At 27.3% G+C, this 65,780-nt stretch overlaps 3 protein-coding genes across 4 annotated transcripts; 1 reads left to right on the top strand and 2 right to left on the bottom strand.

Moving 5' to 3' along the window:
* Positions 1 to 9,108: 9,108 nt before the first annotated feature.
* Positions 9,109 to 13,865, top strand: LOC122506607 (the record flags this gene model as incomplete). The annotated part of the gene is made up of 4 exons (XM_043618898.1): positions 9,109 to 9,296; positions 9,342 to 9,836; positions 9,918 to 11,742; positions 13,856 to 13,865. Coding segments are annotated over 4 exons (2,518 nt in total), but the record flags the coding sequence as incomplete, so codon positions are not given.
* A 2,238-nt stretch (positions 13,866 to 16,103) lies between these two features.
* Positions 16,104 to 17,324, bottom strand: LOC122506602. Its single transcript, XM_043618889.1, has 2 exons — positions 17,012 to 17,324; positions 16,104 to 16,951 (listed from the first exon to the last, which is right to left on the bottom strand). The coding sequence occupies exons 1-2, from the start codon at positions 17,322 to 17,324 to the stop codon at positions 16,104 to 16,106; spliced, it is 1,161 nt and encodes a 386-aa protein (XP_043474824.1).
* A 6,056-nt stretch (positions 17,325 to 23,380) lies between these two features.
* On the bottom strand, positions 23,381 to 42,017 carry LOC122506606 (serine/arginine repetitive matrix protein 2-like). 2 transcript variants are annotated; one of them, XM_043618896.1, is made up of 8 exons: positions 41,078 to 42,017; positions 37,182 to 37,371; positions 32,677 to 32,829; positions 31,327 to 32,598; positions 26,088 to 26,132; positions 24,811 to 25,034; positions 24,464 to 24,623; positions 23,381 to 23,509 (listed from the first exon to the last, which is right to left on the bottom strand). In XM_043618896.1, the coding sequence occupies exons 3-8, from the start codon at positions 32,714 to 32,716 to the stop codon at positions 23,388 to 23,390; spliced, it is 1,863 nt and encodes a 620-aa protein (XP_043474831.1). In that variant the 5' UTR covers positions 32,717 to 32,829; positions 37,182 to 37,371; positions 41,078 to 42,017; the 3' UTR covers positions 23,381 to 23,387. The 2 variants fall into 2 exon arrangements, with proteins under 2 accessions (XP_043474831.1, XP_043474832.1); XM_043618897.1 differs by lacking the exon at positions 41,078 to 42,017 and having other exon boundaries at positions 37,182 to 37,421.
* Between the last annotated feature and the right edge of the window lie 23,763 nt (positions 42,018 to 65,780).

Genomic DNA, 65,780 nt, shown 5'->3' on the forward strand with positions numbered 1-65,780 from the left:
TTTCGAGTATATTCATGCTTTAAATAAAAATAAATACGAATTCATTTCGAAATTTACGATTGCAAAATTTTCTGAAACAAAAATTTGAAGAATCGAACGAAAATCAAAATTTTAAATTTCCTATAGAAAAAAAAAAACGAGAAAACGACCTTTTTTACATTTTGACAAATTTCCAAATTCTTTAAAAACTTGTTTTTCGTGTATAATTTAGATGGAAAATAAGAAAATTTTAATGTAATTCGTCGAAAATCAAGATTTTTAAATTTTCTGTACAAAAAAACGAAAAACATCGACCAATTTTTTATTTTTCAGAAATTTTTAAAATTGTTTAAAAACACTGATTTTTCGAGTATAATTCAGCTTGAAAATGAGAAATAAATAACGAATTCATGTCGAAATTTACGATTGCAAAAATTTTCTAAAACAAAAAATTTGAAGAAATCGACGAAAATCAAAAAGTTTTAAATTTCCTATAGAAAAAAAAAACGAGAAAAACGACAAATTTTACATTTTGAAAAATTTTCAAATTCTTTTAAAAACTTGTTTTCGTGTATAATTTAGATGGAAAATAAGAAATTTTATGAATTCAGTCGAAAATCAAGATTTTTAAATTTCTGTACAAAAAAAACGAAAAAATCGACCTATTTTTATTTTTCAGAAATTTTTAAAATTGTTTAAAAACTTGATTTTTCGAGTATAATTCAGCTTAAAATGAAAATAATTAACGAATTCAGTCGAAATTTACGATTGCAAAAATTTTCTGAAACAAAAAATTTGAAGAAATCGACGAAAATCAAAATTTTTAAATTTCCTTTAGAAAAAAAAACGAGAAAAACGACAATTTTTAAATTTTGAAAAATTTTCAAATTCTTTTAAAAACTTGTTTTTCGTGTATAATTTAGATGAAAAATAAGAAAATTTTATGAATTCAGTCGAAAATCAAGATTTTTAAATTTTCTGTACAAAAAAAACGAAAAAATCGACCAATTTTTATTTTTCAGAAATTTTTAAAATTGTTTAAAAACTGATTTTTCGAGTATAATTCAGCTTGAAAATGAAAATAAATAACGAATTCAGTCGAATTTTACGATTCCAAATTTTTCTGAAACAAAAAATTTGAAGAAATCGACGAAAAATCAAAATTTTTAAATTTCCTATAGAAAAAAAAAACGAGAAAAACGACAATTTTTAAATTTTGAAAAATTTTCAAATTCTTTTAAAAACTTGTTTTTCGTGTATAATTTAGATGGAAAATAAGAAAATTTTATGAATTCAGTCGAAAATCAAGATTTTTAAATTTTCTGTACAAAAAAAAACGAAGAAATCGACCAATTTTTATTTTTCAGAAATTTTTAAAATTGTTTAAAAACTGATTTTTCGAGTATAATTCAGCTTGAAAATGAAAATAAATAACGAATTCAGTCGAAATTTACGATTGCAAAAATTTTCTGAAACAAAAAATTTGAAGAAATCGACGAAAATCAAAATTTTTAAATTTCCTATAGAAAAAAAACGAGAAAAACGACAATTTTTAAATTTTGAAAAATTTTCAAATTCTTTTAAAAACTTGTTTTTCGTGTATAATTTAGGTGGAAAAAAAGAAAATTTTATGAATTCAGTCGAAAATCAAGATTTTTAAATTTTCTGTACAAAAAAAAAAAAACGAAAAAATCGACCAATTTTTATTTTTCAGAAATTTTTAAAATTGTTTAAAAACTGATTTTTCGAGTATAATTCAGCTTGAAAAATAAAAATAAATAACGAATTCAGTCGAAATTTACGATTGCAAAAATTTTCTGAAACAAAAAATTTGAAGAAATCGACGAAAATCAAAATTTTTAAATTCCTATAGAAAAAAAACGAGAAAAAACGACAATTTTTAAATTTTGAAAAATTTTCAAATTCTTTTAAAAACTTGTTTTTCGTGTATAATTTAGATGAAAAAATAAGAAATTTTATGAATTCAGTCGAAAATCAAGATTTTAAAATTTTCTGTACAAAAAAAAAACGAAAAAATCGACCATTTTCTATTTTCATAAATTTTTAAAATTGTTTAAAAACTGATTTTTCGAGTATAATTCAGCTTGAAAATAAAATAAATAACGAATTCAGTCGAAATTTACGATTGCAAAAATTTTCTGAAACAAAAAATATGAAGAAATCGACGAAAAATCAAATTTTTAAATTTCCTATAGAAAAAAAACGAGAAAAACAACAATTTTGAAATTTTGAAAAATTTTCAAATTCTTTTAAAAACTTGTTTTCGTGTATAATTTAGATGGAAAATAAGAAAATTTTATAAATTCAGTCGAAAATCAAGATTTTAAATTTTCTGTACAAAAAAAAAAACGAAAAAATCGACCAATTTTATTTTTCAGAAATTTTTAAAATTGTTTAAAAACTGATTTTCGAGTATAATTCAGCTTGAAAATGAAAATAAATACGAATTCAGTCGAAATTTACGATTGCAAAAATTTTCTGAAACAAAAAATTTGAAGAAATCGACGAAAATCAAAATTTTTAAATTTCCTATAGAAAAAAAAACGAGAAAAACGACAATTTTTAAATTTTTTAAAAATTTTCAACTCTTTAAAAACTTGTTTTTCGTTAATAATTTAGGTGGAAAAAAGAAAATTTTATGAATTCAGTCGAAAATCAAGATTTTTAAATTTTCTGTACAAAAAAAAACGAAAAAATCGACCAATTTTTATTTTTCAGAAATTTTTAAAATTGTTTAAAAACTGATTTTTCGAGTATAATTCAGCTTGAAAATGAAAATAAATAACGAATTCAGTCGAAATTTACGATTGCAAAAAATTTCTGAAACTATAAATTTGAAGAAATCGACGAAAATCAAAATTTTTAAATTTCCTATAGAAAAAAAACGAGAAAAACGACAATTTTTAAATTTTGAAAAATTTTCAAATTCTCTTAAAAACTTGTTTTTCGTGTATAATTTAGATGGAAAAAAAAAAATTTTATGAATTCAGTCGAAAATCAAGATTTTTAAATTTTCTGTACAAAAAAAAACGAAAAAATCGACCAATTTTTATTTTTCAGATATTTTTAAAATTGTTTAAAAACTGATTTTTCGAGTATAATTCAGCTTGAAAATGAAAATAAATAACGAATTGAGTCGAATTTTACGATTGCAAAAATTTTCTGAAACAAAAAATTTGAAGAAATCGACGAAAATCAAAATTTTTAAATTTCCTATAGAAAAAAAAACGAGAAAAACGACAATTTTTAAATTTTGAAAAATTTTCAAATTCTTTAAAAACTTGTTTTTCGTGTATAATTTAGATGGAAAATAAGAAAATTTTATGAATTCAGTCGAAAATCAAGATTTTTAAATTTTCTGTACAAAAAAAAAACGAAAAAATCGACCAATTTTTATTTTTCAGAAATTTTTAAAATTGTTTAAAAACTGATTTTTCGAGTATAATTCAGCTTGAAAATGAAAATAAATAACGAATTCAGTCGAAATTTACGATTGCAAAAATTTTCTAAAACAAAAAATTTGAAGAAATCGACGAAAATCAAAATTTTTATATTTCCTATAGAAAAAAAACGAGAAAAACGACAATTTTTAAATTTTGAAAAATTTTCAAATTCTTTTAAAAACCTGTTTTTCGTGTAAAATTTAGATGGAAAATAAGAAAATTTTATGAATTCAGTCGAAAATCAAGATTTTAAAATTTTCTGTACAAAAAAAAACGAAAAAATCGACCAATTTTTATTTTTCAGAAATTTTTAAAATTGTTTAAAAACTGATTTTTCGAGTATAATTCAGCTTGAAAATGAAAATAAATAACGAATTCAGTCGAAATTTACGATTGCAAAAATTTTCTATAACAAAAAATTTGAAGAAATCGACGAAAATCAAAATTTTTAAATTTCCTATAGAAAAAAAACGAGAAAAACGACAATTTTTAATTTTTGAAAAATTTTCAAATTCTTTTAAAAACTTGTTTTTCGTGTATAATTTAGATGGAAAATAAGAAAATTTTATGAATTCAGTCGAAAATCAAGATTTTTAAATTTTCTGTACAAAAAAAACGAAAAAATCGACCTATTTTTATTTTTCAGAAATTTTTAAAATTGTTTAAAACCTGATTTTTCGAGTATAATTCAGCTTAAAAATGAAAATAAATAACGAATTCAGTCGAAATTTACGATTGCAAAAATTTTCTGAAACAAAAAATTTGAAGAAATCGACGAAAATCAAAATTTTTAAATTTCCTTTAGAAAAAAAACGAGAAAAACGACAATTTTTAAATTTTGAAAAATTTTCAAATTCTTTTAAAAACTTGTTTTTCGTGTATAATTTAGATGAAAAATAAGAAAATTTTATGAATTCAGTCGAAAATCAAGATTTTTAAATTTTCTGTACAAAAAAAAACGAAAAAATCGACCAATTTTTATTTTTCAGAAATTTTTAAAATTGTTTAAAAACTGATTCTTCGAGTATAATTCAGCTTGAAAATGAAAATAAATAACGAATTCAGTCGAAATTTACGATTGCAAAAATTTTCTGAAACAAAAAATTTGAAGAAATCGACGAAAATCAAAATTTTTAAATTTCCTATAGAAAAAAAACGAGAAAAACGACAATTTTTAAATTTTGAAAATTTTCAAATTCTCTTAAAAACTTGTTTTTTGTGTATAATTTAGATGGAAAATAAGAAAATTTTATGAATTCAGTCGAAAATCAAGATTTTTAAATTTTGTGTACAAAAAAAAAACGAAAAAATCGACCAATTTTATTTTTCAGAAATTTTTAAAATTGTTTAAAAACTGATTTTTCGAGTATAATTCAGCTTGAAAATGAAAATAAATAACGAATTCAGTCGAAATTTACGATTGCAAAAATTTTCTAAAACAAAAAATTTGAAGAAATCGACAAAAATCAAAATTTTTAAATTTCCTATAGAAAAAAAACGAGAAAAACGACAATTTTTAAATTTTGAAAAATTTTCAAATTCTTTTAAAACTTGTTTTTCGTGTATAATTTAGATGGAAAATAAGAAAATTTTATGAATTCAGTCGAAAATCAAGATTTTTAAATTTTCTGTACAAAAAAAAAACGAAGAAATCGACCAATTTTTATTTTTCAGAAATTTTTAAAATTGTTTAAAAACTGATTTTTCGAGTATAATTCAGCTTGAAAATGAAAATAAATAACGAATTCAGTCGAAATTTACGATTGCAAAAATTTTCTGAAACAAAAAATTTGAAGAAATCGACGAAAATCAAAATTTTTAAATTTCCTATAGAAAAAAAAACGAGAAAAACGACAATTTTTAAATTTTGAAAAATTTTCAAATTCTTTTAAAAACTTGTTTTTCGTGTATAATTTAGATGAAAAATAAGAAAATTTTATGAATTCAGTCGAAAATCAAGATTTTAAAATTTTCTGTACAAAAAAAAACGAAAAAATCGACCATTTTCTATTTTTCATAAATTTTTAAAATTGTTTAAAAACTGATTTTTCGAGTATAATTCAGCTTGAAAATGAAAATAAATAACGAATTCAGTCGAAATTTACGATTGCAAAAATTTTCTGAAACAAAAAATATGAAGAAATCGACGAAAATCAAAATTTTTAAATTTCCTATAGAAAAAAAACGAGAAAAACAACAATTTTGAAATTTTGAAAAATTTTCAAATTCTTTTAAAAACTTGTTTTTCGTGTATAATTTAGATGGAAAATAAGAAAATTTTATAAATTCAGTCGAAAATCAAGATTTTTAAATTTTCTGTACAAAAAAAAACGAAAAAATCGACCAATTTTTATTTTTCAGAAATTTTTAAAATTGTTTAAAAACTGATTTTTCGAGTATAATTCAGCTTGAAAATGAAAATAAATAACGAATTCAGTCGAAATTTACGATTGCAAAAATTTTCTGAAACAAAAAATTTGAAGAAATCGACGAAAATCAAAATTTTTAAATTTCCTATAGAAAAAAAAACGAGAAAAACGACAATTTTTAAATTTTTTAAAAATTTTCAACTCTTTTAAAAACTTGTTTTTCGTTAATAATTTAGGTGGAAAAAAAGAAAATTTTATGAATTCAGTCGAAAATCAAGATTTTTAAATTTTCTGTACAAAAAAAACGAAAAAATCGACCAATTTTTATTTTTCAGAAATTTTTAAAATTGTTTAAAAACTGATTTTTCGAGTATAATTCAGCTTGAAAATGAAAATAAATAACGAATTCAGTCGAAATTTACGATTGCAAAAAATTTCTGAAACTATAAATTTGAAGAAATCGACGAAAATCAAAATTTTTAAATTTCCTATAGAAAAAAAACGAGAAAAACGACAATTTTTAAATTTTGAAAAATTTTCAAATTCTCTTAAAAACTTGTTTTTCGTGTATAATTTAGATGGAAAAAAAAAATTTTATGAATTCAGTCGAAAATCAAGATTTTTAAATTTTCTGTACAAAAAAAAAAACGAAAAAATTGACCAATTTTTATTTTTCAGAAATTTTTAAAATTGTTTAAAAACTGATTTTTCGAGTATAATTCAGCTTGAAAATGAAAATAAATAACGAATTCAGTCGAAATTTACGATTGCAAAAATTTTCTGAAACAAAAAATTTGAAGAAATCGACGAAAATCAAAATTTTTAAATTTCCTATAGAAAAAAAAACGAGAAAAACGACAATTTTTAAATTTTAAAAAATTTTCAAATTCTTTTAAAAACTTGTTTTTCGTGTATAATTTAGATGGAAAATAAGAAAATTTTATGAATTCAGTCGAAAATCAAGATTTTTAAATTTTCTGTACAAAAAAAAACGAAAAAATCGACCAATTTTTATTTTTCAGAAATTTTTAAAATTGTTTAAAAACTGATTTTTCGAGTATAATTCAGCTTGAAAATGAAAATAAATAACGAATTCAGTCGAAATTTACGATTGCAAAAATTTTCTGAAACAAAAAATTTGAAGAAATCGGCGAAAATCAAAATTTTTAAATTTCCTATAGAAAAAAAACGAGAAAAACGACAATTTTTAAATTTTGAAAAATTTTCAAATTCTCTTAAAAACTTGTTTTTCGTGTATAATTTAAATGGAAAATAAAAAAATTTTATGAATTCAGTCGAAAATCAAGATTTTTAAATTTTCTGTACAAAAAAAAACGAAAAAATCGACCAATTTTTATTTTTCAGAAATTTTTAAAATTGTTTAAAAACTGATTTTTCGAGTATAATTCAGCTTGAAAATGAAAAAAAATAACGAATTCAGTCGAAATTTACGATTGCAAAAATTTTCTGAAACAAAAAATTTGAAGAAATCGACGAAAATCAAAATTTTTAAATTTCCTATAGAAAAAAAAACGAGAAAAACGACATTTTTTAAATTTTGAAAAATTTTCAAATTCTTTTAAAAACTTGTTTTTCGTGTATAATTTAGATGGAAAATAAGAAAATTTTATGAATTCAGTCGAAAATCAAGATTTTAAAATTTTCTGTACAAAAAAAACGAAAAAATCGACCATTTTCTATTTTTCAGAAATTTTTAAAATTGTTTAAAAACTGATTCTTCGAGTATAATTCAGCTTGAAAATGAAAATAAATAACGAATCCAGTCGAAATTTACGATTGCAAAAATTTTCTGAAACAAAAAATTTGAAGAAATCGACGAAAATCAAAATTTTTAAATTTCCTATAGAAAAAAAACGAGAAAAACGACAATTTTTAAATTTTCAAAAATTTTCAAATTCTTTTAAAAACTTGTTTTTCGTGTATAATTTAGATGGAAAATAAGAAAATTTTATGAATTCAGTCGAAAATCAAGATTTTAAAATTTTCTGTACAAAAAAAAAACGAAAAAATCGACCATTTTCTATTTTTCAGAAATTTTTAATATTGTTCAAAAACTGATTCTTCGAGTATAATTCAGCTTGAAAATGAAAATAAATAACGAATTCAGTCGAAATTTACGATTGCAATAATTTTCTGAAACAAAAAATTTGAAGAAATCGACGAAAATCAAAATTTTTAAATTTCCTATAGAAAAAAAACGAGAAAAACGACAATTTTTAAATTTTGAAAAATTTTCAAATTCTCTTAAAAACTTGTTTTTCGTGTATAATTTAGATGGAAAATAAAAAAATTTTATGAATTCAGTCGAAAATCAAGATTTTTAAATTTTCTGTACAAAAAAAAACGAAAAAATCGACCAATTTTTATTTTTCAGAAATTTTTAAAATTGTTTAAAAACTGATTTTTCGAGTATAACAAACAAATATACAAACAAATAAACAATTTTGTTGGGGGGGCTTCTGGACCAACTGGTATTAGTGCGTGTCGGTGTGAGATGTGTGTACGTGTGAGTGCGTGTCTGTGTGAGCACGTGTGGGCCTATTAGAAGGCCTTGAAGTGGGATGAGAATCTTGATTGTAGGTGGTGGTTTAGAGTGGGGCGGGGGTCAGATTTCGGGATATGGGTCAAAATTTAGAGTATGGGGTGGGGGGGGGTCAATGTTAAAAAAATGTGTGTGTATTTGGAAATACTTGTTTCTGTTGTTTGGGAGGGGGCGGAGTGTTGCAGTAATTTATGACCTATTTTTATGACCTATTTTTATGTGACATGTGTTTATTTTACGATGTCAACATTTTTTTTTAAAGTTTAGACGTGATATTTGTCTTAATTGAAAGGAGAAGAGGGAGGGGGTTATGTTTGGTGAAAATTTCGGTTTGAAAATAATTCTGAGAAATATTTTCTGTCATGGGTAATAAATTTTTATAGCTTTTTTCATAAAACATTCAAATTATGATGTTAGTATAAGTAGAAAAAAAATTCGTATAGTCACGTGTCCTTTGTGTGAAAAAGAAGCATTTTGTTAAAGTAGTATAAAGACGTGCAAAACTATTGCCAAAATCTCATTTATATTTGAGACATCAACTTAACTAGTTGAATTTGTATTAAAATAAAAAGATGGAATCAAATCGCTTTAAAACTTTTGTGACTTGTGCTAAAGAAGCTTATCGTCTTATTATATTGAGAGAAGAGGGCCCATGTCCAAGTGAATGTGAAAAATTAATTAAATTAAATAAAAGAAGTATTTATAAAGTTAAGAAATATTTGTGTGATAATAGAGAAAATTTGTCAGTAAATGAGAAACGAAGTGTCATTGCATCGTTAGCACTGTTGAAGGCATTTCAACAGAAATTTCACCATTTATATATAAAAAGTGGTGGTCGTTTATCAGCTGGAAATCAAGAAGAGAATAATCGAATCAGGTGGGAAAACTTGGAAAATGCTTTTGATGGTCGTGTGAAAACAGGTTCGATAGTGAATTTAAGACATAAAGATTTAAATAATTTTTTAGAGGATTCAAAATTATTAACGATTAATAATGTAAAAGAAAGTTTAACAGAGCATGCAAATTTGAAAGTAAATGTTATTTTTTACGGTAGATTTGAAACTTTAAAACAAGGGGAAATGATTGATGAAATAAAGTATTTTAGTACGAGAAATTCAATTATTTTTCCAACAACAGATTTAGATGATTGGTATAAAAATAAAGTCAGATATTGTGTATTGGTAGAAATTGAGAAATTTGAAGAAAAAGAATCGGGTTGGAGTTTGAAAGAAATTATTAATTTAGTTGTAAATATTAATAGATATGATGCATTTCAAGTTGGATATTCCACCTATACGGATTTACCATTAATGATTAGAAATAAAAAAGCTGTAATTAACATTGAGAACAATGACCCTTATTGTTTTCTTTGGTCAATAACAGCTTTTTTATTTCCTGCAAGAGATCACGTAACTCGCACTAGCTCATATCCCCACTACAGTACTATATTAAAATATGATGGTATTGAATTTCCAATTAGTTTTTCTCATATTAAAAAGTTTGAAAAAATGAATAATTTAAAAATAAATATTTATGGATTAGATGACTTTGATAAAAAACATAAATATACTGATATTGTTCCTATTTATGTAAGTAAAGAAAAAGAAAATAATCCTGTAGTACATTTACTAATGATAGAGACTAATGAAATTAATGAAAACGAAAATGATAATTTGAAACCAATATACCATTTTGCTTTAATAAAGAATCTTTCCCGTTTAGTAAGATCACAGGTAACTAAAAAGAAACAAAGTTTGTTATTATGTGATCGCTGCCTTTGTCGTTTTTTTGACAATAACTCATATACAAGACATAGATTAGCGTGTGAGAATACGAATAAGTGTAAAGTAATTTTACCCGATGAGAATAATAATTCTGTCCAATTTAAAAATTATCGTTTTAAAGATAAGGTTCCGTTCGTAATATATGCCGATACAGAATGCCTTTTAGAGCCTATTGCAGAGACAGATGAAAACACATGCAACGTTCAAAGGCACGTGCCTACAAGCGTAGCTTATACCATGCAGTGCAGCTTTGATGAGTCACTCTCACATACAAATCTTTATCGTGGTGAGGACTGTATACAGTGGTTTATTAATGAATTGCAGAATATGGCGAGTAATATAAATAGAGTATTTTTTTCAAATATTGTCCTAATGGAACAATTGACCCAACAACAAATGCAAGACTTTGAAACTGCTAAATTATGTCACATTTGCGAAAAACCATTTGAAATAAATGACATTAAACATCATGATCATTGCCATTTTACAGGCAGATATCGCGGTCCTGCTCATCAAGGCTGCAATGTAAATTTTAAATATTCTCACATTATTCCCGTTGTTTTTCACAATTTATCAGGTTATGATTCACATTTTTTTATAAGAGCTCTTGCAACTGGTTTTGATGGAAATATCAGTTTATTGCCTATAAATAAAGAAAAATACCTTTCATTCACAAAAGATGTGGATAAGACTAAAATTAAATATCGATTTATTGACTCGTTTCGTTTTATGGCAAGTAGTTTAGAGAAATTAGCATCCTATTTAACTGACAATGAAAAAGAAATTACAAAAAAGCATTGTACAGACGATGCACAATTTAAATTGTTGATAAGAAAAGGTGTATTCCCATACGAATACATTGATTCATGGGCACGATTGGATGAAGAATGTCTTCCTCCGAAACAGTCATTTTTTTCAAAATTAAACAATGAAACTATTTCAGACGAAGACTATCTTCATGCTAAAAATGTATGGAAAACATTTAATTTAAAAAATTTAGGAGAGTATTCTGATCTTTATCTTAAAACAGATATTCTTCTTCTTGCCGATATTTTTGAAAATTTTAGAAAAACATGCATTTCCACTTATAAATTAGATCCTTTGCATTACTACACTGCACCGGGACTTGCTTTTGACACCATGTTAAAATTGACAGATATAAAACTTGAACTATTAACAGATCCTGAAATGTTGCTATTTATTGAAGCTGGAATTAGGGGTGGTATATCACAATGTTCAAATAGATATTCAAAAGCTAACAACAGGTATATGGGGGAAAAATATGATAAAAATTTACCAGAAAAATACATTATGTACTTTGATATTAATAATCAATACGGTGCAGCTATGAGTGAATTTTTACCTTATAAAGAATTTATATGGGTACAGGATTTTTCAAAAATCGATTTTAAAAATATATCTGATGAGTCATTAATTGGATATATTCTTGAAGTTGATTTAGAATATCCTGTTGAATTACATGATTTACATAAGGATTTACCTCTTTGTCCACAACACTTTGTACCACCCAATTCAAAGTGTAAAATTCCGAAATTAATGACAACTCTTTATCATAAAAAGCAGTACATTTTACACTATAGAAATTTAAAATTATACTTGGATTTAGGTATGAAATTAGTAAAAATTCATAGAGTTCTTCAATTTAAACAAAAGCCTTGGTTAAAGAGTTACATTGATTTAAACACTGAAATGAGAAAAAAATCCACTAACGAGTTTGAAAAAAATTTTTATAAATTAATGAATAATTCAGTTTTTGGTAAAACTATGGAAAATGTTCGAAAATATAAAGATGTTCGTTTGGTTACAAAATGGGAAGGGCGTTATGGTGCGAGATCACTTATTGGTAAACCAAATTTTCATAGTTGCACCGTATTTGATGAAGATATGGTTATTATTGAAATGAATAAATTGAAAATTACGTTTAATAAACCAATATATGCAGGTTTAACTGTTTTAGATATTTCAAAAATTATTACATACGATTTTCATTATAATTATATAAAAAAAAATTTTGGTGATAAGGTAAAATTGCTTTACACTGATACTGACAGTTTGATATATGAAATTCAAGTTCCTGATTTCTATCAATGTATGAAGCAAAATATTGAGAAATTTGACACCTCTGACTATCCACCAAATAATGTTTACGGTCTACCACTCTGTAATAAAAAAGTTTTAGGTTTAATGAAAGATGAATGTTGTGGAAAAATTATTGAAGAATTTATAGGTTTACGTTCAAAATTGTATGCATTTAAAATTTTTCAATTGAATTCGGAAAATAAGAAAGCTAAAGGTGTAAAAAAAAGTACACTAAAAACAATAACATTTAATGACTATAAGCATTCTCTAAATTTCCATCAAAATTTGATTAAAACTCAATTTTCGATTCGAAGCTGTAAGCATAAAGTTCGAACTATAAAACAAAGAAAGATTGTTCTAAGCTGAAAGACGATAAGCGTGTGTTAGCACCCTCAAATACCGATACATATCCGTGGGGCTATGAAAAGAAATAAAACTAAACATGCTCGTAAAATATAAATTAGAACTGTGATTTATATTTTTTGACATCACACAATTCCCATAACTTTAAAGCGTTAATTACAATCCCTACTTCTTCAATATATTTCTGTGAAATTCTACGTAGAATTTTCTCGACTTGGTTTTCATTCATCAAAGGTTGAAACAATACAAAAGCTTTTTTGGGGGTATAATCCCCACTTAGTCAAATGAGCCCTACTTCTCTCATTTTGGTACTCCAGTTTGAAGGAAGATCTTGTAGGAAAAAGAAGAAAAAAAAGTCTCAAAAGTAAAGTGTAAGCATAAGATTAGTTAAGAATTCGGTTAAATTAATTTATTGATATTCAACAATAATTAATACTGTGCCTCATTAATACGGAAACAATCAAAAATAATTTTTTTTCTAAATTGTTTGTCAGCAGCATCGACTCTACGCTTTTAAATAGAGCTCACCAAGAAAGGTGCATATTTGAATGCGCAGAGTCGATGTTGCTTTCGACCAATTTTAAATATTCAATGAATAAATTTAGTTTAAATTGTTTACATATAACTGTGACATAATATTAATTATTTTAGAAACAATAAATAAAGTTGAATTGTATTTTTTTAACAAATCTTATGCTTAGGAATTTATCAGTGTTGGTGTCTGTGAAGAAGAAGAAGAAGAAGAAGAAGAAGAAGAAGAAGAAGAAGAAGAAGAAGAAGAAGAAGAAGAAGAAGAAGAAGAAGAAGAAGAAGAAGAAGAAGAAGAAGAAGAAGAAGAAGAAGAAGAAGAAGAAGAAGAAGAAGAAGAAGAACTTGATTCTGTGTTATAGAAAAATCTATTTGCTTTACAACTAAATACTTAAAGTATTACAAAAAAATTAAAGATGTTTTATTACTTTTTAGATAGATTGATGTTTTGCTGATATCACCTTTGTATTTTTGTACATAAATGAAGAATATTTATCTCTTGTACAAAAATACAAAGGTGAGATCAGCTAATATCAATCTCAAACAAATTTATCAAAATAGTGAGATATGAATTTTTTGCTATAATTTAAGTACTTAATTGTCAAAATAGTGTTTTCTCTATAACTGTGTGTGACGCAAGAATAATCATAAAGAAAAAGTAATTTAAAATTGAATTGTATTTTTCAATAAATTTTTTATGCTTAGGTACAACTAGAAAAAGAAGAAGAAGAAGATGGCTGGAGACGAACCAATTAATTACAGTCCTCTCCAAGATACAGAGTAAGTTTTAAATTAAAATATTTTTTCAATTCATTTTTACACTAATCTTTTAAAAAATAATTATACAAATTAAAGAAAAAGTATAATTTTTGTCTTAGATCTGTTTTTTTTTATATTTACAGCATGGAGTACGTCATGATTAACCACGAGATATCTGTACCCATAGAGTGGGTCCTAGAAGTTACCTATGATTCGCTGATGACGCTGTGTCTTAACGCTATTGAGGTGTACCATGCCACTGAAATGCTTTCAGCAGAAGGATCAACAGTAAATGTTGTAACTGTACTTGCAGACATAACTGCAAAATTAGTCTTTGTCGGCGGCGTTTACAGTTTTAAAAAAATTAATTCTTATTAGTTGACATTATGTCTTTCTTTTAAAAAAAATTTCATTAAATGTTTGATCTTAAAAAAAATTTCTTTTTACAAATTAAAAAATGTCAAAAATTGTAAAATTTTGCAAAAATTGTAAAATTGTGCACAAATAAAGAACAAATTGTAACAAAAAATTTTATCAGAAAAAGATGATGAGTTTGTAAAAAAATGTTAATAAGAAAAAAATTTCAGCTAATAAATTAATATCTTTGAAAAAGAATTATATTAAAAAAATAATAGTAAATAATTTTTAATATTTTTTACATAAAGCATGCAAGAATAATAAAAAAAATTGATCAAATTTAAAAAAACATAATAATTAATGTATAAATAAAAGAAAAATTTTTAATTAAATAATTTTTTATATAACAATTAAACAAGTTGAAAAATAATTATTTTTTTTTAAATATGTTTGTGGTTTACTCTAATCGTCTAGTCGTTAAGTCAGCAGTAAAATGGTCTAATTCAAATGTGATCGTAAAAATGTCACATAAAAATTCTCCCCTCACAGTGTACTGTGATGCACGTTCTTTCTATGCTAGGCCGTCTTCGTATATCCTCTTCACTGTTACAGGCAGCGCTTGACTCTCTTCGTCCGTCCTTCGCTCCCTCAGCTTCTTTGGCCACCCCGTCACTCCGCTCTCCTCTCAAGGCAATGCTTTGCCTCTTACGTTCGTCCCCCGCTTCCTCACCACCTGCGGTCACCCTGCCCGCTCATCACCACTTCTGAGCACCTACAAACTGCATTGAGCTTTTTAAACCTTTATATTTTCACCATTTCTTTTCAAATTTTTTTCATTTTTTTTTTTTGGTTAAGGTAATAGAATAAAAAATACATATAAATTTTACATTTTTTCAAGTATTTATTTAAAAAAATTAGAACATTATTTAAATTAATAGTAATTATGTTATGTATATATTTAAGTACACAAGGAAAGTAAATTTTCTTCTTTCTTTCTCTTAATTAAAAAAAATACATTTTGTCTTAAAAAAAATCTTACCATCTAATAAAATGTTAATCAGAATAATTATAAAGCAGTTTTATATTACAAAAATTTACACACACACACACACACTACAATAAAATAACTACAAGCGACGGATAGAATTAAATTGCTGTGATTTTTTTGTAACTCATAGAGATCCAATAATCGGACTCATTTTTTTTCTTGTTTAATAAATTTTTAAATAACCAATCATTTAACATAATCACATTACGTACAGAACAATTTACGTTTCTCAGGTCAATGCATCGATTATGATAATGATGATGTTTACATGGTATCATATTGTCTGATAAAAAAACTAATTGTCGAAGAGATGGACAGCTCAAGTCCGCCATATCAACAATGTTAATTTTACATTTCGTAGTGCATAAATCTTGTAACCATTTCTTCTTCTCTAGGCCTTTTACATAAATTGTACGTGCATTTTTTAATGTTTTATTTAAAATAGTTGGTAATAAATCGAAAGGAATATCACCATCATTCCAATATAGACAATGAAAATTTTTTTCCAACCAACGGTTAATATTTTGGTATTGTGGTTTCATATATATCCATTTATATGGTGATTGAAAGAGAAAATTAAAGGGTTTGGTTATGTTCTCTTCAAGCGGTGTTATAGCCAATTCTTTTAAAATAAATTGATTTGTAGGTGATTTAAAACCTTGAAGGTCTACTACATAATCCATCTTGACTGTTACTGAATTAATAAGACAAAAGTAGGATTATTTATATTCTTCATTTTTTTTAGTAATATTGTCTTTAGTAATTTTTTTTACCTTTTTTTAGTAATTTTTAAATGATTTTTTTTACTCCACCACTGATTGGTCTGTACTCTACTACTCTGTCATGCAAAATGAGACAATATGCAGATGTTTGATCAGGAAAATTTTCTTTCGCTTCAAATTCAAGTCGAATGTCAACAGGGCCGTATTTTAGAGATTCATTTTGCTTTGAACAGTCAATTACTATTAATGGTGCAAAATCGAGAAATTCACCTTTCGTTAAATATGGTTGACATTCTTTATCATAGTAACTAGCTTGAAAGTTTGTATACATTTCATACAGTACAGCATAATGTTTTTTATCTAAATCAAGGTTAAGATTACCATATGGATAGCACTGATTGTTTAAAAATAATTTAACATTTGTAATTCTACAATGATCAAAGTGACTAGCATTTCGCGTTGTTACATTTTTTCGGTTTGTTTGAAAGCCTAGAATTACAAAACGAGGTTTTTCTAATTGCGTTGATGTTTTAACAGTCCACACATGATTCGCGGTTGTTGGTAGCAGAGGATATTCATATAATTCCCAGGTTCGAAAACTAATTGGAATTAGTGGATCTTTTTCAATGTATTTTAGCAATTTGAATTTTCGTGCATCAGATAAGCGTACATTAGGTAACAACCATTCAATTTTATCAATGGAAATTTTCACAAGTTCCTCAGCAGTTTGCAAAATTGCATTAACATCATTTCTCGATCTTGTTAAAATTAATTCATGTCTCGCGTTTACAATAATTTTTTGATAATCCTCAGCAAAACCAAAAATAACGCTTAGTGGAATTGAAATATCAAAATTACCATTATTATCAGCTAATGGAGTATTTGCATCACATGTGGGAAACCAACCTGCATTTTCTAAAAATTTACTTTGAGTACCATAAATTGAAATGTAATTTTTCATGAGACTCGTAAGACCGACATTTTTGTTTTTATCAATTTCCACAGCATTTAGCTCATAACGAGCTTCCTCAAATAAATGACAGATGGCGTTCATGATAAGCCTAGTATTGGTGACTGGTGTCCCATTTTCTTTTGTTAATTTTCCTTGTATATGAAGTGAGCTTTTTCCTGGTAAAAGACAGTGGTCTTGATTTTGAACAGCAATTCGAATTTCATCACTATTATTGAATGTTGATGAAGCATATGGTAAATGAGCATGGACTTCATAATGAGCAATGGATTCATCATAAACAATTGGTTTTGCAATACTTAGCAAGTCGTCCTCCATTTTTTTTATTTTTTACAGAATATTAGATGTCTATAGATGAAACCAACAAAGCAAATGCATACAAATTTAAATCTTTTTATTTTCACCTTCTTTTTTGCTTTTTCTGCTCTATCACTTTTAATCCTAGACTCTTCAATAGTTGAATGTTCTGCGGTGTTAACACCTTGACTGAAGATTTGTAACTGAATCTTTTTTGACATCCTACAGAGTTATTATTATTAATATAATAACCAAAGCCAACTTTTTGATTAAATACAATACCCATAATTTTATTCTTCTATTTTACAACCTCTTAATGTGTAATCTTATAGTAATAGTTTCACCACGAAAATTCACAATATGCCCATCTTGGTCAATGATTTGCAATTGAATATGATCTATTGTCTTGACAGCAACTGGTAAGTAAATGACTTGAGAGGGTACTTCAATTATCTTATATCCTGGTGGTACAGTGGGAAAAAATTCGTGAATTGTGTGCACCTTTTTATGATTAATATATGCACCTGTTGTAATATTACATTCAATTCTTAATGAATTCAGCTTTATAATAGACACTGGTAAATCAGATTGATGGAATATGTCAGCTTTCAGTATTTGTTGCCTAAAGCCTAATAATTGTGCAATAGAATTTGGTTTTTTAAAATTAATGTCACTATTGCACAAAATTTCACTCCTTAATGTGTTGTTATTTGGTTTAATGTGAAGAATAATTCCTTTTGGTTTTAAAACATGCTGTAGATAGCGTTGAATATCATCAATTTCGTAGCTACCTGTCGGTATAGTGATTTCTTCATCACCGACGTAAAATTTATTATTTCCAATATCTAAATTTGGAATCGAATTAAAGGTTAGAAATTCAACAAGTCCAAGAACATAATTTTTATTTGGAGTCAATTCAATTGGTGGAAAATAGTGTGCTTCCAAAATTGAAGAATTTCCAGACAATGTTAAGGTTAATGAATCGTTCATTTTGAGGGTTCAATGTAAACTGAGATATAAAATTTTTACTAGTCTTTATTTAAACAGGGAAAATACATTTTTTAACTCAAGTTGATTACAGAGAAATTTTAAACATAAATGACCACAAACAAAAGTGTCATAATTTTGATATCTTTTATGATTATATTTGATATTATCAACACTGAGATATTTTACAAGATCCGTAGGTGGTCGAAGGTTTCCAAAACTGTCAAAATATATAACATCATTCTTTATTTTTTTATAGGCAACCCAATGTGTGCCAGCACTATTTTTATTATCTAAATTAACTATAGCTGTTTCATTCTTACATGGTCCCATAAATGGTAAATTATCACGCATGAAAACTCCTCGAAAGTTAGGAATTTTTAACAATTTAGCATATTTAAGTAAATCGTAATTAGTCAATGCTCGTTGTGGTAATTTTACATTTTTTTTGCTTTTTTTTTTTTAGCAGAACATTCTAATCCCAATCCTTGTTTGTATGGCTTTAAAAAAAGCCCTTTACCAAGAGCAATGGACTCCATTGTTTGATTATGTCGTTGACTTTCTTCAAGTTGTTTTTTCGCTGCTTTTGCATCATTAACGGCTTTTGCAATTCCAGCAGCTCCACCAGATAGAGCCCCTACTGCACTGAGACCAGCGAAAATCGGCACAAGAAATGGTAAAAAACCACCAACTTTTTTTGGTACTGGTAAAATTCGAGGTTGCTTTACTTTGTTTTTTCCACCTGCGATTTTCACAGCTATTCGTGCCCCTTTTAGAGCTGACTTAATAGCTGATGAGGTATCATTACCAGGAACAATAGATTTTTTTGCTGCTAGTACAATATTTCTTAATGGATGTGTTGCTTTATTTTTTCTTTTCTTCTTATTCTTAGATTTATTCTTTTTTGATTTTAAACCCATTCCCATCTTTGTTTTCATTTTCATAGCGTTAGTAATTGCCCAAGCTGTTGCTTTTTCACCAACTTTTGCGTCACTAGCGTGTACTCGACTCCAAGCTTTTTCAGCGAGTATTTTGTCTGCTGCGTGTCTATTCTCAACGTTATTTCTATTTTGAGAATAAGCAATATCGTGCTCTTTGCAAGCTTGATCTAGTGGATTGATACCAGGATCACCACGTGCCAATCGTTTTGCTAATTTAGTTCCAGGTCCACAATACTGATAACCAGGAACATGCAATTCAATAGGCAATTTGTTAATAATTCTATTGAAAATGCCTCTTCCACGTTTGACAGATATTTTTGAACTGATTGATTTTTTCTTTACACACATGTTAATAATAATCGTTTGACATTCTTTTGAAGACTGAAGGAGAAAATGTATAAAAGCAAGGTATTTATACCAGTCTGGGTCATTTCATGTTGATGCTCCAAACTGGAATGTTCCCAGTGGGCACCGGGACATCTAAAAGACGTCTTTAGGACGTCCTATATTGTCCGTGGACATTTTGGGACAAAGTTGTTCTTGTCCTAGAGTCATCATAAAGACAACAAAAAGACTTCTTTAAGATGTTCTATGTCTGCCATTTTTATGTCTTGGGGACGTAAAAAAGGAGAAAAAAAGGCCTCAAAACGACCACATTTTCCATCAGGAACTTCGCAAATTTTCTATTAAAAGTAGTTTAATATCTTTAATAATTTCAAGCAATAAATATTTAGAATAGAATTACAAAAGTTTTATGTCAATCCACTGTTAGATAAATTTATATATTTTTAAAAAATTAAGAAAAATTGTATTAAATATCAAACATGATAAATTTTCATTTCTACAGAGAATTTAAATAAAACGCTATTTATATAACGGAAAAATAAAGGAAAAGTGTAAGGCAATGCAAACATTATTAACCCATGTCTGACAAAGAATATGTTAGCGCATGGTAAATCAAAATCTATTATTACACCAGTTAATTATTAAATTGTTATTTAAATTGAGAAGCAGAGTAAATAAAAAGTTTTTATTATATAGAAATAAATTTCCTGATTTTGTAAATGAAAAATATAAAATAATTATTTTTAATTACAGTAGATCAGTTTTCCTTTTTCGTCGTATATTTACACAATAAGAAATTTTTTTTTAATTAAGTAACATTGGAAAATTACTACAATATTACCGAGTAATATTAATGTAATATTATCGTGATATTCTCGGTAATATCATTAGGCGGACATTTTTAAATGACTGTAATATTACGTGCAAATTGGAATGCAATATTGATCAGAATGACAATTTTCGGATAATTGCGGAGACAAAAAGGTTTACAAAAAAACTTTTTGCTTTATTACCGACTGTTTGTTTGAAAATCCTTTCATTTAGTATGAAAAAGCTTAACTGAAAAATTGCTGTGTAGAATGTCCAATTGATGTCCCCGGGACGTCCTAGGGACGTCTTTTGGACATAGAACTTAGAAATTTTCCCTCCGAGAAATGAGATTCCAGTTTTAACTTTTAAGGAAAATGACGAACTCGCAGATGTAATTACAAAAACTAAAAGGATTTACGAAAAAAGCTTTTTCCTTTATTACCGACTGTTTGTTTGAAAATACTTTTATTTAGTATGAAAAAGCTTAACTGAAAAATTGCTGTATAGAATGTCCAATTGACGTCCCCGGGACGTCCTAGGGACGTCTTTTGGACATAGAACTTAGAAATTTTTGCTCCGAGAAATGAGATTCCAGTTTTAACTTTTAAGGAAAATGACGAACTCGCGGATGTAATTACAAAAACTAAAAGGATTTACGAAAAAAGCTTTTTGCTTTATTACCGACTGTTTGTTTGAAAATCCTTTTATTTAGTATGAAAAAGCTTAACTGAAAAATTGCTGTATAGAATGTCCAATTGACGTCCCCGGGACGTCCTAGGGACGTCTTTTGGACATAGAACTTAGAAATTTTTGCTCCGAGAAATGAGATTCCAGTTTTAACTTTTAAGGAAAATGACGAACTCGCGGATGTAATTACAAAAACTAAAAGGATTTACGAAAAAAGCTTTTTGCTTTATTACCGACTGTTTGTTTGAAAATCCTTTCATTTAGTATGAAAAAGCTTAACTGAAAAATTGCTGTGTAGAATGTCCAATTGATGTCCCCGGGACGTCCTAGGGACGTCTTTTGGACATAGAACTTAGAAATTTTCCCTTCGAGAAATGAGATTCCAGTTTTAACTTTTAAGGAAAATGACGAACTCGCAGATGTAATTACAAAAACTAAAAGGATTTACGAAAAAAGCTTTTTGCTTTATTACCGACTGTTTGTTTGAAAATACTTTTATTTAGTATGAAAAAGCTTAACTGAAAAATTGCTGTATAGAATGTCCAATTGACGTCCCCGGGACGTCCTAGGGACGTCTTTTGGACATAGAACTTAGAAATTTTTGCTCCGAGAAATAAGATTCCAGCATTAACAAAAATAAAAAATTCGACACAATTGCAGATACTAGAAATATTTATAAAAAAGCTTTTTGTTTTATGTTGTTGAGCAGAATAAAAATAAGAGATAATTACATAGACTAAAAATATTTCAGAATTGCCACAGAAGATGGATTTTAAAATTCCATGACTTTTCCAGGTTTTCCAGACCACTTTTAAAAAAATTCGAGACTCACAATTAACATTTTTTTCATAAATTTTTATCTAATTTTACGACAAAAAAATATAAAATCCTTTAAGTAAATTATTAATAACATAAGTTATTAATTTTTAATTTTATAAGTAATTAAAATTTAAGTAATGAATAAATAAATAATTAATTTTAGCTGTAATAAAGATTTAATGAAGATTTCATTCCAAAAATGATAAACAATAACGTACAATTTTTTGCTTCTAAGGTACCCTTTTACCTATTTTAAAGTAGATGAAAAAATAAACAGAAAAATAATAGGAATTTTTAAATTTAGTTTTGCTTAGAATTTTTACAATTAATCGAGTATTTTAAACATTTTAATAACATTTTTGGTTTTTCTAAAATGCATTTAAAAATATTGATTTAAAAATTACGCAAAGGAAAATATTGACTTGAAGAAGATAAAATTTAGGAAATGCTACATAGATTTGAAATGTAAGCACTAAATTTAAAGTTAAAATGTTGTACAATGTGAACTTGAAGACTTGAGATTTTTAATATTCAAATTTAAAAAATTGAATTTTCTGAATAAGACTTTATAAAACTCCCTGACAATTCCAATTTTCCCAGGTTTTCCAGGTCTAAAAAAATTTTGAAAACCAAATTCCCGAATTTTTTAAATATCTGGATTATCCGAACTAATTTATAGGCATGATCTGGTTCGGATGATATAAATTGCAATTATTTTCGTATATATTTATGGATAAATGATTGTTTTAAAATGTTTTTACACTATTCAATGGCATTCCGACGGCTCCTAAATGAAAACACATTATTCGCGAGAGAAATTATAAAACACGTAACTCAAGAAAAAAAATAGAAAAAGCGTTATTCATATGAAATAGTTTTTAGGCTAATTTTTCAAAATTTTACTATTTAATTGAAGCCAATATAAAATGCCAAATAAAGAATTTTTTTATTTAAAGTTAATTTAGATTTAATAAAACAATTTTGATAACTTCTATTTTTGCGATTTGTTTACACTTTAAAAATAATAAATATTAAAAATTGTAACATAGCCTTCAAAATCTGTCATTTTAAATGAGCATGTTTTCTATTTGTTTTCGTGAGTTATGTATTTTATAAACGCTCTCGCGAATAATGTTTTCATTTAAGAGCCATATTTTATTAAGAGTCTTCTTTGAGGTAATTACATTAAAATTCGCTGAATAATCACTAAAATTTCTTTATTTTTATGAGATTTTTGTACCAATAGGTGTAAAAATTGAAAGTTTTTGTTTAAGATGACGAAAAAGTTCGGACAAATTGATTTACAGTTTGGATAATGGAGGGTTCAAATAATCGAAGTTCCACTGTAATAAGTTAAAAAGAAGATGGGTTCAAATTTCAGTGACTTTCTGTTTATTAAAATAGTATTTCTCTTACTACAAAGTACAAACTTTTGATTTTCAATTTTTTTATTAAGAACAAAGTAATACGCAAATAAAGCTGTTTCGTCCAGTTATTAACCACGTCCACCTTTTGAAATGTTTCGTTTAATTCGATCTCCAGTCCTCCTGAACCAATCCGCAATAACTCCTTCAATCGCACTTTCCGTGGTTGTTGGAAAACTTTTCAGAATTTCTCCTACAAAAGAAAATTGGTTGCTTCAACTAGAATTTCGTTGTTTGCAAAAAAATTTTTTTTTGAGTTTATTTAAAGAAAGAAATTTATTTTCTTGGGCCGAGTAATTGTTAGTATTAACCAGAATTCTTAAATTAATAATTTAGTATTTCGTAGTTAAGTAAATAATGTTATTTTTTCAATCAAAGTTTATTACTTTTCGGAGTCTGAAGAAATGTTAAATCAAAAACATTATGTTTTTTAATACAAAAATTACTGTCTGTAGAATTATTGCATATTAATTCAATTTCAAACCAGGTAAACTGAATAACATCAACAGTCAACATTAAAATTTTCAATAATAAAACACAAAAAAGTAATGTTGAAAATTTGTTTCACATATAATTTTTATTTTTAAGTAATGCAAGAAATTTTTTTGTCTTTAGGGTAGCACCACAAATGATTTAATAGTAAGCTTTTCAAATTTAATATTAAAAAAACATTTAATATTGAAGACATTTATTATTATAGAAATTTAAGATCGGACAAAAAATAGTTAAAACCTTTGATAAATAAAAATATTGTGCTGTGATTCTATTTACATTTATAGACAATCATCTTTTTCATTGTTTATTTTAAAACATTATTTAAATTTAAAACAACATTAAAAAGAATACAAAAAATCTAAAAGATACCAGGAAAAATATTTATTTTGTTATTATTATTTGCAAAAAAATTGGAAAGTGGAACAAATTTTGTCTATTTATTTTCAGTTCATTTATTCAAAATGCAAATGTGAATAACTTCCTTGAAAATATTTCTATAAAAAATAGAAAAATATGCATCTTATGTGAAAAAACATATATTTTAACAGATGAATCTACAACTTGAAATATTCGATCTGCCTGATTTGAAATGTACTAAGTCTGCAACAGCTTTTGTATTAGAAATCTAAAACTTTTGAAGCTTATTTCGAACCTATAACAGTTGCTGCTATATTTTTGTCTTCAAATTTTCTGTTTCCTTTCACGCCTTTCCACGAATACTCTCTTGCTAAGGTATCTGTCATAATAAGGGACATTACTGCTCTACAGGCTGCTGCAAAATCCTTTCCACCCCGTCGGCTTACTTTCCTTTGCTAACATTAAAAACGGACCAGCAATAATGTTATTTGTAAAATAAGACTGATTTGGATGATTGAAAAAGAAGAAAAATTTTAGTTAATAGTTTTTAGACAATAATTGTTTTCTGTGGTGTTAAAAATCAAATGTTTATAAAATTTACGTCGATAGTATGAAATTAAATTTAGTAAATTTAAAAATTACAAATTGTTCTAAGGCGACAGAATTATTTTGAATCAGCCTATCAAATTCTTCAAGTTCCTCAACTGATTTTAAAGGTTGCTTCGGCAGAGTTTCGTGACTTGTTGTGTCAGATGCTAAATTTGATCTGACTTCATGTCCCGATTCGAGGTAATTTATTATATGGTTGACACCATTATGTATAATTATTGACGACTTTCTTATTTCCTGCATTAAGTCGCAATTATCTGAAATAATGAATAAATCATAAATGAGCTCGAAATTACTTGATTAAGATTTAAGATCTTTCTACACCTCCAACATTTATAAATATTAGAGGTGATATAGATAGTAATATAATATAATATTACATTACTATAGCAACCCAGTAAAACAGGATTTTTTGATATAGCGTTTTGGACAATTGAGCAAGCCGTCTGCTCAATTGTCCAAACGGCATTTGGACAATTGGACTGGTTGCTCTATTATCCGATGCATGGGGTCCAATCATCCCAAATGTTTTTCGTGGCTAAAAAACTGCTGAATTAAGAAAAAAAGTACTGAAATGTTACAGAAACTTTAGAGAATTCTTAATTCTAGACAAATACAGAAAAATTAATCATAAAAATACCTTGAGTGAGGAAAAAGAACTAGATTTCTAAAATATCACTTTTTAACTTACAGTGCAATGCTGTACTTGGAATTTAGTTGGCAAGAAGTGAGGATTCTGATAAAGAGAAACACTTCATTATCCACTCTCAATACTCCTCATGTGGTAATATATGTATAATTGTAGATTTTTAATAATAGTGTATTGACAATAATATTTTATTTTGCTGAATTATCTCTTTTTTAAAATGAGACACCGAAATCTATAATATATATTACCACATGAGGAGTATTGAGAGTGGATAATGAAGTGTTTCTCTTTATCAGAATCCTCACTTCTTGACAACTAAATTCCAAGTACAGCATTGCACTGTCAGTTAAAAAGTGATATTTTAGAAATCTAGTTCTTTTTCCTCACTCAAGGTATTTTTATGATTAATTTTTCTGTATTTGTCTGGGATTAAGAATTCTCTAAAGTTTCTGTAACATTTCAGTACTTTTTTTCTTAATTCAGCAGTTTTTTATCCACGAAAAACATTTGGGATGATTGGACCCCATGCATCGGATAATAGAGCAACCAGTCCAATTGTCCAAATGCCGTTTGGACAATTGAGCAGACAGCTTGCTCAATTGTCCAAAACGCTATATCAAAAAATCCTTTTTTACTGGGAATACATCATAATGACACTTACAGCAGACACATCCCTGATGACAAATTTTGATCCGCCTTGAATTCTCTGAAATATATACAAATGTAAAATTGCAAACGTGCATTTGTATATAGGGCAAATTTTCTTAAGTGTACTAAGCTCAAAAGTAATAGTTGGCAAATCGGACTAATATTTCCACAATCTTTAGTATTCCTAGTAACTATACTTAAGCCACTGAATATAATAGAATTTTTTTTAAAAATTTTTGTCCAATTTGATCATGACAATTTTCAAAAAATTAAAATCATATGAGGGTCAGACCATTATATTTCAAATAAAGTCGTTGCGGCCTAATTTAAAAAAAAATTGATACTTTGAGAAATGAATCTGTATGATCTCTGAAGAACGAAATGAAAAGATTTATATTAAAATATTTATTACTTTTCTTAAAATATGAGTGTAAAGTGGAGAAGGTGCGAAAAAATGGCACTTTTTTAGCAATTAGAAAATATTTAAAAAAGTATTGAAAAATTGTTAAAAGTGCAAAAATATTTATTGATTCATGTTTAAAATTAGTTGATTAATTATTCTTTAATAAAAAAAACTAGTAAAAATATAAAAATAATAGATAAAATATGTTTTTAAAGTCGATCCGCCAAATAACCTAATTTAGACGTTTTTGTCAATTAATTACGAGAAGGTGGAACTATTGAATTAAATAATAACTCACCGAATATAGAGTATTTTTGATGAACTTTCAGGATTTCTTATGACTTTTTTAATATTTCCTTTAAATATACAAGAAATATTGAGTTGAAAGTACGCGATTTTTGAATTGTTGCGTACTTTACAACTTAATAACTCCGTTAAAGAAAAATAATAAAATTTGGCACTTTCACAACTTCTAAATCACAACGAAATTTATACACTCAGAAATTTTCTTTTTGGTCCTGGGTCTAATTTAATAAATATAAATGTTTAAAAATTGCACACTTTTTCAGGTTAAAACTATTTATTTTCTTAAAATTGAAGTTGGTTTTTTATTGTAAATCATGTTCCGATCATAGTGTCTTAACTAAAAGCTAACTTCAATTTTAAGAAAATAAATAGTTTTAACCTAAAAAAGTGTGCAATTTTTAAACCTTTATATTTATTAAATTAGACCCGGGACCAAAAAGAAAATTTTTGAGTGTATAGATTTCGTTGTGATTTAGAAGTTGTGAAAGTGCCAAATTTTTTTATTTTTCTTTAAAGGATTTATTAAGTTGTAAAGTACGCAACAATTCAGAAATCGCGTACTTTCAACTCAATATTTCTTGTATATTTAAAGAAAAAATTAAAAAAGTCTTAAGAAATTCTGAAACTTCATCAAAAATACTCTATATTCGGTGAGTTTTTATTTAATTCAATAGTTCCACCTTCTCGTAATTAATTGATAAAAACGTCAAAATTAGGTTATTTGACGGATCGACTTTAAAAACATATTTTATCTATTATTTTTATATTTTTACTAGTTTTTTTATTAAAGAATTATTAATCAACTAATTTTAAACATGAATCAATAAATCTTTTTGCACTTTTAACAATTTTTCAATACTTTTTTAAATATTTTCTAAATGCTAAAAAAGTGCCATTTTTTCGCACCTTCTCCACTTTACACTCATATTTTAAGAAAAGTAATAAATATTTTAATATAATTCTATTCATTTCGTTCTTCAGAGATCATACAGATTCATTTCTAAAAGTATCAATTTTTTTAAAAATTAGGCCGCAACGACTTTATTTGAAATATAATGGTCTGACCCATGAACTTTTAAAATTTCATATCTTTACCAATTTGTTTAATTACTTTTTAGATATTTAAATATTTCAGTAACATGAAGATATTTTAGTGTTTAACAAATATTTAAAATAACAAGTATTTTAGTGTAACAAAATAACAGCACAATATGAAGATATATTTTGTTTAATAAAAGTACAGTGAAACCTCGATTATCCGAACTAACCTAGACAAGGCTAGGTTCGGATAATCGAAAGTTCGGATAGTAGAGATTTTAATTTTTTTCATAATTAAAGTAAAAAAATTGGATAGTTGGACTATATATATTTAATTTAATACTTTTTTTTAAATATGCATAAGTATATACATGTAAATATATATTAATTGAGACGCATGCTTATTCCCGAAATCTTTTTTGACTAAATAGTTATTTGATATAAAACTACTTAACTTAAAATTTACATAAGATGCACATTATTTGACATAAATTTCATTGTACACAAAAACCATTTAACATAAATATCATTTGTGATAGAATTCATTAAACAGAAATATTATGTTACATAAAACTCAGATAACTTAATTCCCATTTGACATAAAAACTATGTAACATAAATTTCTATTGACATAAAAATCATTTAACATAAATTTATTTTGACATAAAAATAAAATACATTTAACGTAAATTTTATTTGTTATATATTCATTTGACATCAATTTCATTTGGCATAAATGCCATTTAACGTAATTCTCATTTAACATAAATATCATTAGACATAAAATTAACTTGACATAAATTTCATTTGACGTAAATATCATTTAACATAATTATTATTTAACGTAAAATTAAATTTATATAAATTTCATTTAGCATAAATTCCATTTAACATAATTCTCATTTGGCATAAAATTTACTTAACATAAATTTCATTTTGTATAAATCACATTTAACATAATTTTCTTTTGACATAAAGTTTATTTGACATAAAAGACATTTGACTGATAACGCATTACACATAATTCTCATTTGACATAAAATTCAGTTGTCATAGATTTTATTTTACATAAAGATCATTTGACATGGAAATATAGGCGCGAATTTCAAAATTGGCGAATCACAATGTTGTTGATAATTTCTAATTGGTTACTTTTAAAATTCGCGCCGATATTGTTATGTAAAATGTAATTTGTGTAAAATGAATTTTATGTCAAATGAGAATTTTGTTGAATGACTTTTATGACAAATGAGAATTACGTTAAATGACATTTATGCCAAATGAAATTGATGTCAAATGAATATATAACAAATAAAATTTACGTTAAATGCATTTTATGTCAAAATAAATTTATGTTAAATGATTTTTATGTTAATAGAAATTTATGTTACATAATTTTTATGTCAAATGGGAATTAAGTTATCTGAGTTTTATGTAACATAATATTTCTGTTTAATAAATTCTATGATAAATGATATTTATGTTAAATGGTTTTTGTGTGCAATCGAGGTTCCACTATATTGACTAGAAAAAAGGAGAAAAACCTGATTCTTTCTTAAACGGGTGTCTACTATTTTTGTTCAACAAAATCCCAAATTTTTTCTTCATTCTTCCCTGTTTATCTTTTCTCCTCTAATTTAAAATTATTCAGTTTTATGTATAAATAAATTTTTTTCTAAATCTAAAATAGTAGTTTTTACTAATGAAAAAGTGCGGATTCTTTTGCTGAGATGAAAAAGCTTAACTGAAAAATTGCTGTGTATAATGTCCAATTGACGTCCCCGGGACGTCCTAGGGACGTCTTTTGGACATAGAACTTAGAAATTTTTGCTCCGAGAAATGAGATTCCAGTTTTAACTTTTAAGGAAAATGACGAACTCGCGGATGTAATTACAAAAACTAAAAGGATTTACGAAAAAAGCTTTTTGCTTTATTACCGACTGTTTGTTTGAAAATCCTTTCATTTAGTATGAAAAAGCTTAACTGAAAAATTGCTGTGTAGAATGTCCAATTGATGTCCCCGGGACGTCCTAGGGACGTCTTTTGGACATAGAACTTAGAAATTTTCCCTCCGAGAAATGAGATTCCAGTTTTAACTTTTAAGGAAAATGACGAACTCGCGGATGTAATTACAAAAACTAAAAGGATTTACGAAAAAAGCTTTTTGCTTTATTACCGACTGTTTGTTTGAAAATCCTTTCATTTGGGTGATTCTTCTGAACGTACCACTTTTGAAATTCGATTATTCAACTTCTTTTTTTGATATTATATGGTTTTTTTTATTGAACTTACAGTATTTCATACTCTAGAGTAAAAATCCAAGATGCGCAAAATTAATTGTAGAATATATTAAAGTTTTTCTTCTTTAAAGAAGATTGACTTTGTTGCTCCAATTGATTAGTTTTATTTGTTTCGTGAGTTTTTTTTTATTAAATATACACACTAATTTAATTCATAATAAAATTACACTGTTTAAAAAGTACCAATTTGCATATTTTAATACTAAATATATTCAGTTTGATTAAAATATGAAACATTTTACTTTCTGACAATATTTTTAAAATTCTTAGAGTTTGAAAAAACAGCATAAAAATTTGGTTTTCTAAATTTTTACTATAAAAGTGGATAACAATTATTATAGAGAGGAGAATTTATAAAATTAATCAATAAATCAAAAATGTTACTTTCAGAAGAATCACCCATTCAGGATGAAAAAGACTTCCCTGAAAAATTGCTGTGTATAATGTCTAATTAACATCCTTGGGACGTATTTTGGACATAAAACTTAGAAATTTTTCATACGAGAAATAAGATTTTATTATTAACCAAAATAACAAATTCTGCATAATTTCATAAACTAGAAATATTTATAGAAATACTTTTTGCTTTATTACAAACTTCGCATTGGAAATTTTTATGATATTGTGAATGTCGAAAAACTTTAAAAACCGTGAAAGTTCTTTTTACTACCAACCGTTATACGAAAATGAGACTCACGCTTTTTCAAATTGAGCCCTTTTAGAAATTCAAGATTCAATTAAGGATGAATCAGCACACGAAAAGATTTCTGCATTTGATTCCATATAAATGTCTTAAGGGCATCTTAAGGATGTCTTTCGAAAATATGACTTAGTCCCATTTTTTGCCAAAAAATGGGACTATCAAAATTAGTAAAATAACTGTAAAATAAATAATTTTTAAAAGAAAAAGAAAATTTTTGTTTGAACTACCAACTACAAAAATATGTACTTAACAAAGCAAGAACCTATACATTACAAATATTTTTGTTCTAGAAGTGGACCATCTATTTTAAAACGAGTACAATAAATAATACAATAAAATAATTATTGGTTATTAAATTTGGATCTTAAATTAAACGACATTGAATAAAACCAATAAAAAGAATAATTTTTTAAGTATAGAATTAAGAAACATAAAAATTGAGGTGCAATCAATCATGCACAAAAAAGTATAAATGATAGGGATATAAAAGCAGAATAATTACCTGTGATAGTGTTTTCAGAATTTGCATCTCTTAATCCCCCGTTAGGATTACCAACAGCAATTGGACTGTTCTCCCTGGAACTATCAATTCGACTGCCCTCCCTGAAAGTGTCACTGAAGCTGTTCTCCCTGAAGCTGCTGTTTGGATTGGTATCCCCAATTAGGTCGACTGTACTGCTCCTGATACTGCCATTTGGGATGTTTCCATTTCCACCAGTTCGACGAGCATGGCTGGTCTCCATGAAGCTGCTACTTGGATTTGTTCCCCCAATTAGGTCGACTGTACTGCTCCTGATACTGCCATTTGGGATGTTTCCATTTCCACCAGTTCGACGAGCATGGCTGGTCTCCGTGAAGCTGCTACTTGGATTTGTTCCCCCAATCAGGTCAACAGTACTGCTTTTTACGACACTGTCATTTGGGATGTTTCTCCTACTTTTACCACCATGGATGGTCTCCCTGAAGCTGACACTTGAACTCGTTCCCCCAAGTAGGTCGACTGAACTGCTATTCTCGACACTGTCATTCCCCTCAGCTCCATTAGCATTGCTGGTCTTCCCCATTCTCTTGGCTGGACTGTTTTTTCTGCTATTACCCGCTGAATTGATCATTCTAATTCCGTCAGCTGTACTGCTTCCCCCAATGTTGTGAGTTGAACTATCTCTTGATCTCGGACTCCTGCCTGTGTGAAGTGGACTGGATTTTCTTCTTTTTGGACTGGATTTTCTTCGTTGTGGACTGGATTTTTTTCTCTGCGGACTGGATTTTCTTCGTTGTGGACTGGATTTTCTTCGTTGTGGACTGGATTTTCTTCTTTGCGGACTGGATTTTTTTCTTTGTGGACTAGATTTTCTTTGTGGACTAGATTTTTTTCGTTCGGGACTGGACTTATTTTTGTGTTTTGAAACGCGTGTTCTCTCTTTCGATGTGCTGTGCCTCTTGTTATTCGAAATATGTGCTTTCTCTTTGGTTGAAGTGTGTGTTCTCTCTTTGGTCGCATTGTCCTTCCTGGAATTATGACTACTTTTTGTTTCACTCAGTGTACTGAATTTTCTTTCGTTTGAAGAGATTTTTACTTCATTTTGATCGTTGCTTTTTTTATTTTTTATGCTTTCAAGATTTTTTTTTTGTTCATTTTGAATTGTTAATAGTTCCCTTACCCTAATTTTGTTTATATCATTATAAGGTTCGTTTTTGACAATTCTTGGAACACATTTTTTCTCATCTGTTTTAAAATTCCAGGGTGGTTGACTGATTTTTTTTTTCTTTGGACCTAAAAAATACAAGAATTAATCAAACAAACATTGTTTATTATAAATAAAGATAATTTTTTTGCTTTAGTGATTCTTACTCGGTACATATTCTTCATCAGAACTAAAATTTTTTGGCATTGCTTGACGTTTTGGTGGTAGTTGCTTCTTGGGCACTAGATTTTTAAAAGTTTCATCTGAACTTGACAAATTGGTTAATTGTTTTTCTACATCGAGTGCATCCTCTTTCGACTCTAAAAACATCAAATATTGTTTACAAATCATTATTTTATAAATCATAATATAAGAACATTGTTACTGTAATTTCTTCCAAAATTGTTTTCATTATTTTAATTCAATTATTATTTTCTCTAATTTTTAAATATAATTCTGGTTTAAATAAATTATTTATTATGTAATAAGTTTTGATAAAGTTTTTTTTGAGAATTTTCAAATTCATTTGTTTATAATATTTAATTTTACGTAATTTCGATTATTCGGCAATTCTTCAATTAAATATATGGGAGGATGGGACAAGGATAGTTAGGTAAGACCTTTTCGAATCTAGCGGCCAAACTTGAATATGTAACTGCAAATGAGAAGTATTTTTGGAAAGCCTGGTATTTGGCTATAATTTTGCAGTACATTATTTTACTGTAGACTCAAATCCCTACGAGATACGAATGAAAAAGTAAACAAAAATTTTTAACTATCCTTGCCTCAGTACTGGGGCAAGGATAGTTAAAAAAATTTGAATGCTAAAAATGCTATAGAAAATCAGTAAATTTTTGTTTTCTTTATTTTACTGGATTTAGACTATTCAATATTGATATCTCAAGTATTAAAAATAGGTATGGAGCATTTTCTGAATTGCAATTATTGTATTAAAATTCATCTGAACTAGAATCAGAGGTTTAAATTTAGATTTTTAAAGATTTGAATTTGAAAATTTTTCAAAATTCAATTATTTCTAAAAATTCATGCTACAATGCTTTTAATATTAAATAATTATGTAAAATTTTAACCGAAATTCATTTTTTTGATAAATTTTTTTTAGAAAATTCTACGAGGATTCAATTATTTTAATACAAAGATAATCTATTTAATAATTTAATGTTTATTGGAATTTAATTTTTACGAAGAATTTTATTAACAACTTTTGAAAATAATTAATTTCTATAAAGAAATTTAATTCAATTTTTACTGAAATTTATTATATTAAAAAATTTTATAACAATTTTTAAAAATAATTGAATCAAGGTTGCTACAAACATTTAATTTTCTTTTTCCCTGACTTTACCCTGATTTCTAGAAAAATTTTTGTCTTTTTCCCTGACCCTAAAGAATATTCTGATTCACTCTAAAAATGATTAAATACTCAAAACAATGTTCTATTAGGTACCTACATTTATTTAAGAATTTCTTTAATTGTAAAATTATTTTTTAAAATTATTTTCATCGTTTCAATTCAATTCAATTCAATTTCTAAAAATTTAAAATAAAATTCTACTTTAAATCAAGTTTTAATAATTTTTGAAAAACTTCTTTGAGAATTTTTAAATTCATTTGTTTACAATTCTATTATACGTGAAATTTTAATTATTCGGAAATTCTTCAATTAAATATACATTAGAAAATAGAAACATGAAATAATTTTAAAAAATTGCAATTGAGCTTTTTGAAAATAGAATTAGTTACATAGAATTTTTAGTTAAAAGTATGAAAAATTCAAATTTTCAAAGATATTAATTTAAAACTTGAACAAAATTCAATTATTTCTAAAAAAATTGCAATTATTAGTAACTCCTCCAAAATTCAATTATTATCTAGAACTATAACTTAAATTCATTCATAAATCAATTATTATTAGAAAATTCTATGAGAATTGAATTATTTAAAAACAAACATAGATAATTTAGTGAATAATTAAGTGTTTTTTTAAATTTAATTCTCATACATAATTCTATCAACAAATTTTTAAATAATTAAATTTTTTCGACGAATTTTAATAACATTTTAAAAATAATTTCAGTTTTGAAGGAATTTGATTAAAATTTTATGAAAAATAATTAAAATTATTGCCAAGAATTCTATAAAAAAACTTTCAAACAATTAGTTTTTTTCAAAAAATGTATCCAAATTCTACTTTTATTTTTATTTGCTTGAGAAATAATTTAATGTTCGTGTTAAATATTGTTAAAATTGTTGTTTAATAATTCAATTATTTTAGGAAAATTTATTAAAATAGTAGAATATTGAAAAATTATTGAATTAATAAAATTATTTATGAAAGTAATTGAATTTTGTCAAAATTCCTGATAATAATTAAATTTTGTCGACGAATTTTGCTATTCATTTATAAAGATAAGTAATTTAAATGTTGACCATTTTTTTGGACTCTGAAAATAATTGAATTCATGCGATGAATTTTATTAAATTTTGTTTAAATAATTGAAATTTTGACAAGAAGTTTATTAACATTTTTGACAATAATTTATTTTTTGAGAAGAATTTTCCTATCTATTTATAATGATAATTTAATTATTGACGAGAATTTTTTAAAAATTTTGATAATAATTTAATTTTTGCAAAGTATTTTATTACTTTTCAAAAGATTTGAATTATTTTGGTAATTTTTTATATTTATTAAAATAATTGAATTTTGGATAAGAATTTTGTTGTTTAACAAGACAATTGAATTCTTTTGCAGAATTACTTAAAAATTTTGAAAAATAATTGATTTCCTGAGACGAATTAAAAGTTATTTATGAAAATAATTGAATTATTGCAACAAATTTTATTATTTTATTTAATAATTGAATGCTTCTTAAATTTGAATTCTTTTGGCAAGTTTTAATAAAATTTTTAAGAATAATTGCATTTTTCGAGGAATTTATTTAAAATTGTATTAACAATATTTAAAATTATGCCGTGAAAATAATTGAATTCCTAAATTAAATTTTATTATTTATTAGAGGTGTGCAAAAAGCTCGAAGCTTGATCGGGTATTTTCGAGCTTTTTATTTTTCGAGCCGAGCCGAGCCTATTCAGTTCGAGCTCGAGCAGAGCTTTATAAAAAGCTCGAATAATTTCGGGTACTCGAAACTTTCGAGTACTCGATTTGATTCCAGCCCTTGAGAAAATCCAAAATTTTCTAATTTAATTTTTAGGGGCTGTCTATAAATTACGTAAGACATTTAGGGGGGAGGGGGGATCAGCACGATCTTACGAACAATAGAAAAAATGGCGCTAATGTATGTAAAATATCTAACAAGAACGGGGGGCAAATTTTCCAAAAAATGTCTTACGTTATTTATGGGCAGTCCCTTAATTAAATTTTTTTTTATAAAATTTTTTTTTTTATTTCAAAGCTCGAATTAAATTGAGTACTCGAAAATTTCAAGAACCCGATACATTGAGCCCGGGTCGGGCTCGGCTCGAAAAAATTGCGGCCCGGATCGGCTCGGTTATTCGAGCACACCTCTATTATTTACGAAAATAATTGAATGTTTTCTTAGAATTTTATCAAAAATTTATTTAGATTCGTTAAATAGTTCTTAAAATATTGAATTTCTCAGAAGAATTTTATTACTTTTGAAAATAATTGAATTCTTGTGATGAATATTGTTATTTATAAAAATCATTGAATTTTGCAAAGATTTTTTTTTAGATTCCTAAAAATAATTGAATGCTTGTGAAGAATTAATTGTGAAATAATTAAATAATATTAAAAATATTCATTCTGGTCAGAAGTAGAAATAAATTTTAAAGGTTTTGTATTACAATTCGTGGTAGTTTTATTGTTTCTGAGACAAACAAAAAAGACTAAAAATTCAGAATTTTCTTATGACTTTCAAAAATTTAATTTTTTCCAGTACTTTTAATAAAAAATCGATTAAAATTGTATTAAAAATAATTTAAATTCTGCAATGAGTTTTATTATTTATGATAATAATTGAGTTATTGACAATAATTTTATAAAAAAGATTCAAACAATTGATTTTTTTGGAATTTTACAATGAATTTTATAGAACTTCCTAAATATAATTGAATTTCGGCGAAGAATTTTGTTATTTATAAAAATAGTTGAAATGCTGACTAGAATTTGTTTTATAAATTTTTGAAAATAATTGAATTTTTGTAAAAAAATTTATTATTTACTAAGATAGTAGAATTCTTTTAAAAAATTGAGTTAAAATTTTTCAAAAAATACTTCATTAAATGATTTATGAGAAATAACTTTATGGCAGTTCTTCAATAGAATTAAGTAATTTAAAATAAACTATTGTCAGAAATAGAAAAAATTCAATGTTTTTTAGAATTCGTGGTAGTTTTATAGTTTATGAGGCAAATAAAAAGATTCAAAAATTCAGAATTTTCTTATAAATTCTGAACATTTAATTTTTTCTAGTACTTTTAATAAAAAAAACCCTGACTTTTTCCTGATGTCCCTGACCAATTTTACTTTCCCTGACTTTTCCCTGACCTGTAGCAACTCTATAATTTGACGTGTAATTAATATTTCTAATATGAAATTCATATCATGATAAACCAAGAAAAAATGAAATTGCATTTATGTATTTATTACAAAGTTTAAGAAACATACCAAATGGTCCGTGTAGGTATTTTACTTTATAACTCCTCCATGATGAACATGGTTTTAGTTTCGATATACAATAGTTTCCCAGTCTCACACCTTTCGGGGGCCATTCAACTGTCAACTTGTCATCAGAGAGCCAAGTACTTGGTACTGTGGCACACCCATCCTCAAATACAGCAGCATACCATGAAATTGCCTAGAAATTAAAATTAAAGAGATATTAAATGAGTAATTTTAAAAACATTATTTTAGATTTATTATTACTTTATTATTAGTTTATAATTAGAACGCTTTCAGCAAACTTGCTGAAATCTTGATGCAAAGTTGCAAAATTTTTTTGTATGCATAAAAAATTATGTTTTTTTTTACTCTTTTTTTCAAATATTTTTAATTTTATTGAATTTAAAAAAGGTACAAAAACCAGAATTTTTTATGAATATATATAAAAAATTTGCAACTTTGCATCAAGATTGCAGCAAGTTTGCTGAAAGCGTTCCACAAACTCGCGACAAGCTTTCGACAAATTTGCGACAAGCTTGCTGTGCAAACTTTCCACAAACTTACTGCAGCCCAGACATTTCAAGCTTGCTGCAAACTTGCAGAAAGCTTGCACTGCAATCTTGTAAAACTTGCAGTGCAAGTTTGCTGCAAGTTTGCGTGCTATCTGGGTTATGAATCCCGTTATTCTCAACAAATATGAATAGGGGAGAGTGGGGCAAAATGGGGTACCTTTTTGTAATTGGCTGTTTACAGAGAACCAAACGAATAAATCGATTCAACTAATCATCAGAATTCTTCTTTGTACTCTTAGGTTTGAGGAAATTATGATAATAGCGAAGAAAAAAATTTTTGAAAGAACTTATATCCCATTTTCTGAGAAGGTGCAAAAACAAATTACCATACAAAACATGGAATATTTTTTCAAAATTTGTTTAATTCTTGTTGTACGAGATTGTAAATACAAACAAAAAGTAAGATTCTTTATTATTATGAAAAAAACAAGCAATATTTACCAGAAATTAACAAAATAACATCGATAATGAAAAATATCGATATATCGATTGTGAAACATCGATAGCATAATACTCCGAAACAAAAATATTGACTTTTCTGCGGAAAGTTGTTAAATATGCATAATATAATGTTTTTACGTAGTTCAATGAATATTAAATACCACCCGGCATGGCCCAACACATAAGTACCCCATTTTGCCCCACACTGCATATTACAACAAAACGTAATGTTTACAAATTGTTGTAAACAATTTAACAATCTATCCTATTGTAAATTATTCTAGAATAAGTGCCGAAAAAGATCCCACAATTTCCAAATTATATAAATTATCCCAAAAAGTTTTATAAGCACTTTAATTTTGAAAAAAATCGATATTTTTTTCGCTCAAAACTTTAAAGTTGTATAACTTTAAAAAAAAAATTTTTTTCATATTGTCCTCATAATTAATAACATTTTCTTATCAAAATGAATGATATATATCGAGGATAAAAAAATTAAATGTACCCATCATGGAGAAACAGAGGTACCCCATTTTGCCCCACTCTCCCCTACTATTTAACACAGTTTACCGCTTTCGCTTGAATGCGACTTAATACACCAAAAGTATCAAAAAAACGGTAAATACTTTTTAATGCGAGAATTTGCATTACTTTGATCAGAAAACGGGATTAAATCGCATTCAAACTGACAATACATTTTAATACTTTTCAATGCGACTTTTTTTGGAGGGTAAATAAAGATGATAAAATGTACTAAATTATACTACAAACTGTTAAAAAATTTGAAAAAAATTAAAAAGAATTTTTATATTGAAGAGTATTTTTTATTTTTGAAAATAAAAAGATTTTTTAGGTAATTTTAGGGTATATTATTATATTAAAAATATATAAGAATGATTAAATCATAATGAGACTAATATAAAAATTAATATGTATTCTAGAAACTTTTATTAAAACAGGGTGTCTACTCAAAATATGACTTAAAATTTCAGGACATTCGAGGAAAGATTTCTTATTTTTCCAGGACATTTATAAGTGTAACAGGGTTGCCACAAGTCAGGGAAGTTATGGAATTCAGGGAAAAGTCATATCAGGGATTTTTACTAAAAATTTATAGGAAAATTCTGAATTTTCGTGTCTTTTTGTTTGCCTTATAAACTATGAAATTGACAAGAATTCTAATACAAACCCTTCAATTTTTTCTATTTTTGACAATAATTTATTTTTTAATAACTTCGTATCAATTCAATTATTTAAAATTTTTAAATGAAGTTTCTCGAAAGAATTCAAATATATAAAGAAAATTTTAAAAAATAGTCTGAAAAATTCAATTTTTCCAGAAATTTTAAATAAAATTCTTCCAATAATTATATTATTTGAAAAAATGTTGATAACATTCTCTGCAAGATTTAGTTCATTAAATTGCAATTTTTATACAATTTTCCTATACAATTCAATTGTTTTCAATACATTTCTTCTTAAGAATTAAATTATTTTTACAAATAACACATTTCTTATGGAAATTGAATTATTTAAAAGAATTTGAATAAAATTCTTCTAAGCCCTTCAATTATTTAAGAAATTTCAATAAAATTCTTCCCAAGAATTTAATTTTTTTTTAAAATAAACATTTTCACAGGAATTCAATTATTAAAAATTTTTTTTTTAAATTCTTTGTCAGATTTCAATTATTTTCAATTTTTTAATGAAATTTCTAGATAGAATTTCATAATTTTTTAAAAGTTTTAAACATTCTGAAAAATTTAATTATTTAAAAAAATTTTAATAAAATTCTTAACAAGAAATTAATTATTTTCATAAATAATAATATTTTTCTCTGGAATTCAATTATTTTTACAAATAAAATTCTTCACAGGAATTCAATTCTTTAAACAGATTTTTAATAAAATTCGTTGCAAGAATTCAACTATTTTCATAAATGACAAAAGTTATTGCAGAATTTCAATTTATAGTTACAATATTCTTATGAAATAAAATCATGATTTTATTACTTTGTAATCTTAAATTTATAATAAAACATGTGAAAATCGATCACTCCGAGTCGAAGACTCGGATCGATCGATTTCTTCACGTCCTATTATAATATTCTCATACTTTATTGAATTTGAGAATCATAATTCCTATAGAAAAATAATAATGAATAAATATTTATTTAAAAAAGAAGTTATTAATGTTCTTCAGGGTCAGGCAAAAAGTGAAAATTTTGTCTGGAAATTAGGGATAAACAAAACAAACAAAACTTACTTGAACAAAAATATTTATATTTTATTATAAAAAAAATTAAAAATCAATATTGTAGATACCAGTTTCTTTAATCAAATAACAAATTAAAATTATTTTTTGATGGATCAAAAAAATTATTTTTTTAAATTTGAGTAAAATTTCTAAATTATTGAATATTGATAAGCAAAATATGAAAAATCGTAATATGGAAATTTCAAGGACAAATTTTCAAAATCCAGGACATTTCAGAACATTTTTTCAAATTCCAGGACATTTTTAGGAATTCCAGGACTTCAAGGACCAGTAGACACCCTGTTAGAATCAATGGTTCTTATGGTTTGTAATTAATTTACTGGATTAGTTTACATAGCGAAAGGAGTTTGGATAAATTTTGAGGTTTTATAAATTTTGCTAAAGGTTTCATTAAAAATAGCAGAAATAGATTTTTCTTCAATTTCAAAATTTTTGTAAAACATAATACAGATATTCAAAATATTTAAATGTCATAAGAAGAAGATAAATTATGTGAAGAAAGTTAATATGAAAAATTCGAAAGCTTAATGTTAAGATGAAGATTTAATGTTTTAAACGCCCTTGAGAAAAAAGCTCATGCTATTTTAAAAAATAGATAACTTTCAAACTTACGTTTTGCTGTTATGAATGAGAGACAACTCTGTCATTTGTTGCCAAAGGTTAATATGCTTTATTTGTCGCATGTCGTTGAGTGAAGAAGTGGTATAAGGTAGTATTGATCCTTCAATGTGAGAACTACAGCTTTTTTACTTATTTTATTTACTGGTAAAATATTAATATCTGAAAATCCTGCAGCAACATGAAGGCCTAATTCCTGAGAATTTCCAGGGTAATTTGGAAAACACTTTAATCCTGAAAATGCTTTTCCAATTATTGCAGGTTTACCATCTTCAATTGTTATATGTTCGATAAAAATTATACTGCCATCGTTCAAGTAGCAACAATTGTCGGGATATTTTTCCAGAAGTTTGAAATCTCGAAAGTGGATTCCTCGAAATGCTCTTGAACAATTAAAGGGTAAATCAGCTTCATAAGGATGAACAAATTGAGGATATTTTTGAATAGCACTTTTTTCTGGATAAAGTGAGCTTGAAAACTGAGATCTTACAACAAATCCGCGGAATAATTGTGGTAATGGATCTTTCGGCCTACGTATCATTTTCAGCAAAGTTCGCATATAATTCTCGAATGGATAAGCCGTTACGTTATCGAGAATTCCGTGCAGTAATGTTTGCTCAGGTAAATGTAAAAGACAATGAAATGTGAAAACTAAATTGTCTTCTCCGTAGAGAACTTTGAATGTGTCTATGTACCATTTTATTAAATCCTTGGCACATGAGTTATTCTCCTTGTATTGTTTTTCATTGCTTAAAATTGTTAGAGCAGCATGTAAAGAATTAAAATGCATCACATAATCTTCGGGCCAAAAAACATTAAAAACGGCAGGAGCCAAGTAGTAAAAAAAGAGGCGACATTCAACGGCTTTAAATCTGTCGACTTCATCAAGTCCTCGAGGTTTGCGTACAAATTCGCAAGGAATACAAGATTTAAGGCTGTTCATAAGCTCTGACATTTCATTATTTGTTTACAACTTAATTTTATGTTTTTTACTTTACCACTTACTAATATCTTTAATATTTTTTTCATGAAACCTAAATCGCGTAAATGCATAACATCGAGTGGAAATTGATCGATCATATTTAATCCAATTTTTTCAAATGGCGAATCTCTAATGTGATGGTCTTCATCCAATCGTAAAGCAAAAGACTCGTTCGTTCTTAAACAACTGTTTGTGCTCAAAAAACACATTCTGTGATTAATATAATCTCCCTCGTCAATGCATCTAGGACAACCGCAATGTCCATTATGAGATTTTGTTCCTGTGATCATACATCTGGCTGGACTATCGCATATTACTAAGTGAATGCAAATTTTAATTCTTTTTTCATTATACACGAAACCTTCTTCTCTGAGAGTCTTGTACTCTTCAATAAATTGGCTAAGAAAATCTTCTATTGAATTTGGTTTTTCATATCCGTGATAGGCTCCAATCAGAAACACTTCCGGATAAGACCTTCCTGAAATTTTTCCCAAGATTGGCCAGAGTTGACTTCTTGAACTTTTGCAAAGCGGTAAGCCATCAATGTTTATGTCTACAAAAATTCGATCACCGATTTTTTCATCTGGCATTTTCTTTAATACATCTGTAACTGCTCGCTCCAGGCCATAATGTAGATACGATCCTGAACCACAAGGAGCAATATTCGACGATTTCCTTGGTACACCTAACAGAGTTCTAGCGTCTTTTGGTAGATCATTATGGCCTTCACTTTGAAAAATAACAAGGATTTCATTTATTGACTTCCTGTTTTTGTAATTTCGCAGTGCCCATGTGGCAACCTTTTCCCACAGCGTTACAGGTTCATTTTCTCTTTTCTCTTCTTCGTCAGATAAGTAATAGTCGAATTTTTCCCAAAACTCAATTTCGTCCTGTTCCTCACACTTCATTTTTACAATATCAGGATTTGAAAGATCTTGTGTATCAGCAGAAACGACGTCCATGCCACTTTCTTTGAAAACCGGTTGAACTTCATCGATGTAAGGATTTACGTTTATATTATGTGTTTCATTTTCCGAATCTTTCGATTCTTCTTGTTCACGAAATGAAGATAACAGAAGTTGAAGATCCTGCTGACGCTGATTTTCAAGACGACGTAATTGTTGTCGACGAGACAAGTCATTATAATTTTTGCGGTATGCGTACTGAAAGAGTGAATAAATGTTGAAAAACACTTTATTTTCTAAGCGAATTTTAAAAATATAGAAGATTTTTAAACTTCTATCTACCTTTAAGGTACTTGCACACCATGGCTGCTGCCTGCGCTGGCAGTTGAGATTCAACGAGAATGAGGAGCATTATAAATAACATTTGACCGAATTGTTATCTTCCCAAACTGCATTTAGCCGTACTGTTATTTTAACGAAATGTACACTATCGTACGTGAGTATCAGGACACGCCCCTTTTTTTCATGAGTGGAAAAATGCTTAAAACGTAGAAAATAAGAATGACAAAAATTTTTCGTATTCTTTTTCCTGAAAGCTAATGAAATTATGAAAAGACTGACACTTGATCGAAGAATTTTCGTTGACTATTCTGTCAGATACAGAAAAAATACTGGATTTTGCATGCTTTTCGTAATTTTTTAATTTCTCGAAAACTAATTAACTTTTTTGGTCTTATTTCAATCTCTATTTAATGTAGAATATAAATTAATTAATAGTATTGTGATATAAATTTTTCCAAAAAAATTTTAAAATGTGGAAGTCGGATAAAAAAATTTTGAAAAACAGATTGACACTTTTTCAACAAAAAAATTTTTTTAAAATTAAATAATTAAGTAATGTTTTTTTTTAATTATTAAGGTTTTTTAAATTTTAGTATATCTATTAAATAATAGTATATTAAGCAACAAGAGGAGAAAGGCAGCCATTTCTTTACGGTGATTTTTGTGACACGAGTGGAGGTCGAGGGCGCCGTAGGCGCCCCGAGACCGGAACGAGTGTCACAAAAATCATCGTAAAGAAATTGGCTGCCTTTATTCTCGTGTTACTTACGATATTTTTTATTCCTAATGCACAAAAGCGGCGATTTCAGATAGCAGACGACAGGGAGTAAAAGTCATTCACTTGTTCGATTTGTATGAAAATGGCGGCCGATTTCTCCCTTGGGCAAGAAAAATGCATGTGAAAAGCTAATTTTCTTGCCCTTGGGAGAACACGGCCGCCATTTTCATACGATCGAAGAAATGAATGACTTTCCTCCCTGTCGACTGCTATCAGAAAGCGCCGTTTTTGTGCATGTGGGATAAAAACCTATTTTACATTGACCTTTTTGACACTTTAATATTCATGATAATTTTTTGAAATTTTTTAATCCTACTTTTAATGTTTCACATTTTTTTGGAAACATTTATTTCACAATACCAGTTAATAAATTAGATTCTGCAATAAATAGAGATTAAAACAAGACCAAGAGTGCTAATAAAAGTTAATTAGTTTTCGAGAAATTAAAAAATTACAAAAGGTATGCAAAATCCAGTATTTTGTCTGTAGTATCTGACAGAATACATATGTATACATATGTAGATATACTATAACAATTTTCACAAAAGTGACAATTCGCAAAACCGACAATTCAGGAAAGTGAAAATTCTAAAAAATGTCAATTCGTAAAAATATTTCGTAAAAATAAATGTTCGAAAAAGTTAAAATTTGTAAAATTGACAATTCGCTAAAGTAGAATGGCCGCAAAAATTTTATTTTAAGAATTTCGTGACTAATTTTTTATTTTCCCTGACTTTGAAATTTTTTAATTATTTAATATTCTACGTTGCTGATTGAAATGTTTATAATGCTCTTTTTAAGTAACAATTGAGGCCTTCGATTGAATAACTCACCCGACGCTTGGAGGAACGCGCAACTGCCAGTCAGTGAGCAGTGAGCGCCTCTGGGCCACTCACTTTTTTATTTATAAAGAAAAAAAATTAAAAATTGTTTATTATAATGAACTATATTACAAAAACGTCTGTAAAATACACAGAGAAAAGCGAGTGTTGTTTTTGATGCGGGTAAATTTTGGTAGGGTAATTTTAGTGAGGATAAATTTTCTATAATAGAAAATTTACCTTATTTTCAGTGTTAAAATAACACTTCCGAGCTAAAGTTTGATGCAGACACTTTTAACACCGAATTCAGTGTTAAAATAACACTCACTTTTTTCTGTGTAGTAATTCGTAAAAATGACATTTTGCAAGAGTGAAAATTCGTAAAAATTGTTTCGATAAAATAACAATTCACATCAATGAAAATTCGTAAGCATAACAATTCGCGAAAATGACGATTCGGAAAATGACAATTTGTTAAAATAGCAGTTCGTCAACAATTAAATGTCTTGTGACCGAAAAGTAATTATTTTAGGTTCTAGTAACACGTTCCAATGTTCCCTGAGTATAATTCTCCAGTCAGTTGTCTACATCTCGTCAAAAAATAAAAAAAAATCTCCACTAACTAGCAAAAATGCTTTTTTTACAAACTATAGTACAGAATTTATTTTCATTTTATTGTACCACTATTCAAGAATACAAATGTAAAATATTGGTTAAAAATTACAAGAACTACAGCTTTTTAAAAAATTTAATTTTTTTCGTTTTTCTGAAAAATTGGCTACTTTTAGCATTTTTTTCTATAGTAAAATATTTATAATGAAACTTTTCAATTATAGAAACTGATTCTTCAATATTTAAAGAATATTAAACAATTTTTTTAATGTAATTTTAATGATAAGTTTTTAAATGATATAGTTTTGAAAAGTGAACAGGGTCATATTAATCCTAGAGTGTGCTTCTTGTTCAAAAAAAGAGGTGTGTGCTCCGAGAATTAAATGCTTTTTCTCCCTTACGTAGCATCACAGTTGACTGCGCCGACAGTAGCCGAACTGTGCAAGTACTTTAATTTACTTTATTCTATAAGCGACTTCTATTCTATCCATCTATCTTTATAGTACGAAATAGTTTATTCACACTTCTGGATTATTATATTGAAAGAATGAGAATTTATCATTTCTTTCATGAATTGAAAAATATATGATCTTTGAAATATTCCTTTTAACCTTTTCGTATTCCCGCGAAACCCATGCAGCGATTCGATTTTATTGAAACTTGTTAACCCTCTGCCTACTCATGTGACCGTTATCGTCTAAAATCGTCTATTTGGACGTCTGGTGGGGACTATGGGAATTACATTCAAAAGTGCTAGAGTGGGGATAAGTCAGCGTAGGCAGAGGGTTAAGGTACTGCCACAGCTCTTGTTAAAAGCTGCCTGCGCAGGCAGCTGTTCTCCATTTATGCGGAAGATTTAAATTAATAGTAAAATTAAATTAGTAATTTTTTATTTTTAATTGTAATAATTAAATTAAATTGAAAATATTAATAAAAATTATAATAATAATAATTATTTTTTATCCATTTTTATTAAATAATAATTTTCATTAAAAAAAATATTAATTTAAATCTTCCGCCTAAATGAGGCCGACTGCCTGCGCAGGCAGATCTCGATAAAGAGCTGTGGTAGTATTAATAAAATGTAGCACATTTGTGGCAAGAAAACCTTACTTAGACTACACTGCTAAAGGGTTAATAATTTTTTAAAATTTCAATTGTAATCTTTCCTGAATTTTTAAGTTTATTAAGGTATAATATTTTCAAAAAATTATAATAAACAGCATTTTTACAATTAATTTTTTAAAACTATTTTTGAAAGATAATAGTTTTTTAAGTATATACAATTCAAAAGTTTCCAAGCAATTGAAATTTGATAAAATCTTTTAAAAATAACTAAACTTTTGAAAAATATAAAAAAAACCATTTTCGATTAAAACTAATAAATACCTTCTCATTTGATGAGAAGTAATGATCAAATTTTTAGAAGAATTTTAATTATAAATATGACCATAATTTTAAAAATATTTTACAGTAATTTTTCGAAAATAATTGAATTTCTAAAAAAATTTTCGTATAATTTAATATAACTTATTAATTTATTAATGAATTTTAATTAAAAATTTTGAACATGATTTTTTTCTCTATATTATTATTTTTTGTATGTATTTCAATTTTCTGAAACATTTAATATATGCCCAGTAATAAGGGGTGAATTAAAGTGGATTGGCACTTTTATGCCCTTAAATTCCAAACCAATTCCGTTTTTGTCCGCAATCTTAATGAATTCCTTTTCTATTGTTAAATTGATAATTTCTATCCAATTCAATTCTCTGTAACCACGTGACCAGAATTTGAATCCCCTTTAATGCCCTCTGGTCACGTGGTTACAGAGAATTGAATTGGATAGAAATTATCAACTTAACAATAAAAAAGGAATTCATTAAGATTGCGGACAAAAACGGAATTGGTTTGGAATTTAAGGGCATAAAAGTGCCAATCCACTTTAATTCACCCCTTATTACTGGGTGTGGACGTCCACATGAAAAGGGCTCATTTGGTCGGTTCTAGTTTTTGAGATAATCGCAATTAGTAATTTTTGAGAAAAACCTTAATTTTTATTTCATTTTTTAGTATCAATCAACATGTTTTGACAAGTAAAATCATGTGATTTGCATTAATTTATTGTTAATTTAAGTGATTTCATTAGTTCTTTAGAAAAAAGAAAAGGGCCCATTTTGTCGGTCCTTTGAAAAAGTATTCCGTATTTTCAAAATAGAAGAAGGGGGCCATTCAAGTATTACGTAAGCATATTTTTTAGGTTTTTAGACCCCCCCTCCCCATGTAATATTTTTTATATGCTAAATTAGCGCTATTTTTTTCTAATGGAAAATAAGCAATAGTTAGACCCCCCTCCCCCTTAAATGCTTACGTAATACTTGAATGGTCTCAAGAGAAAAAATTTAAAACTACAGGTGTGCATTTAATGCTCTCTAAATCTGAATTAGCAAAATTTCATCTTTACGGTGCCTTGGACTAGAAACGCAATTATCTAAATAACTTTCCAGAAAAACCAGAGATATCACAATTAATTGGTATCATAATCTTTAATTCGGCTTTTCTCGAAATGAGGTTTTTGGTATTCTAAACTTTAAAACTCTGTGACTCATCGAATTTTTTCACCAAAAAAATTCTATGATGGGCACGTGATTAGCTACTAAAACAGGCATAAACAGTAGATTAACCCCTTAGAAGTTTGGACATTTTTATAAGAAGTGTCATATATAATTTGCTAAATATTTCAGTAGAATGTTTTTTTAATCAAACAACATTTCTACAAGCAAAGGTGCAGTAGAGTAGAACTTTGGAATTGAGTATGAAAAGCTTTAATAAATAAAAATGTTTGAAAAATAATGACTTTGTTGGCTTCTGTCTCTTCTTTTTTTGTCATTAAACAGTCACATTTTTACACACAGTTTAAAAACTAATAAATAAAAATTTTGTTCATTTTAATAAATACGTAAAACTTGTTTGATTATTTGAAAGACATTTTATATTTGAAGTTGTTTGTTTCATTTAAACAATTTTGTGTTTGGAATAGAGAATATTGTTTAGTTAAATACAATACAATAATACAATTTCTATTTCCTCGCTTCAGATCCAATTTTTTTTCCACATTTATTATAGATACTAATATTGGAAGCCATTAGAAATTATTTTCAAGTGGAAACAGGTCGGGGAGGGCAACGATTTTGACTTTTTTTTGTTACCGATTTTTCGAAAATTCAGAAATTTCGAAACAATGTATATTTCCCCGCTTTAGATCCAATTTTTTTCTACATTTATTAAACATACTAATGTCAGGAATCATAAGAAATTATTTTCGACTGGAACCAGATCGGGGAGGATAATAATTTTGATTTTTTGTCGCGGATTTTTTGAAAAATCTGAAAAATCCGTGACATACAATCAAAATCGTTGCCTTTCCCGACCTGGTTCCACTTGAAAATAATTTCTAATGGCTTCCAATATTAGTATCTATAATGAATGTAGAAAAAAATTGGATCTGAGGCGGGGAAATTGTTACGTATTATATTTTTCGTCGAAGATTATTGTTATTTTATTCCTGAAGATAATTGAATTGTTGACCACAATTTTTTTAATTTTTTGATTGAAAATAATTGAATTTCTGCGAAAAATTTAATTCATTTTTAAAGTAATTGAATTCTTGTGATATTATATATGTAATTGATCAGTCCTATTTCTCTGAAATTATGAAAAATATTACTCTATCAGATAACTAGAACGCGTCCGATAACCGGTAACTCTACCCTATGACCGCGTCAGAAAAAAGGAAGAAAAGTTTTTGTTGTTTTACAATAAAAACTTTTCTTAACGAAACTAATCGCTTTTAATTCTTAAGTCCTTGGAAGTGTAAAAACTCGCTAAAGTCTAAAAATCGATTTCTTTTTATTATAAACCCCCTTTTCTCATACCCAGTCACATATCTGTAAATTATATTGATGATGCATCATCAGAAGCTACATTTGCGAGTTAACAAGCATCTTACTATTTACAGACATCACTGTGCCTTTTATTCTAAAAAAAGGGGAAAAGGGGAATTTTTTCCTCAAAAAGGGAACAAAAAACATACCAAACAATAAATTAAAATGTGTTAAAATTTATAATAACAATGTTTTATATTAACATTTGTAAGAAATTTGAATACGAATTAACATATTAAAATTTCTTACAGTTTTGGATTCTTTAATAGAAAATAACTGTAATATTGAAAAAAAATTTAATATTTAAATTACTTGAAATTTTATTAGATATTAATAAAATTTTCGGAAAAACAAATATTAATTTTCAATAAAAAATATTTAAAACCTACAAAAATTTATTTCTTTATAAATTTTATAATCATTCATTGAAATATATTTCAAAAAAATAAAGAAAATTTAATGTTTATTGCACTAAAAGGGGATAAATCACCAAAAAAGGGGAAAAGGGGTCCAACTGTGATGCCTGAATTTACTTATACATAACATTTAAAATGATTTAAAAAATAACTCACAGGTTTCTCGGAGCTTTTCAAACTGTTTCCTGCTGCCTTACTTCCTGAATTCTCCATTTTCACAACTTTAGGAGATGAAAAGGCTAAAAATAAATTAAATTCATATTATACATTGAATTTGGAATAAATTTAAAAAATCATTGAAAGTATTCAATTTGACAAAATCAAAGTCACCTGATTAATTATTTAATAAAATAACATATAAAACATATAAATAACAATATTTCCATTCAAAAGATAATGAATTTTAACTGTTTTCACAGTTCAACCTTTCGCCCCAGTCTCTCCTTATTTGTCTCAAAAACAACTAGATTTTTTATTTGGTTTAAGTAAAATTTTATTTGATTCAAATAAAAGTTTTATTTATGCAAAATTCTAAATTTTATTTTCCTAACTTTATCCTTAATTTTATCTAAAATATTTACTTCTTTCTTATCCTGCTAATAAATTGAATTCTTGCAACGAATTTTAATTTTTATGACAAATTTAAATATTTATAAAAATAATTTAATTTGTGCAAAGAATTTTACAAAAATTTTTAAATAATTAATTTCTTTCGAATAATGTTTTCAAATTCTAATTTAAATAATTTAATTCATAAAAAAATTTCGTTATTCATAAGAAGAATTGAAATCTTACGAAGATTTTTACAAAATTTTTTTAAATAATTGAATTCTGTTTGGAAATTTTATGAAAATAGTAGATATTGAAAAAAATTGAATTAGGAAAAGTTTTCGAAAATAACTGAAATCTTTCTTAGAATTTTATCAAAACTTTTTTAAAAAATTGAATTTCCAAAATAATATGTGCTCTTTTTGTTTTAAATTTCATGAAAAATGTTATTATTAGTGAAAGTAATTAAATTATAAATTGTATAACAATTTTGTTAAATAATTGATTTTTTCGAAATTTTTTTAAAATGCTATTCTAAATTAATTGAATTCCTATGGAAATTTTATTATTTATGAAAATAATTGAATTTTGAATAGATTTTACCATTTTTTTCAATAAATGAATTCTTTTGCGAAATTTTATGATAATACCAGATATTGAAAATAATTGAATTTCTAATATGTTTTAAAAATAATTGAATAGTTTTAAAGAATTTCATTATAATCTATAAAAATAGTTTTTTGATTTCTAATATTAGAGAATTGAAAGTAGTGGAAATTCTAAAAAAAACGAAATAGCATAACGTAAAAAAATTAGGTACAGGGTTGCCACGCTTTTGATCTTTTTAAATTCCCTGACTTTTCCAGGTTTTTAAAAAGAAAATTATTCGAAAACTTCATTTTTAAATAAATATTCAATCATTTTTTTCTTTTTATAGAAATTAAGACATTCAAAAATATTAAATTCAACAACATACAAAAATATTATTATGAAACATGAAGACATTGATTACTCCGAGTCTTCGACTCGGAGTGATTCAATTATTTGATTCAATTATTTAACTATAAAAATAAATATTGTATTAAACAATATAATGTTTCTAAAAATTGAATTTTCATAAAGAATTTTATCATCAAATTTCTGAATAATTGAATTCTCTAGACAAATTTTAATAAAATTTTCAAGAATAATTGCATTTTTCGAGAAATTTCATGAAAATTGTATTAAAAATAATTGAAATTCTGTCAATAATTTTATTAAAATTTTTGAGAATAATTGAATTTCAGAGAAAAATTTTATTATTTATAAAGATAATTGAAATTTTGACAAGACTTTTTGTAAATTTTTAAACATAATTGCATTTCTGAAAAGAATTTTATTAAAATTATTTTGAAAAAAATCCAATTGTTAGGCAAAGAATTTCATTAAAACTTTTAAAAATTATTTTATTCTTTAAAGAAATTTAATTATAAATTCATTGAAAATAATACTTAAATTGTAGTAAATAAATTCATCATTGAGTTTTATTATTTATGAAAATAATTGAATAATATGTGAAAATACTTTCTAAACAATTGAATTTCTGGGAAATTTTTATTATTTATGAAAATAATTAAATGTTTGCGTAAAATTTTATTAATTTTTTTTTAACTAAATGAATTCTTTTAGGAATTTATATTAAAGTAGTAGATATTAAAAATGATCGAATTAAAAAAAGTTTTAGAAAATAATTAAAATTTTGCCAAGAATTTTATTAAAATTTTTGAAAATAATTGAATTTCTGAGAAGAATTCAACTACTTTTGAAAATAATAATTCAAAATTCAATTTGTTTTTAGTATTTTTAACTAAAATTATTCTATAAATCCATTATTTTTAATAATCAATTGAATATATATTCAAAAATGTAACTAATTTCAGAAGAATTTTAGTTTAAAAAATTTGATTTAAATCTAAGTTTTTTTATATTTCTAATTAAATTCATTTAAAAATGAAATTTCACAAAATTTTAAATCAAAAAATCTTTTAAAGTTCATCTACTTATGAAAATTGTAAACGCAATTCTTTTAAAATTGAATTAATTTTGAAACATTTAAGTGAAATTAGATTTCAAGAATAAACACAATAATTTTAGAAAACAACAATTTTCCAGGATTCCGATTGAAAATCCCTGACTTTTCCAGGTTTTTTCAAAGTTTATAAAATTACCTGACATTTCCAGGTTTTCCAATTTTCCAGGTTGCGTGGCAACTCTGAATTAGTAAATAGATTTTTGAAGATAAGTGCAAAGGCCTAAAAAATTTTAATTACACTTTTCTAAAATCCTGTCTTTTCCTTAATTACAAGATTATTCAAAACTTTTAATGCCATGTAAGAAAAAAATGTTCTAAAACATTTTGATGAATTTTGATGAATATGTTTTTCTTAAGATATTTCAATTTTTATATCTGGGGAGCAAACATTCTAAAAATTACTTCCTCAATAGTGTTGTGATGTTCAAAAACGAATAATCGATAGAATAATTAAATAATGAAAGTACACAAAAGTTTAAAACTGACTTTAAAAAATGGTTGTCAACTATTTTATCTCTCACAGAGAAAAACTTTTGATCCCTTTAAATCACACAATTCATCTTTAATTAAAAATATCTTTGACATTAAAAATCTCATCTTAATATTGATAAAAAGGATAAAAAATCCTGAACAATTCAATACATTAATTCTGCGTATTTTAATACCTTGTATTTATCTATTTCGTTCATTTATTTCTTTAACGAAAACAAATTATAATCTTATCGTAATTTAAAAAACAACTTAACTTCAAAAAAATATTTTTTTAACTTACAAATACATAAATATTTTTTGTTTACCTTATCAGTTTCAAATCCAAACGGAATTTTCCTGGTATTAAAAACGAAAAGTAAACAAATCTCCAGAGATCATAAACAGAAGTCTAGAAGGCGTAACGCGTTCGAATATCCTCCAATCTCTTCGACACTTCAGACGATGTTTCTTTCTAAATCGCTGGCAATATTTGTTTGAATTGTAGGCTCAATTGAGTTGAATTTCTCGCATAAATCACCATCATCTGAAGGAGAGTAGATGAATAATTAAATATGCCTAATAACAGAATTCAGTTTAGTAAGTTAGTTTTTTAGTTTAGACTTTTTAATTTAATTAGTTTTTTTAGTTTAATTAAATATGCCTAATAACAGAATTCAGTTTAGTAAGTTAGTTTTTTAGTTTAGACTTTTTAGTTTAATTAAATATGTCTAATAACAGAATTCAGTTTAGTAAGTTAGTTTTTTAGTTTAGACTTTTTAGTTTAATTAGTTTTTTTAGTTTAATTAAATATGTCTAATAACAGAATTCAGTTTAGTAAGTTAGTTTTTTAGTTTAATTAGTTTTTTTAGTTTAATTAAATTTGTCTAATAACAGAATTCAGTTTAGTAAGTTAGTTTTTTAGTTTAGACTTTTTAGTTTCAATTTAGTTTCATAATTCTTTGCGAAGGATTTAATCAAAATTTTTTAATATAATACAATTTTTTTTTAAAAACATTAATTAAATTTTTCGCTGAACTACATACAAATATGAACAAAAAGTTTTGAACGTTCAAATGAACGAAATATTTTTTGTTAAAAATATTTTCATAGATTATTGATTACAATTCAAATTAAAAACTCAAATTTTACATTTAGAAACATTATAATTAATTTGCTTAATAGTGACGCAAAATTATAGTAATAAAAATTTAATTTGAAGAAGAAATAAATAAATTTCGTTCATTTGAACGTTCAAAACTTTAACCTCCTATACAAATTGTATTTATTATAATAAATAATTAAATTCTTTCAAAAATTTTTATTATTTACAAAAAATTCAAGTCTTGCAAAGAAAAGTTCACCAAATTAGACTTATTCTCTAAAACAATTGTTCCTATCAAATTCTAAAACAAATCTTATTGAATTCATTTTTTTGAAAACAAAAATTTTAATTTTGATAGGAATTGTAATTATAATTCTAAATAGTTTTCTTTTAAAAATTGTTATGATGTAATATCGAAAATATTACAAAATAGCAGAAAATAAAATGAAGGACGAATTTTCCAAATTTTCAGAATCTTTAACTTTTTATATCTATTTAGTCGGACACTATGATTGTTAAAATAATGAATAAAAAACTATTTGTTGAAATATAATTTCAAATAACACTATTTTCATAAAATATAAATTACATACCATTATTTAATTGTTTGGAATAAAATGAAAATCCGATAATTTGGCAAGAGCTGGATGTGGCTTCCATTGATGACTCGACAGAAAAGACAGGTTTCCGGTTCCGCCGTTCCGGTGTATCGTTACTAGTTCAACCTTCAACATTAAGGTTTATCCACATAGAGTGAAACATCCAAACTGCGACAATTAGGCTGTTTCACTACATCGAGATATTTCGAGTTCGAGTATGACGTCAGATAGCTGGAGGGAAAACAAACAGACGACGTAATGCAATTCTTATGGGAGAAAAAAATTTTGCATTTTCTTTTCAATGTTTTGCAAATTTAATAGATTTTAAACACTTTATATCTACATAAATGTAATTGAAACGGATTCTGTAAAATAATTGTATTGAAATTAACACTTTACAGAAACTTAAAAATATGCTAAATTGTATGTTTTTAAGGTTAGGAACGTCTGTTTACCACTATTATCTCTATGTATAAAATAAAGGTAAACAATCGTTCCTAACCTCAAAAACATACATTTTAGCATATTTTTAAGTTTCTGTGAAGTGTAAAGTGTTAATTTCACTACAATTATTTTACAGAATGCGTTTTAATTACATATATATGCAGATAAAAAGTGTTCCAAATCCATTAAATTTGCAAAACATTGAAAAGAAAATGCAAAATTTTTTTCTTCCATAAGGCTGGAGTCCCATGGCAGCGTTTTGCGTTGCGTTTTGTAACTAGTCCATGTGAATGAGAGAGATGGAGATATACGTTCGCTGTACTTGCACTCATGGCCTAGTTACAAAACGCAACGCAAAACGGTGCCATGGGACTTGACCCTAAGGCCGCAGTCCCATGGCAGCGTTTTGCGTTGCGTTGTAATGAGAGAAAATGCAGCAAACGTATATTTGCGTCTTTTTCTCTCTCATTACGTCGTAATGGGAGAGAAAAAGACGCAAATATACGTTTGCTGCATTCTCTCTTATTACAACGCAACGCAAAACGCTGCCATGGGACTGCGGCCTGAGACCTATAATAAAGGTGCTTCCATACCTCTGGTGTTTTGGTCAAACAATAGACTGGATGAATAAATATAAATAAATAAAATAAACGTAACGCAGGGTTGGGCGCGTAAAATATCTCAGGTAAATTACGTGGTTTTTTTCAGTAAAATATCCCATATTTTGACCAGGTATTTTATGTCAAAAACCTGCAGTGAGGGTGGAGTCCCATGGCGGCGTATTGCGTTCGTATATCTGTTTTTATGGGGAATCCACACTTCGATCTAAGAAGCTAAGCGGGACGCTTTTTCGTGGCGCTTCCTATGTTTTACTATATCTATATACATAAGTGCGTCACGAGAAAGCGTCCCGCTTATATGCATCTTAGATCGAAGTGTGGATTCCCCATTAGAGCCTGTTTACGCCGCGTCGCATAAATGTATTCCTCCGCGCGCATAAACGTATATTCCTCCAGGAGAATAAACTCGCGTCTGCGCAAAGTGCTTCCCAGCTGTGTTTGCGCAGACGCGAGTTTATTCTCCTGGAGGAATATACGTTTATGCGCGCGGAGGAATACATTTATACGACGGGATGTAAACAGGCTCTTAATAAGAAAGGAATTAAAATAAACTTACCGCATAAGACAGCAGACATGTCACATTCATTTCTTTCTGGAATCTTCTTACAACACACACTTCTTACAACAAACACTACCGACTCAAAGACACTCCAATAAAAAGAATACGAAACGTATCTAGAGGTTGTTAATCTTGGGTGAATGAGTTCATTTACAATGTTTATTTTGCGAAGCAGCCAAAGTTAAAGATTCCGAACATTGCATTCAAGGTATTTTCAACTTTTAGAAAAGTTTCGATGATGTGTTAGATTTGTCTCGCGTTTTCGCATCGTGTTTTTTATTTTTTCGTTGACATGTAGACCCAACCTAACAAAGAACATGAAAGTTTTTAAGGCTCGTTCCAGAATGGACTCAAATGGACTCGACGCAAACGCAGACGCGACGCGTCCCCATTTGATGGCGAGAACAGAATAAAGTGAACGCGAACGCGAACGTATGACGTCACCCATTTGAATAACATTGTGACGTCATACGTTTGCGTACACGTTCACGTTCGCGTTCCTATGGATTCTGTTCAGGCCTTTCTCCAAAGGCCTTTCTCCAATAGGTTTTGAAAAGTGTGCGAATGACTGCGTTGCGTTGATTTTAGCATGTGTTGCTATAGCAACCGACGCAGACGCAGTCATTCGCACACTTTTTAAAACCTATTGGAGAAAGACCTCAATAGGTTTTGAAAAGTGTGCGAATGACTGCGTTGCGTTGATTTTAGCATGTGTTGCTATAGCAACCGACGCAGACGCAGTCATTCGCACACTTTTTAAAACCTATTGGAGAAAGGCCTTTCTCGCCTTGATTAGTATTGGGACGCGTCGCGTCTGCATCGAGTCCATTTGAGACCATTCTGGAACGGCCCCAAGGGAGCATTTACACCTTCGGTAAAAATTTCCCGAACGGAAAATTTTTCATTGGAGTAAGAGAGACAGACTGTGTATCTGACTCTCTTACTCCAATGCAAATTTTCCTTTCTAGACAATTTTTACAGAAGGTGTAAACGCTCCATAATAGTTAATTTGTTAGACCCCCACTAATAGATGAGCATCGTTAGAATAAAAGAAAGCACAATATGGTGCTAAGTATGAGGATGTATTAACATGTTTACTTTCAAAAGCTGTGTTTTGCGTTGATCAGTGAGTGGAAAAAGGTTAAAAGTATATGTAGGGTAATAACAATAATAGTATATAATATAATAATAATATCTTGTGCCATGCTCAGTCTCTGCACATCAAATCGGGAAGGAAGGGTGAGATCCCATGTGAACAGAATATGTCGACCGAAAGCAGAAAATCATGAGTGCAAAAGAGATATATAGATATTGTTGTTCTTTTCACTCTCATGATTTTCTGCCTCTGGTCGACGTATTCTGTCCACATGGGATCGCACCCTTATTTGGATTCTTCTTTAAGGCGCTTGTATACCTCCCCGTTTCTGAATATATTCAGAAACGTGAAGCAGTTTTCTAAGTTGAAAACGAGTTTTTTATCTTGGAAGCCATTGGAAGTCGTGCTAGAAAATTATTATTATGGCGGGATGATTTGAATGTCAGTTTGTAATAAATTGTGATTGGTAGAAAATATGACATTCAAATAATCCCGCCATAATAATAATTTTCTAGCATGACTTCCATTGGCTTCCAAGATAGAAAACTCGTTTTCATCTTAGAAAACTGCTTCACGTTTCTGAATATACTCAGAAACGGGGAACTCCGGTATTTTGATCAAGCAATTTTGTTTTATTTCCCCGTAGTTCAAGTAGTCATGTTCTAAATTGATTAAATCTCGACGAATTTTCATGGTCGTATCATTAAATTTGATTGGCTACGAGAAATCTTCCATTTTCATTTCAGAGTTAGTAAAAATGGATTAATTATCACAACCTATCAAATTTAATAATAGCACCATAAAAATTCGTCTAATAAAATTGCATGGGGAACCCCTCTGACTTATGGTGCAGTCCCATCTTGTGCAGGAAATGTAAAGGCCTAAGCACAACTGCTTTGTGAACGTCGTTCGCAAACGCTTAGTATGTGTTAGAAAAGGACAGATATATATTTGCGCCCTTTTCTATCTCATGTAATGGCACGGCCACAGTTCGGCTGCCTGCTTGCCTGCAGATCGTCATGATAACACATAAGAGTGAAAAAGACAGACAATTCAAATTATTTGTTCCCTTTCTCTTACTCTCGTAGCGTCTACCTGCGCAGCCAGGAAGCCGATGTGTGACCGTGCCATAAGAAAAAGCAGGCAACGAGAACAGACCTCATTGAGGCCTTTCTCCAATAGGTTTTAAAAAGTGTGCGAATGACTGCGTCTGCGTCGGTTGCTATAGCAACACATGCTAAAATCAACGCAACGCAGTCATTCGCACACTTTTTAAAACCTATTGGAGAAAGGCCTTTAGGATTTTCAGTTGTGACGTCAGAGTCGATTTCAGGTATGACGTCAGATAGCTGGAGGGAAAACAACAGACGACGCAATGCAATTCTTAAGGTGCCGTCCCATGTCAGCGTAAAAACGTCAAAGCGTCGGCGTCAAAACGTAAATGCATGAGAGTGAAAGAAACAACCTTATATCTCTATCTCGTTCACTCTCATACTTTAACGCTGACGCTTTAACGTTTTTACACCGACATGGGACGGCACCTTTATGGGAGAAATAAATTTGGCATTTTCTTTTCAATGTTTTAAAAATTTAATGGATTTCAAACAGTTTCTATCTACATATATGTAATTGAAACGAATTCTGTAAAATAATTGTAGTGAAATTAATACTTCACACTTCACAGAAACTTGAAAATATGCTAAAATGTATGTTTTTAAGGTTAGGAACGTCTGCTTACCACTTATCTCTATGTATAAAATAGTTGTAAACAAACGTTTCTAACCTCAAAAACATACATTTTAGCATATTTTCAAGTTCCTGTGAAGTGTAAAGTGTTAATTCCACTACAATTATTTTATAGAATTCATTTAAATTCCATATATGTAGATATAAAGTGTTTAAAATTTATAAAATCTGCAAAGCATTGAAAAAATGTATCAAAATTTTTTCCTCCCACAAAAATTACATTGCTTCGTCTATTTGTTTTCCCTCCAGCTATCTGACGTCATACTCGAACTCGAAATATCTCGATGTAGTGAAAAAGCCTAAGGGTGAAGTCCCATGGCAGCGTTTTGCGTTGCGTTTTGTAACTAGAGTGCAAATATAGCAAACATATATCTCCATCTCTCTCACACTCATTGCCTAGTTACAAAACGCAACGCAAAACGGTGCCATGGGACTTCATCCTAAGGGTACGGTCCCATGCTAAGCAGAAAACAGAATGCAAAGCAGAATTTCGTGAGTGCAAGAGAGATAGTCAGATATCACTATCCTTTCCACTCTCACGAAATTCTGCTTTGCATTGTGTTTTCTGCTCAACATGGGACCGTACCCTGATGGTCCCGCTTATATGCATCTTAGATCGAAGTGTGGATCCCCCATAATGATTTTCTGCTTCACATGGGATCCATTCTTAGGGTACATTTATACGACGGTCGGTAGAAAAAAAATTTACCGAAAAAGTCAAAATCGCGTTCACACTTCGCTTTTCCGATATAATGGAAAAACTGTTTCTAGCGGGAATTTAAAAATTTATATTTTATTAAAATGAATTAACACTGTTTTAAGTAAGAAAAATCAAGTTTTTATTAGATGAATATTGTTTTTTACTGATTTACAATAAGAAGATGAATTTTCTTCATAAATAACCATGTAAATAAATATTAATTAATTTTTGTTTTGAAAAGTTGTAAGCAACGTCACAGCTGTTGTTGATGCGGAATTTTGTGTGAAATTGTAAGTATAATGATAAATTATTAATTAATATTTATATAATTTAAATAAAAATGTTTAATGGGGATATTTAATATGCATTTTATTATTTGTATATATAAGTATAAGTTATTTTTCGAAAAGTAGTAGATGTAATTGTGTACATAACCTATAAATGTATGACAACCCTTCAACATAAAGCAAGTAAATTTTTTGTAAACATAATATGCAGTTGTAATTTATTGTTTGATAATTTAAATCCCTAATAAATCTTTATTTGGTTTTGTTTAATTTAGATTAGTAACGTTCATAATGAAATTTTTTTCACACAAAATTCCGCATCAACAACAGGTGTGACGTTGCTTACAACTTGTCAAAACAAAAATTAATTAATATTTATTTACATGGTTATTTATCAAGAAAATTCATCTTCCTATTGTAAATCATTAAAGAACAATATTCATCTAATAAAAATAACTATTTTCTTATTGAAACAGTGTTAATTCATTTTAATAAAATATAAATTTTTAAATTCCCGCTAGAAACAGTTTTTCCATTTTATCGGAAAAGCGAAGTGTGAACGCGATTTTGACTTTTTCGGTAAATTTTTTTTCTACCGACCGTCGTATAAATGTACCCTTATTTGTCTATAGTTCATGTCCACACGCACTGTCAAAACAAACTGTGTATAACAATAAATTTTTAGATGATATATGCTTCAGTTTTATTAATTACTAAAAATGTAGTTAATTAAATCTAATAAAAAATGGAAAAATAAGGAAAAGTTTTCAAACGCTTTTATCGAATTTTTTGTACTTTTCTGATAAAAACAATTGATTATTTTCTATGCAACAATTAAAATGTTTTTTTTTAATTTTGTTAATTATCAAAGTAAATATTTAAAGAAATAAAATATTTATACATTTTTTGAGGTTCGGAATAAAATCACTTAAATTGCAGGAAGTTCTGTGCCGAAAACTACTTTTTTAAAACTTTTGGTATTAAAGACACTAATAGGAAATTTTATAATTGAATTGCAAACAAGTACATTTTAGAAGTATTTTAGATGAACTATCTTTTTTAATATTTGTATCCTCAATGAAACTGTCATATTTAAAGTTATTGGTCTGCTTAATGTTGCAAACTTATTTCTCGTAGCAAAAAATTTTTAAATTTTTTGTCCAAAAGACATCTTAAAGACGTCAATGGGACATTATATGCAGCAGTTTTTCAGGTACATTTTTTCATGCTAAATTAAAGAGGTTTTTTAAATGAACAGCTTGTATAAAAAAATTTTTTTCGTAAACATTCTTAGTCTCTACAATAAACTCGAAATTGATATTTTGTTCAATAATGCAATCTTATTTCTCATAGGGAAAATTTCTGCATTTTATATCCAAAAGACATCTTAAAGACGTCATTAAGACATTATAAACAGCAATTTTTTGGGTAATTTTTTTTATTCTAAATAAAAAATTTCTCAACTTAAAAATCTGTAATTATGCAAAAAGCTGTTTTATAAACATTTCTAATCTGAAATTATCTCTAAATTGTTATTCTGATAAATATTGCAATCTTATATACAAAATTTTCTAAGTTTTATGTCCAAAAGACGTTCGGGGGACGTTATTTAGATATTATGCATAGCAATTTTTTTGTAGGACAATTGTTAGCAAAATGTTAAGGATAAAGTATAAAAAAGATAGGGAAGTTTTTCACAATTCTTGCTACACACCCTCATAATTTGGAAAGCTATTTTTTTAATAAAGGTGTCTTAAAAACGACCCAAAGAAGTCAATTTAATATAGTTAATATTTTTTTTAAGCCTCGAAATAATTTTACAATCGATATTTGTAACGAATTTTTATAATTTGATATGTCAACAAATTTTTATTTCCTTTTTATTTTATATCTAAAAATTAGAATGACAAAAAGACAAAAATATAATTTAATAAAAAAATTTTAATGCTTTATTTTTCAAAAATTTTGTTTTTTCAAAAATCCTTGTAAAAAATTTGTCCTAAATATACAAAAATTTTTAAATTTTTTAATATTACACAGTTTTGAAAGTTTCTGTTATAGAAATAGTTTTTTGTCCAAAAAATGACTTAAAGACGTCAATTGACATAGCGTGAAAAATTATCATTTCGACATCCCAAAGGCGACAATTGTCCGGACATAGGACAATTTTAAAACGACTTTAAGACGTCTTATGCACGTCCTTCGGATATACTACACAAGGACAAGTTATGGACATCTTACAGACGGCTTAAGGACGTCTTTTGACAAAGTCCAAAAGACGTACCGAAAAAGACATCTTCAGGATGTCTTTTGAACAAGTGTGCCCAATTGTTTTCTATTTTTTGCGCTTCTCCTCTTTGAAGATCTATCAGTGGTGAAGTTATGCAGCCAATACATAATCATTCTACGTGAACGTGTCAACCATTAGGTTATGCAGCCAATACATAAACAACCTATGTGTACGTACAAGCATTTCAACATCACCTTGTCACAGCAGCCTACGATGAACTGACCACGTATCTATTAAAACCCATGTATTTATACTTTTTACCTCAGTTCAGATCAAATGATGGAGTTTAAAACGCAAAATATAAAACTTCCTGTGACAGATTTTGATAATGTAACACATAAAAAGTCTGAAACAAAGCGTCATGGAAATTTACTGCCAAATACCGTACGTGCAATTTTCTGTGGACCATCCAATTGTGGAAAAACAAATGCGTTACTCGCCTTACTTTTACATCCAAATGGACTTCGCTTTGAAAATGTCTACATCTTCTCAAAATCATTAAGTCAACCAAAATATAAATTTTTAGAGAAAACTCTTCAACTAGTTGATGGTATTGAGTATTTTCCATTTAAAGAACATGAGGAAGTTATTCAACCGAATGAAGCACAACCAAATTCTACAATTGTATTTGACGATGTTGCCTGTGATAAGCAAGACAGAATACGCGAATTTTTTTCTATGGGTCGCCATAGACTCATTGATTGTTTTTATTTGTGTCAAACTTATACACGAATTCCAAAACATTTAATTCGCGATAATGTGAATTTTTTGATAATTTTCAAGCAGGATGATTTAAATCTTAAGCACATATATGAAGATCATGTAAACACAGATATGTTGTATAACAAATTTCGAGAATTGTGTTCACATTGTTGGAACAGTGATAAATATGGTTTTGTTGTTATTGACAAGGATAGTGAATTAAATTGTGGTAGATATAGAAAAGGTTTTGATTGTTTTATAAAAATTTCTGATACTTAAAAGAATTTTTACATAGCCTCTTTGATTAGTAATACTTGAGATCTGACTCAATCAAGATGTCATCATCTTTGAGAATTCAACAAATTCACAAACAGAAAGATATAGCACAGCACTTAGCAAAAGCTAGCCAGGCAATTCGTCATAAACATAAATTGTTGAAATTAGATAAAGAGTCCTTTGAACAGGCACTAGGGGATACTTTTAAACCTATTGTTAATCCTTTGGATCAGCGACATTTGAAGAGGATCCAACACAACTTTTAGAAAACTCATCTTCTAAAGAAGAACAACATTTTCCATCAGCGTCTTTTTCACCAGTACGAGAAGAGGAAACGAAAAAATATCTGATAATGTTGAATAAAAGAAATAAGGAGCTTGACAATGTATATGGTATACGTAAATTAGCGAAAGATAGAATAATGATTGGTGATTCTGCAATAAGTTTTGATCAGAATTATATTCGTATTGGTAATTCAAGTTTTGCCAGTAGTTTAGGATTACTTGAGCTTCTTTTTAAAAAAGTGCCAAATGAGTCTATTGTAAATAAAGAGGATCTTGCAAATTTCAAGACAATAATTCTCTCAACAAATGCTCATAGAAAACACTATGTAGCTGATGGTGATATTCGCGAGAATAAATCATTTAAATTTAAACAATTTATTGAAAAATTAAATTCTACTTCAAGAAAAAGTGGTGGTAAAAGACAAAGTACTTCAGGTGGAAATGTTATACCACCATACATGTTGGCAAAAGAAGGAAGTAAATTTGACTATGTATACTGGGATGATCCAAATGAATTAGTCGATCGATTACGTTTAATATTAGCCTCTGAAAAAGCGGGAAATTCAAGTCATTCAAATGAAATTTTATCCATTATTGAAGAACTACGAGAAGCCAACATTATTTATTAAAAAAATCAGTTGAAACAATGTCTCTCGACGTGTTTGGACGTGCTTTTAATAAAAGCAAAGTATTTGAAGCAAAGGATGACGTAACTTTAGAGTTGGTTAAAAATTTATTAGAAAAAGACATGGAAGAAACGTATAACAATTTATCAATTTTAAGAAAACAAATTACTGACACACTCCAATTAATTAGACGTTTAGAATTTAAGATTAATAAACAATTTTTTAGAAACTTTGAAGAAGACATATCAGATTTAAAAAATTCTGTGCGTATAAATTCTGATATTATTTCTCATTTAGAGAATAGAATTGATAAAATTCAGGGAAAGACAAAGTAGGATCTTAATTTTATTTACTTATCAAATGACTGCTGACTACAAGGTGTATTAGTGCAACAATGTCTCTCGATGTATTTGGACGTTCTTTTAAGAAAACTGATAATTCGATACGTGGACCTCCCGGTATTGGTTTCAAGGTTACATCTGAAGGACATTATGATATTGAATACAGACAATTACGGAATGTAGCAGAAGCATCAAGTAAAAGTGATGCAGTGAACTTGGAGTTAGTGCAAAATTTATTACAAAAAGTGGTACTTGATAATTTTAATATCATACAAAGTTTAAAAAAACAAATTGATGACACTGCCTATATGATTCAAAGTCTAGAATTGGAAATTAATAAAGAATTTTATAAAACTTTTCAACCAAATTATTTGGAACTAGATAGATTAGTGAATTTAAACACTGATAATATTTCGCAATTAGATAACAGAATATTAGCACTTGAAAAGAAAAATGAATGATGAAAAATTAGGTCTAGTTAAAGAACTGCACAGACCAGCAAGAAGAAATTATTCTAGACGAAAATTTGATATCCGTGCAATCGATGAAACGTGGCAAGCTGATCTTGTGGAAATGTTGCAATATTCTAAACAAAACAAGGGATTCAACTATATCTTAACTGTCATCGATAATTTTTCTAAATTTGCTTGGGCTGTTCCTGTTAAGAATAAAACTGGTGAAGATGTTACAGCTGCAATGAAGTCTGTGTTGAAACAAGGTCGTGTGCCCAAAAATTTACATGTGGATCAAGGGAAAGAATTCTACAATACACAATTTAAAAACCTCATGAAAAATTATAAAATAAATATGTACTCTACGTTCAGTAATTTAAAAGCATCAATTTGTGAACGATTTAATCGTACTTTAAAAAATAAAATGTGGATGCAATTTAGTTTACAAGGTACTTATAAATGGTTGAATATTTTACAAGATTTAATTTCCTCTTATAATAATACTGTGCATCGTACTATTAAAATAAAACCAAAAAATGTAAGCAAAAAAAAAATGAACGTAAAATCTTATTCAACGTATATAAAAAATTTACTGTAAAGTCGTCTATTGTTAAAATAAAATTTAAAATTGGTGATAAGGTACGCATCAGTAAATTGAAACATATTTTTGAAAAAGGCTATA

Source organism: Leptopilina heterotoma, unplaced genomic scaffold, assembly GCF_015476425.1.
Source record: "Leptopilina heterotoma isolate Lh14 unplaced genomic scaffold, ASM1547642v1 Lhet_427, whole genome shotgun sequence".
In the NCBI taxonomy this organism is placed as follows: Eukaryota; Metazoa; Arthropoda; class Insecta; order Hymenoptera; family Figitidae; genus Leptopilina; species Leptopilina heterotoma.

Bases quoted from the DNA above. Each gene is read 5' to 3' on its own strand.
- LOC122506602 (XM_043618889.1), bottom strand. From the start codon at position 17,324: ATGGAGGACGACTTGCTAAGTATTGCAAAACCAATTGTTTATGATGAA. The intron at 16,952-17,011 runs GTCTTACGAGTC...GTAAATTTTTAG, and splicing joins TGATAAAAACAAAAATGTCG to AAAATGCAGGTTGGTTTCCC.
- LOC122506606 (XM_043618896.1), bottom strand. From the start codon at position 32,716: ATGCCAAAAAATTTTAGTTCTGATGAAGAATATGTACCGA. The intron at 24,624-24,810 runs GTAATTTTTAAA...TTTTAATGTTAG, and splicing joins CTGTCGCCTTAGAACAATTT to CAAAGGAAAGTAAGCCGACG. The intron at 23,510-24,463 runs GTTCGAAATAAG...TTTCTTTTGTAG, and splicing joins TATAGCAGCAACTGTTATAG to GAGAAATTCTGAAAAGTTTT.